Below are 72,089 nucleotides of genomic sequence, written 5' to 3' on the forward strand. Positions count from 1 at the left end.
ACATTTTTTTTTAAAAAGTACTTAACATAAAATGCTACCATCACAAGTAGCATTGCAACACATTCTTAGAAATCAAAGGACTAACATTGTAGGAGTGGCTTATTAATTGTGTAATTGGGAATTGCGAAGCATGAAGCATGAAGCACAAAGCATCATGCAATGATCCATCACATGAAGCTTGTTTAAAACATGATGGTTAGGAGAGATATCCCTTTGTTATCTCCATTCAAAGATATATGAGAGATAATGATAACCAAGTATGCGACTTGCTTTCATAAGTCACACATAAAATACATACAGAGTGCTATATTGATATACTTCATGAATTATCCATCAAGCATATAAAAATATTTTGGTAGCTTATCATTCCAATATGTAGTGTATATGGTTGTACTAATCCAAGAATTACTAGAACATTCCAAATGATGTAAGAATGCCTCTAATAATAATACTATGGATAATTGGAAATTGACTCAACCTGACTAATAAAAAGGTTTGTTAAGAAAAGATAAATTTTAAATGATAATTTTAAAACACAATGATGTTTAAACATAGTAGTTATTTAAAATGATAAACAATGAATGCATATAATTTCATGAAGGTGTGGGAAATTAAGTGAGTGAATGTGTAAAGTTGTGGGCTTGTGCACATGAAGGTGCTAATGTAGGACAACAAGTGAGGTATCTTGTGTCCGTGGGCTAAACTTTTGAGAGATATCCGAGGGTGCATATTCTAGCACATGACATAGATATATCTAGTGTGGCAAAAGCCTAACTATAAGTAATGTTCATTTCAAGTAGCATTATGCTTAAGTTTTCAAGAATGTTTTATATATATTCTCTTTTTTAGGATTTGTGAAGAGCATTCATTCCTTCATGTGCTAATGTATTAAGTGTGTACTTGCCCCATATGGCAATAGTTGAGGAAAACAATTGACTACCTAGCCTTCCAATAGGTTATAGAATGCCTTAAACCCATGATCACATGTTGCTAGTGTGAATATTAAATTATGGATCAAATGGGAAGTGAAGGGAATAGGGATCCTTGTGAGCTAGAAAGATCTTAGGTCTGGTAAAGTCATGCCTTACACTAGCCACAAAGGATTGGGACTCACATGATATTCTAGTGACTAAGATGGGAAGAAAGAGCGGAAAAATCTTCTATCATAAATATAAGGGTATTGGAAAATTGTGAGTACTTATGTTATCAATTCAAAACACTTGAGCACCTCGTAACCTTCAAATGACATATGTGAAGCAAGCAATATATACCTCATCTAAATATTTTATTAATTAAGAAGAAGGGGTAAAGGATCTTCTCTTGGTGTGAATAATAGCATGATGTGTATTCCAAGTTGTTGAAGCTACTACATATATTTTTAACTCATATAAATACAAGTTAGGGTCACATTTATGGGCTTGTTTATTGGTCCCTAGTGAGTGTCATAGTAAAATGTAATATGTTTAAGTACAAGGTAATTCATTAACAAGTTTAAGTTTTCCAGTATCATATAAGCCTAAGAAAGAAACTAAAAGTAGTATACTAAAGCATAAGTCTAGCCATGCCATAAGAGTGCAAAGATGATGAGCAATGGGTTACAAAACACTAACTCCATCCAGGGGGTATAACATATTATGTATGGGGGGCAATGGGCAATGAGAACTCTCATACCTACTTTGCATTATTATAGGCTCTATTGTCATATTACTAATAAAAATTAATTAAAATTAACCATCAATTAGACTATAATATATTAAATTTATATATGTGATGACAATAGTAAATAGTGAGGATTTTTTATGATGGCATTGGATCCAAGTGGAGATATGTACAAGTTGGTAGGATCCGTCTCCTTGTGGAATATTTGTCTGAATTCGCAATCATAGTAATAGAATGGCAATTGTACACTGGAGAAGTAAAATAATATAGGGAGACATGCATAAGAGTACCCACACTGACCCGCATGTTGAGGGAGACCTAGGAGTAGGTAGGTGTAACATAGAGGGACCTACCTACTGACCAAATCCCTTCTATGCACACCCTCAAGGAGTATTCTTAGATCAGAGATGTCGAACATAAGCCCTAGAAAGTCTTTTTTAAGGAAAGATGTAACTAACCTCCATGTTTTAGCTTTTTCAAAACAATTAATGCAAATTTGCTTGATTCTCATCTCTATAGAAGAGGATGCTTCCCAAACTAAGTTCGTTGAGTATAGACCAGAGTGAATTTGTGATAAAATAATCTTGTGCGCCCAATTTGAATCAATTACCTCCTCTATGAATCAACTTGATTGGTTCAAAAGGGAGACCATTTCTCTTGCTAAAACATCTCAATTGATGCTCAGCTTTAGTGACTATTATTTTCAAGTTGCAAAATGTAGTATAGATAGAAATGTGGTGATAATCATTGATCATATAAAACTTATTATCAGACTAGTCAAGCTCAATGAGATCTTTATGATAAATATAGAAGATAGACTCGTTGTTTTTTATTGTAGTATTACAAAATATAAAAGAATTTAGAACATTGATGAGTAGAAGATCATCATAGAAGCAGTAACAATGTTGAAACCATTTTAAAATGTCCCATCTTTGTCGACTAGCAAGTCTTTGGCAAAATATGTATTCAAAGTATAATAAATATAAATTACACCATAGGGGTGAACAAGAGAAGCCCATATGTATTCACAACAATTGATTCAATGATCCGAAATGATTGGATTTGAAGGCTAATAATCAAGAAGATTTTGTAATTGAAATTTCCACTCATTGCTTGAAGATCTACACTGTAGATATTTAGTAGTACCACACATAGAGTGGTAATTTTAGATCGGAGGCAAGATGAGGCATTTGTAATCCATCTTAAATTTTCATTATGCAATTTGAAGTTGGACATAAGAAAGGGACATGTCATGGAAGGTGTGAACTCAAGAATGTGTGTGTGTGTGTGTGCAGAGAGAGAGAGAGAGAGAGAGAGAGAGAGAGAGAGGAAGGTAGAGAATGAGTTGTTTACAAGTAGAGAGAGAAAGAGAGAGAGAGAGAGAGAGAGGGGGCGAGAGACAAAGAGAGTGAAGGTGGTGGTGGTGGTGGTAGAAGTAGAAGTGGAGGTGCATACAACTAAAAGGTGGAATAAGTGAATTATGTGGAACAAGAATAAAGGTATTACCACAAAAAACTCACTCAAAATGTCACTTCTTACCCTTCCCTATATGTGAGGAAGGAAGTGTACATATCTCATACTTGCTTGCCTTTGCCATGTTAGATGAGGGTAGACTACATGTTGTTGTCTCTAACATAATGAACTTTCTAGAGATCCATGAAGACTATTGCCTTACTACCTTGGCCTAATTTAGTGAGGCTAACTCCAAGTGGGTGATGGAGGTTGAAGTAGATCTCCACCTCTTGGCTGACTGTACAATCCAAGTTGCATATTGAATGAAGGGTGAGAAAATATTCAAAAGGATGTGGGACAAAGCTAGGGTGGTTTATGAGTGGCGATTGCCATCTAAAAAGGAAAGGATTACATGCAATTTGAAGGGTGTGGCTCAGCCAACATGGGCATATTTGAGACATTAGTATCACAACAACATTACAAGGACAACATCTCTTTGTAGATGAGATGTATGCTTGAAAATAGTCAAAAAGCCTTATGGGTGTTTGGCCTTAGGTATGGGTATTAGTCATTGAGGACTCCCTATTACTTCTCTTATGTTGTTAATACTTTTGCAGTGGGAATCAAGGAACTAGAAAACCTACACCCTTATGGGAAAATACAAATTTTGAATTTTTTTTTTTCCTACCTTGCCTCTCCCCAAGGGCATGTTAAAAATGCAAATATGTTATATATATTTAGGGGTTTGCACAAGAGGCACACATTTTAGGGATAACTATATTTTATCATGTGCTTTGTATTAATCAATAAAGGAAGAGTATTCTTATAGCCATAGCACCATAGAAATTCATCTTTCACCTACTAGGTTAATTTAATTAGGGGAAACTACTTAGGTGTGATTAAACCTACCAAAACTACCAGATGTAATGTCTTTATAAAGGCACCCCATCTTCACGAATAAAGTATGTGTTCATTCTTCTTGTACTTTCACTCTTTGCAATTGTTGTGTATACTCTTGGTCTCTCTCCTCTCCATCTCTGTCTCAAGATTTCAATAATGCCAACCATTGTAAAGACTTTTCGTTTGCACACGAACCACTGTATGCTTTTTGCCTCCTTTGTCCTAATCTTTGTAAAGCAAGAACTACATTTGAATTTTGCCAGATAAGCATTGATACTTCTAATCATTAAGATAGGAAACTATTTTGGTTGTTATGCCATCGAAAATGAGTTTTTGAAATGTAGATGCCTTATTGAGTGGACTGAAATAAAAGACTCCTATATAACAGATTCAGAAGAGTCATCAAGTAGTTAAGGATTGCCTTGAAAACCATCTTTTTCCTTCTATCTACCATGTTTGTAGCGATTGTAAAAATTATTTGTATAAGAATTTAAGTATCCCTCTTTTTCTTCTCTAAGTTACTGTTTGTAGTCTTTGCCAAAAAGGATGTAGTACATGATGTGGTTATATCTTTAAGCTTGAGTTTGTGCCAAATTTGTCTATAAACTGTTGAAAAACCTCCAAAAAGCTATTTACTTTGACTTTTCTACCTCCATGTCTTATATACTTGAAATATTTTATTTTTGCCTAATTATGTGATTTTTACATACCTTGAGTTGACTAGATAAAGAGACTTCTATATTGCTTGATAAAATATAGAGTATGGTTAGATAAAATATAATATATACTTACTAACAATGAAAGTAATTGAAAAATCTTACATGAGTTAGTTGATAAGGACACATAAGGATAATAATGTAAGCTTCTTACCATGTACTGAGTGAAGTGTTTATAATCCCAAGCTTCTCCTATTGCCTTTTTGAAAAGTTCTAATTGGTCTTTAAATTCTTTGAGATCTCTATCTTACCATAGATTTTTATCACAAGTAAAAAATAAATTTTCTATTTTTTTTAAATTTTAGCTTTTGTGTTTTAAGTATGTCCATTATCAACATGATCTTTAACACATTATGGAGAGATTTCAATTGATTGTACTTTAATAGTCAAGCCACCTTCGTTTGAGTTTGTGTTACCAAGTTTTTCATGAAAGCCTAAAAATATCCTACTCTTTACTCCACCAACAGATGGTGTTTTTAGGACACAAGTTTCATTCTTAGATTTCTGAGGTTCTGGTTCAAAGACATTGCTTCATGCAAACCAATTGAAGATAAAACTTGCTCAATCTTGCTCTTTCTTTCTCGCTGATAATGATTTAAGCTTCAAAGAAAATTGTATAAAAAGATTAACTAGCTTTTTAATTATTATATAGAGTGCATAAAGTGTGGAAAATGTGAGAAATGGCTAAAGAAATATCCAAAGTTGCCTTGAAAATATGGATCTTTGATGTGCTTGGAGAGAGCTCTATTGCAATTGCTTCAATTCAACTCTACTGGCTACTCCAATTCTTTTAATGTAACCTTATCCTCATCATTTCATATTTTCAATGTTTTTGAGAGTATTTCATCAATTTCAAAGACCTAAAATAGTTGTTTTCATTGATATTCTTTGATGCATTTCTCCAACAAATGGACATTCTATTGACAATCACCTATTTTCTATAACAACTCATTAGGTTTTGTTAATAAGTGATTTTCCAATCTTATAACATGTCTCTATGCAACAAGATTTGAGAGTATATCCTAAAATACCATTATAACTATCACCAAGAAGCCTCATCAATGATGAGCAATTATAGAAAGGAGGTGTTCTATTTTTTATAGGACCTATAGCTCTCCATCCAACTAAACATTAATATATTTCTTTTCTTCAAATCTCAACACATGCTTCATAAACTCCAAAACAATATTGGGTTTTATAATTTTCCTAATCGGTTTATACTCGCTTGGGATCTCAATATGGAGATGATAAAGACTTCCTTTACCGATAACACATGGATTATTGGATGATTGATCTATAGTAAGGGTATAATTTAAAGATCAGTTTGAGAAAACTATATGAATTTGAGAAAGAAGAAGAATGAGAAAGACACTTAGCAAAGAGAAGGAGAAAGAAAAAAGAAAACGAGAATGGAACAAATGAAAATTAAGTATACATTGTCATTTTTATGATTAAAAAGTAGAATATTCGTTTCTCTATCATTAAATAAAAGTAGGATCTATTATCTATATTTCCATATCATTGTCACTTTTGTGGAGACCTAGATTTCTATGCTTCATGTAAGCTGCGAGTATGTTATGATTATAAGATTTCACAATCTTGGATATGCTCATGTATCAAAAAAATAAACTTTGTAAAACCACAAAATGATTTTCTTTGACCTCTCTCTACGATTTCTTGTAGGACTATTTTGAGACCTCAAGACTCCCCTAATGCATCCTGAGAGAAAGTCGGGTATTGATCTATAGGGTGGCTTCATCTATCCAACTAGTATCATCTTCAAGGTCATCTTTTTGTTGTACCATACGTTATGGTAAGATGTGAGATCTTAAGGGTTTATCCCTTGGATCAAGAATATTAATCGGTTGCATTTGAGAGTTCCTTGAGTTGGCATCACAATCTACTTCTTTTATAGAACATGATATGGATTAAGCACATAGGATTTGCATAGACCTTGAGATGTGGTGATTTAAGTTGTAGGCTTGCTTTCCCATTTATTTGCTGACCCCATAAGGTCTATAGCATTTTGGACTAATCTTCTCATACTTTTTCAAGGATAGTGTACTTCTCTCAAGCCTCACCCTTAGGAAAACCATGTTTACTTCCTTGTATGTTCTCCCTATCCCTTGGGATTGTTAGCAAGATTTCTGTCAATATTCAACATCTTTAATGCAATGGAGAATGGCTTGGTCTTATTAGATCCATCTCTTCAAGCATGGATTTGGAAGCTTTAACCCTAAGAGTCACATCTAGAAAATTTAGTAATGATTGGTACTCTTGACTATAGCTTGGTAGGGTAATGCCATGGAGAATGGCTTAGTCTTATTAGATCCATCTCTTCAAGCATGGATAATGAAGCTTTAACCCTAAGAGTCACGTCTAGAAAAATTAGTAATGCTTGGTACTCTTGACTATAGCTTGATAGGGTTTCATCTAGATCGTCTATTGATAGGCAACATTGTAGGCAAGTTCCACCAAAGGTAGGTGTTTGATCCATCTTCTAGGTTCTTTCCCATAGTAATCCCTTTAGATATCCTCCATGACATGATTCACTCTTTCAATTTGACCATTAGATTGAGGATGGTAGGTGGTACTAAAGCATAACTAAGTCCCATAGCTTGAAATAAGCAAGTCTAAATCTAAAAGCAAACTTAGAATCTCTATCACTAATTATGCTCTTAAATAACCCATGAAACTTGAATACCCCTTGATAAATGGTCATGCAATGTCAAAAGATTTGCAAGCAATCTTGACTAGGATCAAATGAGCTACCTTTATCAATTTGTCTATGCTGCTACCATGATTGGGTCACAACTACATGTAGCAATAGGCAATTCAACTACAAAATCCATACTTTTAAGCTCCCACTCCATCTGTGGAATATAAAGGGGTTGGAGTTCTCCAAGCATCTTGATTCTTTTCAAGTTATGCATTTGTTTTTGTAGCACAATATATATCTCTTCATCCTTGGCAAAGGAAGTTTTTAACTTTTGAGAAGTGTAGGCTACAAGTCTTCCTTCTTGTACCAAGACTCCTCCAATTGCAAGTTAACTTACATCGATAATACCCACCTCAAAAACTTGGGTGAAGTTGAGTTTTATTCCTTGAGTTTATTAAGGCTTTATTGGTGCTCTATTAGCCACACAATCTAGATGTACAAATTGTCAAAGGTCAAATGTCGTACTTTCATAGAACATAATGCTCTTCAGAAGCAAGGGAAACTCTTCTATACACCAAAGGATCTCCACTTGGGACTAAAAGTTAAATTAGCTATAGTATACCACTTGCAAAACTAGGCACTATCATCAAACATGTTGAACTAAAGGCAAAACCATATGAAATAGACAAAAATTTGTTTGCCACATAAAAATTAAATGTTGGAATCAATTTGTAGATTATATAACTAATCCATCAAATAATGATGTCTCACATGGAGAGACAACAAAGATTCTTTTATAGATTGTGCTTTTTCTTTTATCATTTGTACATTGCTCAACTAAAGGTCATGACAACATTAAGGGGAAACAACATCCTTACATGACAATTTTGTCCAAGGAGCAAGCTAGCAACAAGGAGAGAGAATAAAAAACAATGGTGGTAGAGTGCACGAAGGAATTAGCTATAAGGATGCAAGTTCTTCATGGACAATCCTCTACATAATTAATGGAGAGTTGGAGATGATAACATTTTGGATCTAAATGATTGTAAGTTGTGCATATGGAGACACATATAATGAATATGCCTATTTCAATTAATTCTCTTAAACTAATCACTCTACTTTAATCTCCACATTATTCCTAAACTATAGTTGTTTATATTTGATTACACACAAACACGTGCACGCATGCACACAAAGATGTGCGTGTGTGTGTGTGTGTGTGTGTGTTGATAGCCCTAGTTACATGTGAAATAGATATAGCAACCTAAGAGAAGGAGAGAGTGTGGATTCATGAGAGATATATGGTGTATGAAGTGCCTTCAAACACTAAAATACTCTTGTGCAAGTTAGTACAAAGGATTTCTCCCTTTAGCACTTCTTTCTTTTTCTCTCCCTCCAACTAATCTTTCTACAATTTTCATTGTGATTCTCTCCAACATGTCTAGAGATTCTCAACAAATTGATCCGCTGACTCATCACAATGTCTCAATTGTCATGGATAAAGGTGGAATCCCATTGATTGGAAGCCATTTCTACTTGTGATACTAACACATGATTCTTTGACAATTTGTGCCATTGGGGACAATAGTAATTTTGTGTGTGATTAATAGTATTGGTTTGGTACACATGCTTAAGTTCCTAGAATTTTCATCGCATGATGTGCTTTGAATTTCAAAAGTGTTGAAAGCTTGCATTTTGATAATCTCTTAGCCATCTATGATTGCTCTTGGGTCCTTATTGATTAGCATTGGTTTCTTTTGAGTCCCCCCATGGCCATCATAATATCCAAAGACCATACTAGTTGCACTTGCAAGAAATGATGAAAACAAATATAGGCATCAAAGTTAGCTCTCTAAAGAAACAAAAACTCAAATCTCAAGCAAATATTGATGTCATATTTACCATGTACAATTCTTGAAATTTGAAGAACACAATTATGTTCAATGAATATTATGGTATCCACAAACTATATCAATTGCCCTGTTGTTGGAGCTTGCAAGAAATGTGCAAGACAAACTATGCATCAAAGCTAGCTTGGTGAATGTACCAAGTTGAAGCAAGTTAGAAACAAATGTTGTTTGTTGTTGGCATTTATATCTTGCATAAGTCATGAATTTAAAAGACTCAGCAATGCCCCCAAGGACATCATCAAAACGAAATGTAAACATGAAATGCAATGTTGGTAATAGAAGTTAAGATATTGCTACTTCTATGTGAGGTTGTATCAAACACATTGCTTCACCAATGTAGTGAAAGGCTCTCTCATTGGGGTATGCTAGAATTTCAATTTGAGAGTTACCACGTGTGTATCAAATCCCTTATATGAATGTGCACACCAAAAGAATGTAGCAATATCCAATCCGGCCCTAATATGTACCGGTATGTTCAAGCTCTAACTTTGCAAAAAAAAGTAAGGCTCTGTGTCTAGTGAATTGTTAAATATAGAAGAAAAAACTGAAATCGTGGAGGTAATTAGGGTTATCAATATGACGAAAAGACCCACAAAATCGAAGAACAAGAAAAACCTTAGAAAATCAGAAGACTCGCGGGACGTCATCTAAAACTACGTCACCGCCGTTATAACAGGTAGCTATTCAGCTGAAACCCTTTGTATATTCTCTCTCTCTCTCTCTCAATGATCAGATGGTGGGGCTCAATGCTTCTTTTATATAATCCATTGTGATCTCTGATTCTCTGCAAGTGGTCCATCCAAGAATGCGCATTGATGGAGGCTGTTCGCCAATGTTCCTATGGCTCATTCTGCTACTCACAGTATTGAAGCTCGCCAAAAGCACCACCTCCACAATTAAAATCGGAGCCCTGCTCGATTACAACTCCACCATTGGACTCAGATGCTTGGCTGCTCTCAATCTCGCAGTCGACCATGTCAATAAGGATCCCCTCCTGCTCAATGGGACCACCCTTGAACTCATTCCTGCCAATTCCAACTGCAGCGCATTTATGGGTGCTGTTGCAGGTTCCTCTGTCTTACCCTGTTTGAGGATACCCAAAATTTATCACGGAAAATTAGTATGTGCGGTGTTCCTTGATCACACTGTGACTGCCTTTGCTATGTCTAAGCAAGTGTGAAATGGATGCATCTATCTTGTGATTGCTGAATTTCCAAAGTGATACTATGAAAGTAATAAAGACTAAATAATGCCTCTTTGTTGCTTGCAGCTACATCACTGCTGGAATCTGAGGTGGTTGCAATCGCAGGTCCTCAATCTTCAGGGGTTTCACATTTTGTAGCACATATGGCCGCCTACACAAAAGTCCCACTTGTTTCATTTGGTGCAACAGACCCTACTCTTTCAGAATACCAATACCCATTCTTTGTTCGCCTCACATGCAGTGATGCACTTCAAATGCAGGCAATTGCATCCATCATTCACTATTACGGCTGGAGAGAGGTGGTTGCCATGTTCACAGATGATGACTATGGTCTCAATGCTGTAGATGTTCTCAGTGACTTTCTAGATAATATAGGATCCAAGATTGTGTACAAAGCAGCATTGGATCCTGCAGCAGATGACTACAGCATTGGCAGTATTTTAGCACAATTGGCTCTAATGGAATCAAGGGTGTTTGTCATCCACATGCAACCGGCAGTGGGTAGACTGGTGTTTTCGGTGGCTAATTACTTGAAAATGCTCGGCACAGGTTACGTGTGGATTGTAACTGATGCCATAGCTGGCATTCTGGATACAACTGATATTGATCTAGACTTCATGAGATCAACACTGGGTGTGATAGGCACACGGGTCTATATTCCAGAATCATCACAGCTAGTTGCTTATCTTCAGGAGCGAGACCAGGCACTGGGCAGGTCAGACCTCCACTACCATGCCTATGAGCTGCACGCATATGAGTCAGTGTGGATGATTGCATATGCAGTTGACCGGTTCTTGAGGCTAGGCAAGACATTCAAGTTTGTGGCAAGTCCCTTGCAGCAAAACATGTCTGCTGGGGGGACCTCAGACTTGGCCAGCCTCAAAGTCCTTGACGATGGGGATTTTTTGCTGCATCAAATAAAGGCGACTAACTTCACAGGTATATGGATGATGAAAGCAACAGTGATGAAAACATGTCAATTATGCATGGGCAGATTGCAAAGCATGATTTTCACTAGTTGATGGTCCTCGTGTGATTGTGACATCCAGTGCAATATTTTGTTCCTCTGTACCATTGCAATAACTAATCCTGTGACTTATTACAGGTATAACAGGATTTGTGCAAGTCAACAAGCGAGGAGATCGAAGGGGTCTTTCTTTTGAGATTGTGAACAGGGTGGGAACAGGGGTTCAAGTTGTGGGATATTGGAGCAATGGAACTGGCTGTTCCCCCTACCCTCCATCATCTCTGGCAGCAGACATTTCTACTTTGCGTGATTTCATTCCCAACTCTCCATCTTTTGCTTCCACTTCTGCTTCCAGTGGTGCTACCACTGCTGATAAGCTTCGGGATGTCATCTGGCCAGGTGGCTCCTCACAGGTTCCTCGTGGCTGGGTTGTTCCCAAGAATGGACGCCCTCTTGTAATTGGTGTACCAAACAAGATTGGATACAAGGAGTTTGTGACCACTAGAACTGATCTCAACAATGTCACTACTTTCCATGGGTTTTGCATAAATGTATTTGAATCTGCGCTTTCTTACCTACCTTATGCAGTGACATACACATTTGTGTCCTATGGAAATGGAAACACCACACCAAATTATGATGCACTTGTGGAAAAAATCGCAACAAAGGTAAAATAAACTCTCAAAGAATCTGCATAGAGACACCAACCAGTCAATCATTGTTGTGCTCTCTGCATTTATGAAAATTGAAACCTGCATGCATGGAATGTTCTCAAATCAACCATCTTTCTTGTTACATGTCTTCTTAGCTTATCTGTTTCATTGGACAGAGCAGGAGTTTGATGCAGTGGTGGGTGATGTGACAATCACAACAGAACGTTCCAAAGTGGTGGATTTTACCCAGCCTTACACAACATCAGGATTGGTAGTGCTGGTACCTGTCAAAGGTGACCCTGCAAGGTACGCTTGGGCTTTTATGCGCCCTTTTACACCAGCAATGTGGTGTACAACAGGTGCCTTTTTTCTTCTCACCGGATTGGTGATATGGATGCTGGAGCACAAAAAGAATCGTGACTTTCGAGGACGCCCAAAGAAGCAATTTGTGACAACCCTCTGGTGTGTGCAAAGGGACTGATAAAGTATCATTGAGCTTACCAAAATATCACACAAGAATAATTTTAAAGTTGATATATTGAATGCATTTGAGAAATAGAAGTGCATGTTAGAGTTTGTGCAGCAGAAATGTGTATGATGGGAAAGTGCCAAGAAAGCAATCAATGGATAGGTGTAGATATGAATAATGAGATTGATAAGGACATTAACCAGAGAGGAAAATCGCCCAAGAGGGAAGAGGTCCAAATCGCCAAAGAACAATGGGGCTAAGTCTGCCTATCATACATATGTACGAGACACAAGAAATAGGACATGCTCAAGGTGGCCAATCCAAAAGCGTCTTGAAATCCAAAAGCGTCTCAAGACCTAAAAGTAGTCGTGCAGAAAATACTTCTAAGAGTCCATTCTTAAATTTGCAAGCTCAACGTATGTCTATATCCAAACATGAAGCCACAAAAAACGCCACAATCCCTCAACTCTGGAAGTTGCCTCCAAACACATCTCCCATGGGTGAGTTAGCCCCTTAGACCAACAAGCAAGGTCTAGAGAAGACACCCGAAGTGGACACAAGCAAGGTCTAGAGAAGACACCCGAAGTGGACTGTTGCTTGGCAACTTCAAATAATTATCCATTTGTGGAAGTGAAAGGGAATCAGTCCAAGTACAAGGCATTAGATCTCATTCCAATGTGCATCCTTCTCAACTGAAGTGATGTGGAAATTTCAAGATAAAAGCTATGTTCAACTAATGCCAACCTAAATGTGCAAAACCAACATGCCAATAGAAAAGAACTGGTCAACCTAATGTTAGCAATCATGTCTGTCATGCATTGTCATCTCCTACGTATGAGCCTTAGTCCAAGTCAGATGGGGACATTGGGAGCTCTAACATTCAGTCTGTCATGTGTTTTGACAGAGGAGGCAGCTCTATTTAGAGCATGCATTTCTTTTTCAGTCGGTTTTAGGTGTGTTCGCACTGGCTGGTTAGTTTCCAGCTTAGTGCATTTCTATTCCAGTGGGTTTTTACTGCATTCACACCACACTGGATGAGGCAACTGGCATTTATGATGGTGACATCATTTTTCCTGTTATTTTATTGCAGTTGGCCAGCATTTATTGCTCCTCTTGGATCAGGTCAGCCAGTTTTTGACATTTCTGCCTATTTATAGCTGAGCTCCCTCGGTTGGCTGGTAATTCCCAGGTTCAGTCATGCAGGTTTACAGCATACTCTGACATCCGGTCATTCCTCCATCTTCGAGTGCTGCCATCTGTCATCAGCCTGATCCAATGCCCTCGCTAATGCCTTGGGCTGCCTGCAGGGGCTGATAAGTTCACATTATATTCAGCTTTCTTTCAAAGTTCAATGCAGATTTCCCAGTTGGCTGGTAATTCCCAGGTTCAGTCATGCAGGTTTCCAGCACACTCCGACATCCGGTCATTCCTCCATCTTCGGGTGCTGCCATCTGTCATCAGCCTGATCCAATGCCCTCGCTAATGCCTTGGGCTGCCTGCAGGGGCTGATAAGTCCACATTATATTCAGATTTCTTTCAAAGTTCAATGCAGATTTTCTTCTTCCATTCTCTTTTCGTTGCATTCTTTCTCTTCCCTTCTCTCTCTGTGTTCTTGTTTCCTCTTCCGTTGTGCACTCTCACAAGGTACCATTGCCAAAGTGAGGACTTGAAGATTCTACGAAGCAAAGACCACACTCAGCTTGCTTTTTGGAGTGCATTTGTCGCAAAGAATGCAGATTTTCTGCATTATCCGAGCCTTCTACAAAGATGCAGGGCAACTACAACTGCCTTTTGCAAGGTATAGCTGATTTTCTCTGTTTGGGCATCCCGACACTAAAACGCAAATTTTCCTAGTGTGTTTGTAGGCTTTCCGAGATGGATTACTACCAATTTGTTGCTTTACGAAGGTATGGGCCCTACGGGAAATATGGAGAGAAGTAGAGGGGGGAGAAGGGGGTTTAGATCTTCTCGACCTAATAGAGTGAGAATGAGGCTTTGAATGTCGATTTTCATGTCGCTCTTTGCAATGGTTTGATTGGTGTGATTGCCTATCAGGAGAAGGGAGAAGCTCCTCTTTGGAATCGCCCCTCACATATGCAGTCCTTGGCCAACCATAGCATGGAATATTTTACCTCCACCAAAGTAACCATATGTGGTCATTGACCAACCATAGCATGCAATATTGTACCTCAACCAAAGTATCCTAGATGCCACATGTTTGCATGCATGTCCTACTCTCCAAAATCCATTGGATTGGCACTACCAAGATGGCCTTGCATTTGCATATCTTGCCCCACTGGCCCTAATTTCGTTCATTACTGACCTTTGGGGCATCTTGAGGCTGCACTAGCCACTCTTTGGGAGCTTCTTGCCGTCCCAAAGATTTCAAGGATGACATCTTCTTCTTGCCCTTACTATCCTTCTTCGGGAAATTCAAAAATCTCTTAGACTGGATCCTTAGCCAACTAGGCAAAGATGTTGTAGTGAACCTGTGCCAAGATTAGGCATTGCATTTTCCCCTTCATTATGTGCATTTTCAGATTGAGAGCCATCATCATTACTTGATCTCATCTCAACAATTGAAGCACTAGATCAATGCTCTTGACTTCCAATCAGTGCCACGAGTCCACCATAGCAATGGAACCATGAAACCAGCCTTCCTTTTGGGGGAAGGGTGGTAATGACCTGATTCATACTAAGCAAGAATAAAATCCACATAGACTAAAAATGCAACACCACCACTTAAACTTAGACAATGGACAAACTGTTGGATCCCAAACTAGTACCCCTTGCGGTATTTCTTTAACTTGAATTGCAATTGGATGAAGCATACTTAAGATTTCGTCAATCTCCTTCATAATCCAAAAGCTTATTGCTATCACAAGTGACCAGCTAGCCTTCAAACCCATTCACCCCTTGGTTTGCTTGGGGATTGGCCTTCACCTTGCTCCTTGGATAACAAAATTCAGCCCCACGGCTGGCCTCTTGGAATTCTCCGAGATGCTTAAATTTCAGCTACTAAATACCAATTCCTAGGCCCCAAATTCTAAGCACAATTCTTGAGATGGCCATCAAGCCCTAATTTTTACTACAAATTAGGGTTTACGATGGCAGAGAATTTTCAAATTCTCCATCCCCAATGGCTAGAATTGCTAATACTTGCTGAGAGAAGATGAGAAATGGCTAGAGAATGAGAGGGAAATTTTTGAACTTTCATTGAGAGAGAAATGGAAGAAATTAGTTGCTACTGTCAAGATGTGCAATAATACAGAGAGAATATAAGGTTTGCAGGGAGAAGCACACAATGTGTACAACAAACACTAAGAGAGGAGAAACTCAAAAACACAAAAAGAACACGATGATGATGCACTAAATCATGCTATGAGAAGAAAAGCTAATACAATGGAGCCAAAGCCTAGAAGATGACTGCATTGTCCTATCTGACTCACGCAGCAGCACTAGTGGGGAATCTGCATAGTGAAGGGAGCGAAATGCAATCGTCCAGGCAATGGGCTGAAGTAATCACTGGACGGTGAAGGACAGCTATTGAGGGAGCAATGCGCAATCCTCTAATGTCGTCAGAGATGAGATAGATGATCACCAGTTGTTGAGGGAGTAAAGCGCAGTCCTCGAACACTAGGAAGATGGCCTAGGTAGCATATGCAAATCTCAGGAGCCAGAAGATTACAAATGCAAACTATACGAGCCTAGATGCTGACGCCTATATCGAAGGTTGCCAAATATGGATGCGATGCTAGATGATGATAAACACAAGATGCAAATGTCTCTAACTACCAAACACAATGGTGCTGATGACAACAACTGGTGGAGATTGATGCCTCTGTGAGGAAAGTTGATGCCTATGTGAGGAAAGCTAACACTTGTGCCCCTAATCAGTAAAACACATTGTAGATGTGCCACCAAGTAACAATGATGACGCCAGATTGAGGGGAGCACTCCAAATGATGAACACAAGGCTAGAACCTATCACCAAATGTGGGAGAGATGACACTGAGCTGATGGAAGGAGGATGGATGCCCACCATGAACCACAATGTCTACCTGAAGGGGTGTGAGAGCAACGGAGAGGCAAGAGAGAGAAGGAAAGAATATCAAAGTGATGAAAGAAGAGGGGTGAAGAATGACTAGAGTGATGAAGAATGAATGAAGCAATGGCTTATTTATAGACCTAAGCTATCTAGAGTGGTGCACCATTGAGTGGGTGCCCACTGATGAAATGACCAAAATGAGGAAACTGGTCTTTTTTGGGGATGTCGGTGCGAAACCCTAACTAAAGTGGAAAAACTAAAAAAGTGGTTTCTCAATACCCCCTCTCAAGCCCAAAAAGGAATGAAAAAAGAGAAGCGAAGAGAGAGATGAAGATGTAGAGGATCCCAGAGACCCAAGATTTCCACTTGAAAGATAACCTACAATAAGGAGCAGTATATGGGATGAACTATAAAACTTGACTCCACCTTGGGAGAGGAGCCACTAGCTCCATAACTCCATGCTAGAGTGGATTCGAAGGCCTCACCACCAAGTCACCTCTCCAAGGCCTCAATGGAGGTAGTACCTGAAGATCGTGGGTCTAAAAAGGAGAAATAACTGTGAAAAGACAACCATCCCCAAAGAGTGGTGAGGAAAAACTTCATGATAAGTAGGTGCCCCCTCTTAGAATAGAGACAAAGGGACCCCCTCTAAAGTCGAACAAGAGGTGGGAGCCTCCTCTCAAGGCAAAAAGAGCACATCCCCCTCTCAATCTCCCTTTACAAGAGATAGAGAATTAAAAACTCATGAATCACGAACTCCAAATCATATGATGACGAAGAAAGTATCACCAGTTGTGCCGAAGAAGGTATATGGGTATCGAATATGTCAAAGAACTCCCAGAGGTGGCGTCTTGAACCTGAGTAGTCAATGGTGGGGAAAGGTGAGGTTTGCGCTGAGCCAAGGGTAGGCAACAATCATTGGTGTCTCTCAATGGAGTGGACTACGGAACCGAAGTAATGGAAGAATTTGAAAAACTATTCTCTCAAAGGAGTGGACTACCAAGGGGATAGTAGACAACAACCACTCTCTCTCAGTGGAGCGGACTGCACAACCGCAGGTTGTTGAGGTGGCATACCTGAAACCCTAGAAGTAGAAGCAACATCTATTGCGCATTGTGGTGGTTGTAAGGAGGTCAAGGCACCAAGTGATTCTTCTTTGGCTCAAAAGGGCTTAGCACGCATCGAATGCGTCTTATTGCCTTTAGCATGAGAATCTAAAAGCCGATGCAAAATAAACCTTGTGGCCCAAAAGGGAGAGGTGGCATGAGTGCTAAGGGTAGACGCATATACTTTAGCGGTGTAGGGAGCAAAGGTCCATGTCAATAAGCATTGGTGGGAGGTCCAGTGATACCGAAAGAGCAACATCCTATGGTCTGTCCATCTACTTGTGGAGAAGTCATAGCACCAGAGTGTTAAAACCCATAAAAGGGAGGGTAGGAGGGAGAGGAAGAGAAGGGTATCTCTATCTCCCATTGATGCAACTGAAATGAAGGGGGAAATCAACAAATGATGCCGAGAACCCAAACCTGTCTTTGCCTTCTCTGAAGAATAAGGTCTTTAGCTATCTGAGCTCCTGCGCTCTAATACCATGTCAAGAATAACAGGTATACTCTAATACCATGTCAAGATGTGTAACCTTGCAAAGAGACAATATATGGTTTGTAGAGAGAAACATAGTGTCTGTACAACAAACACTGAGAGAGAAGAGAGACTCAGAAACACAAGAACACAATGACGATGCATTGAATCTAAGTGGTACTTGTGGTGGCATTAAGGGCTAGGCATCAATTAATTAGGTAATGCTAGTTCAAGGGCTAAAAGACATTGAAGAATACTTGGATGACAAATTGGCCAAGCCAATTTGATTGTTGGTGAGTCTAGCTAAATTTTTGAGCGAGAAATAATTATTGAGTTAACTTTAAAATTAACATTCCAAAAATTAATTTAATAAGACTGAAATTGCTGGAAAATGGATTAGGAAGGTTGCCACTTAGCAAAACTTGCACATGCAACTAGGAAGAAGGCTATAGGAGGCCGAGGAGAGTTATTTCAGTGTGGTAGAAGGTGAAAGAAAGGGAGGAGAGGTTGTTGAAGTGAGCATTGGCAATTGGAAGCCATATGTAGCCACCACAGGAGCCTTTTGAACCAAGCAACTGCAGCTTAATGCCCTAATGATGTAGGTGATAGTAGTTTTGGGAGGTCTTGGTAGTTGATGGCAGCTCCCATGGCATTTTAGACAAGGCAATTGTTGAGAAACCACTTCTTTAGTTTCACCACTTCAGTTAGGGTTTCACATTAACAGCCCCAAGAAGGGCTAGTGGTCTCATTTTGGTCATTTCGTCACTGGGTGCCCACTCAGTGGTGCGCTGCCTAGATAGCTTGGGTCTATAGATAGGCTGTCACTTAATTCATTCTTCACCACTTTAGTCATTTTTCACCCCTCTTCTCTCGTCACTCTGACATTCTTCCCTTCTCTCTCCTGCATTTCCATTACCCTCACACCCCTTCAGGCGGACATTGTGGTTTGTGGTTGACATCCATCCTCCTTCCATTAGCCTCACATCATCTCTCCCACATTTGGTGGCAGACTCTAGCCTTGGGTTCATCATCTGGAGTGCTCCCCTCAGTCTGGTATCGTTATTGTTACCTGGTGGCATATTTGCAATTAGTGTTTTGTTACAGGGGCATGAACGTCAACTTTTCTTACATATGCATTATTCTCTTCCAATTAGTGTCATCATACACCATTTCGTTTGGTAGTTAAGAGGGATTCGTATCTTGCGTTTGTCATCATCTGGCAACCTTCCACACAGGCGTCAGCATCTAGGCTCTTGCAGTTTGCATTTGCAACCTTTTGGGTCTTGGGATTTGTGTTTGCTGCCTAGGCCATCTTCTTGGCGTTTAAGGATTGCGCTTTGCTTCCTCAACAACTAGTGATCATCTATCTCATCTTTGACGGCATTAGAGGACTGCGGTTTACTCTTTCGATAGCTGTCCTTCATTGTCCAGTGATTACTTCGATAGCCCACTACTTAGAGGACTATGTTTTGCTCCCTTTACTATGCAGATTCCCCACAGGTACTGCTACTTGAGTTAGATAGGACAATGTGGTCATCTTTTGAGCTTTGGCTCCACTGTACTAGCTTTTCTTCTCAGTACAACTTGTTACAACTTTTCCCCTTGGTACCAAAGGAGATCTCGAGGTCCTTGGCCCCACATTGTGATATAACTAACTTGCACATTACATGTGCAAGTCACATGCACATTTGATTAACACTTCATGGGTTCTTTTTGGAAGAGGTTCACTTCTTCAAGAACAAGATATCCATCGATGGTGTGCATATGGACCTTGCAAAAGTGGACACAATGCATAACTAGTCCTCTTAGACTAATTTTCATGATGTACGCAACTTTTTGAGCGTGTGCTCATATTGTTGTTGATGTTTATATGCTACTTTATAGAGAGTGCATTACCTCTTTATTACTTTGCTGAAAAAGGTGTGTAGTTTAGATTGGCTAAAAAAGAAATCACAGCTTTTGAAAAGTTGAAAAAAAAGCTTACATTGGATCTTGTGTTGATCTTGCTAGATCTTTGAAAAGCTTTTATTTTCCAACATGATGCATGTGGGAATAGCATTGATGCGATTCTTATGTGAGAGGTGTGAGAATGTGCAACGAAAGAGAAACATGAACACAGAGAGAAGTAAAAAGAGAGAGAGAGGAAGCAGAAGATGAGGGAAGAATATTGCACTGACTAAAGAAGAATGTTGATACAATGATGATGGACTGATCAATCCCTGCACGCAGCCCATAGCGTCAGTGAGGATACCAAATCAAGCTGATGATGATGGCAACACCAAAGACGGAGGAAGATGACGGAGTCGAAGTGGTTACCTACCAAGGAAGAAGGAAGATGATGATATGAATAACTGCCAAGTGGAAAATGGCTATGAATAGCCACAAAACCCTTAAACTGGCCTATTGAAATCTGGAATCTGGAAATGCCATAAATGCTAGCTGACCAGCATTTAATGCTGGTCATGGCATAATAAATGCTTGGAAATGCCAGATGGCCACAGAAAAATCCGACTGGCAAGGACAATGTCTGGTAGGTATGCACATCCTAGGAAATGTAGAAGTTGCTCATGGAAAACACACTAGAACCCAACAAACAAAAGAAATGCACCCAAATACCCACTCTAGAATGAGTATCCTACCCTATCAAAACACATGATAGATCTATCAAAGCTCCAAAAGTCCTCATTTGACTTAGATTGAGACTCGAAGGCAGGAGATAAAAAGGCATGACAAACATGACTACTAACACCCCCTCTCAAATCTTGGATGTGGTGGAAGGCCAAGGAAGTAGTGGATCTTGGGATGGCAAGAGGAATGCCAATGTCGATGAAGTCTATCTCGATGAAGAATACCGATGAAGATCCTTCTCGTGATCTTGGGAAGCCCCCCTCTGAAAACACTAAGGACCGAGAAATCCACAACCACATCATTGAGATTGTCCCCCTCTAAAAGGAATCCTGGGGGATACGAGGGAACCATCGGAGGAGAGGGTGGAAAATGGGAAGGAACCAGTGGAAAAGATAGTGCACAAGTGGGAACGGGTGTAGCAATAGATAATTGCATTGGAGGACCCTACATAAGAGAAGGGGAATGAAGCCCGTAAAGCATGCTCTCCTGCCAACATATTGCGATAACAGCCCCTATTGTAGAATCCTCAATACTAACAACTTGCTCAGTGAAGACAACCTAGGTACCAAGCCTAATAAGGCCATAAATTGAGAGGAGTGGAAAGGAACACTAACTCATGGATAATAGTTGGAGTAGAGGTAGAAGGTTCCGATGTTTTAGCTCCATCCTTCACTCTCGGACGAAGGTAAGGGTATTTCTTCCAACATTTCTCCTCTGGATGTGTCCCCTTCTCACAATATGGGCATTTAGGCTTCTCCGAGTCAGAGTCAAAGCCTGAAGAACTCTTTGGTCTTTTAGTCTTTGATTTCCCTTTCTTCTTCTTCCCCCCTCTCGAACCTGCAACAAAACCTTTGATGGAGGTGGATCCACTAGCTACCTCTTTGGTGCACTTGTCATGCTCCAAAACAAGTGGAGCAAGCTCCTCCCATAGAAGTTTCTCACGGATCCTTGATGTAAGAAGGCCAGTGTAGAAGATATCAAACCAGGGAGATGGTAGTTTTGTCAAAAGAATCATAATCGTATCCTTTGAAGAGATCATCTTGCCAAGGGATGCAAGCTCATCCCTCATGTCCTCCAACCTGTTGATATGATCCTTCATGGAAGGAGAATCATCAACGACGAGCATCTGTAATTTCTTCTCGAGAGTAATCCGATGGGAAAATATCTTTTGATGATACAAAGAAACAAGCTTTGTCTACACTTTTGCTACTTGCCGCAACTTGCGTACATACACCAAGATAGAATGTTGTAAGCTTATAAAGAGGAAAGATGTCGGACCCTAGAGTTGAGCCGATCCCATAAGGTTGCACGATCCATCAATGATCCAACGGTAGGATCCTCCACTGGACGAGAAATAGGGTGAGTAACAAACTCCCAAAGATCAAAGGAATCAAGGATACACTCCACTTTACACGACCATATCGAGTAGTTGGAACCATCAAGTTGGTCTTCGCTGGGCATAGAAGGGAGAACGGACACTTGTATCGAGGGTGCCACAAATGGCATATGAAGACCAACAAAATGTCCCTTTTGTGAAACATGGAGAGAATGGGGAGGAGAGGGATCCCATACAAACAGGCTAGGAGACCTCCATTTGTCACATGAACTAGCACAAAAATCTCTCAGTCTCTCAGTGGAAAGAATAGAGACCTTATGCTTTGAGTTAGCAAAGAAGTGATGATAAGATTCTTCGAACCTACAATCTCCTAGAAAGTGGTGTTTGAAAGAGAAACAATTGTCACCTACCACCAAGAGGCTGTCACTTGTACAAAAAACTATCACCCATAACAAAAAGCTATCGCCAAGGCTGAGGAAGCTATCGCCTACACAAAGATGTAAAGGCCTGCACCAAAAACAGACACCTGCAAAAACATAAATTTGCATTTTGGGCAAAACACAAAAGTTGATGTTGCTTGATGTAGGAAAGCTATCGTTTGGTCCCTGGAGATTGTGTCTCATGGCTACCTATGGATAAAAATAAGCAATGGACCACCTGTTCGAGATATAGACACAATAAATGCAAGCTGAAAATTTGTGCTTTTGGAAATTTGGGCTGCTCCTCCACAATGAAAACCTGCTCTTCTGCAAGAAATATCCAAACTGTATTCTCACTTAGGCGATGATACCATGATCTGATACCATGTGAGAGTGCACATCGGAAGAGAAACATGAACACAGAGAAGCACAGAGAGAGAGAGAGAGAGAGAGAGAGAGAGAAAGAGAAAGTGAAGAATATTGCATTGATGACTGAAGAAGAATGCTAATACAATGATGATGGATTGATCAATCCCTACATACAGCCTATAGTGTCAATGAGGGCACCAAATCAGGTTGATGATGACAGCAACACCGGATATGAATGATTGCCAAGTGGAGAATGGCTATAAATAGCCACAAAACCCTTAAACTGGCCTACTAAACGTTGAAAATGCCAAAATGCTAGCCAACCAAGGCTTTCTTTTCAACAATTACTTTGCTATCCACAAATGGCCTTTTCAGCTCCCTACTTCAACTTTAGAGTAGCTTGGACTATTTTCTTATCTTTTGCCCTTCATTGAAGAATTTAGGCTTGCTTCCCTTTAATTTTAATACCCTTATTTTTAGAATTGTCTTTTGTAGCAACATTTATTGTCGTTAAATTCTCTAATAAATTTCTTTGAGGAGACTACAACAATAGATCTCTATCTACTCTGCCTTTTGACCTCACAAAACATTCAAGTATAGTAACATGGGATGGGGTACAAGTGTGAAGAAATGCTCTAAACATAGAAAGCACAAAACCAATCATACGACAAAGCACAGACTAATAAACACAAAACACAATTAGGATTAGGATTAGGGTAACTCAAAGATAGTGAACACAATGAATAATAAAGTGAATAAATATTGAATATACAATGTTCATATAGCAAACACACTATGTAGTGAATATTGAATCTTGAACTCTTGTATCTTTGGGATCAAGGTAGAGGTTATGAGCTGTGGAGTGTATCATACTCCAAACGGATCCCGAATCGTAGCAAGGCAGCCTCCGTGTATCAAATACCGGCAAACACAACCAAGGAAGGCTAGATCTGATACAAACAGTAGTACAAGAGAGAGAAATACTAAAAACGCAAGTAACTAAGGAGAGAGAAACTGGAATCTAGGCAGCAACTATTAAATGCAAACGCAACAAACAAAGGAGAGAGAAAGTCAAGGCAGCAACCAAAGATTATAAACACAGCCTATGGAGGAGAGAGAATATCAGAGCAACAACTCCATACTGTTGGCAATAGCACCAAATGATGACGTTAGCATCAAATGCAACAATCTGGTTGTATACTACAGCTCAAGGACCGAGCAATAGCTGTAGAGTGAAGGCGAAGACTGAAATCAGGTATTAGATGGTAGCGTATGGCTGGGGGAAGCTCTGATCGCAATGTTCTCTGCAAACAGGATATGGGCAACAGAGATACAACTCCTAAAACTTGCAAAAACGAGATTGAGGGAGAGTGGTGGACTGCATGCTTAAATATAGAAAGTTTGGGACACCCAAAATTAGGGTTTTACATGTGGGACACAATAAATCTCTAGAATCACTTTTCTTTTTAAAATAAGAAGGTTTCTTTATCAATTAAGTGTATTTTGGAACTGTTTAAGTCAAGATAATGTATTTTTGGCTCAACAATGGAAACGGGGACGAGGGACGGTCAAAAGCAAGGAACGAGGTCATAGGGTGGGATGAGGGAGGAGATGACATACATAAATAGCATTTTAAAACGTATCCATGTGATATGGTATACTACCAAAGAGCATATGCATGTGCGTGCATGCATGCATATGTGTATTTTCCATTGTAAAAAACTTGAATGTGTAATGTGGGCTAATTTGATATGACTTCATACAAGAGTATGTGGTAAATAATCTAATTAAGCACTTAATTACAACAACTAACAAATTCACAAATCTGAAATGCACACTTCACCATACAATCTTGAACTTTGGATAGCATGTTGGCCCCAAGATTGACGCCCCAACCAGTATTTCTTTAACTTTTATTTCAAATGGATGGAGTACAACTAAGATCCTCTGACCTTCACCACTAATCCAAGTGCCTCTTACTATCAAAACTAACCAGCAAGCCTCTAAACCAATTTGCCCCTTGGTTTGCTTGGAAATTTGGCCTTCACCCTGCTCCTTAAATGACAAATTCAGTCCCAAATATGATATTGGTCGGCTAGCCTCTTGAATCTCCCTAAAATTCCACAATTTCAACTGCTAGAATGCAAGTCCTATGCCCTTAACTCTGAGCATGCATCCTGAGACAACAATCAAAAACCCTAATTTTTGCTGTAAATTAAGGTTTACAGCAAAGATTGATTGAAATCTCTTCCTCTGATGGCTCAAACTACTAGAAAATGCTAAGATAACTTGAGAGATGCCTAAGGGATGAGAGAGAATGTTGTAGAGAGAGAAATTTCAAAGTTTCATTGCGAGAAACATTGAAAAGCTATTGCTGCCCTACTCAAACAACCATGGAAGCTATCACCTACAACTTATGACCATCAAAAAGACTGTTGCCCCCCCCTGTATGCTGTCATCTGCATTAGAAGGACCTTGGGCTGCTCTCACCTACTCCTGAAGGACTCTAAACTGGTATCACATACTATAGGACTGATCCTTAGCGGCTACAAATCACAACAGCAACCTCTCCTTACTCTCTAGCAACCTCCTCTCTCACAATGGCTATAGGACTAATTCTTAGCGGCTACAAATCACATCAACAACCTCTCATTACTCTCTAACAACATCCTCTCTCACAATGGCTGGAACTGACTTCCACCGATCCCTAAAAACGTTTTTCCCACTTGCATAGGCAAGTTTTGCCAAGTGTAACATCTAATCTCATTTTCCAGCATTGTCCAACTTATTAAATTAATTTTTAGAACATTAATTATTATTCTATTGCCCAAAAAAAAAATTACCAACCAATAATTAAATTGGCCAAGCCAATTTGTCTTCCAAGTATCCTTGAGCAATTATCAACCCTTAGACTAGCATTAATTAATTAATTAATCCTTAGTCTCTAATGTCACCATTGACATTAGTGGCCAATAAATTGGTCTAGGCCCATATCTAACACTAGGTGCTACATAGTACCTGTTAAGCATAATTTATTACGACTTTTGCCTTTGGCACCAACTAATATCTCGGGGTCTTGGATCCCACACTATGAAATAATTAACTTGCACCTCACATGTACAAATGACATTAGCACATTTGATTAACTTTTAATCAAATGCTAAGCAAAGCAATAAAATTTCATGTCCTCGTGATAGGAGCTATTGCACATTTGATTAACTTTTAATCAAATACTAAGCAAAGCAATAAAATTACATGTCCTCGTGATAGGAGCTATGAGAAGGTAGAGACAACCAAGACAAGGGGTTTTGAGGAGTAAATGTATGCCGAGTATACAAGCTCAACAATTTCAAGAGTTCAGGTAGCAATGAAAGAAGAGAATGGATCAACAGTACACTAAGTGTGGTGTTGGATAACACAGCAACAACTGAATACACAAGACCCCTCTCTAAAGCTGAGCAATGGATCACAAATACCACTCAAGAAACAAAACAACTGCTGCAAAAGGACAAAATCTGATCAAACATAGCTTGAAAACGACAATTATAGCCAACAATCAGGAAGACTGATCTGCAAACAGAGTTGCCCAACCTGAAACCGCATTAAATGCTGAAAACACGGTCAGCTCGTCAAAATGCAGGCTGAGCAATAAATGCAGTAAAAGTGGAGAAAACAGGTCATGATCTGCCTTCTAGATGCTAGACAATCAAAATGCAGGCAGCTATGCAGAAAACACAGGGATTAGAGGCTGGGAACAGGCAAAACTGCAGCAGATAGTCACCCAGGCTGTACAACATTCACAGCAAGTGTCTGGACAGGTCCAATCAACAGCAAACAATGTAGAACACAGATCTGCAGCAGAACAAAGCAGCACCATAAGATCTAACACGGATGACTAATGCCATGTTAGAAGTGGATGCAGCAATGGAAGCATGTGAATCTTCTGTAATAGACTGCACAACACAAGACAGGAGAAAAGAAGAACATTGCACAAAGAACTCAGAAGAAAAGAGATGCTTGGGAGATGGAATCCATATAACAAGACATGAGACAATACAAAAACAACGTGAGTCGTTGGCTATGTGGGCATTGGCACCGCCTCCCTCTCCCACATAACAATTGTAGGTGTATGCTGAATGAATGACTGGAAGAGGAAAGCCACCAGCATATAAACAGGCAAAACTGTGATCAGGTTGGTCAGCATTAATGAGGCCTCATTATTGTAGTTGGCCAGCCTAAATGATGCTAGACGGCAGACATAAATCAGGCACCCAAAAAATAGGCAGACCATATCACAAATAAAATAAAATATGCAACCCACCAGAACATGCACAAACTCACACATGAACTGACTAATCCACTAACACCCTGTTCTAGGAACCATTTTCATTGTCATCTTTGCTACAACCACCTCTCAACTGATTCTAGAAGTTGGAAGACATAAGGGCCCCTTCTGTTTTGAAAGGGGTGGAAGCAGAAATCTCCTTTTGTAACGTGATATGGAAAGTAAATAACTTGGGCAACTTATTTTGAATAATAACTCCTCATTTGAAAGCATGACATCAAATCAAGAAGTTTTGTAAAACGTACATCAGATAATCATCTTTGAAATGTTACTAATCTTCCCAAGCTAGCCCGTCAAATCTATGAGCTGCAGCAGCAACCATAGTCACAAGCAACGGTCATTTTTGGACTGGAGGATTGCAGGGACAATAGCTTCTTTCCATATCTCATTTTGCATCACTTGTAAGCTGCTGTACTGCTCAATAATATCAGGTCCTCCAAACTGCGAATTGACAAGCTGCTCTTCTAACTAGTGACAGCAAAGTTTGTCTGTCCCAACATATCTGTCCTTCAAGCACTTGCAAAGAGACTCAGATGTTTTGTCTTTATCTACTGAAGCAAGGAACTTTTCCAAAACAAGGAAATGAGGGCAGCCAAAGCTGACTGATCTGTGACAAGCTAGAGACAAAGGTTGTTGAGATCTTCCCCATCCATGATCAGAGCCTTGCCTCTGATCACCTGTGAGTATGAATGCACCTTGAGGAGTGGTTTCATGGATCTCTTCTAAATCTGAAAGCTGTCATTGCTCAGCTTGATGTTGGGGACAAACTAGGAAGGAGTAGGAACCAACAAAATTGCTAAAACACAGATCTATAAGAGGAGAGACCAATGTGGCTTGCAAAAAGCAGCTGTCATATGAGGGGTACTGCAAAGTGTAGATGCCACTGGCACAGTGAGAGAAATGGTAGTAGAGAGGACTTGCAGGAGGTAAAACATTGCAAAAGAGCAAGATGGAGATGGTTTGACCTGCTACTGCCACCAAAAAACGCAGCAGTCCTTTCCCTTAGACTGTACATAGATGACCTCAAATGAGCTGGAGGGTCATTAGCCATATCAATTAGGTTAAAACTGCATCCATGGACAGGGGCAGGTCCGGCAATCAGCAAAATGCAGCACTTGCCATGAACGGGCACTGGAGATGGAGGAAGTGCTGAATGTTGCTGCACTAGCAAACATGACCAGCAGGTGATGACTTGTATCTTGCATGAAACACAGGTTCAAATTGCAACACTCCAAAAAAACAGCAAGCATCCAACTTCGAAGGAAGTTTCTATGGCAAGGATAGGCATTTTTCTCTAATACTATGGAAACAAAGGTGGAGCAGAAGTATGGACAACAAGGAGAGAATAAATGCAAGAATGATGAAGGCAGAATGGACAAGGCTCCCAAGCAGGCTCAAGATTGAAACGTCAGAACTGAAGAGTACTATGCACAATATGTGGGCTATTTAATGTATAGGACTACAAGAGAAAATAGTTCGACCTAATCTGGAGGCAAAACCAAACGACCACATGTTGTGGGAGTGGGAAAATTTGTCCCAACCTAAATGCACCACATGGCAAGTGTGCTCAGGACTGAAAACAGAAAAATTGCCCAATAGACATAGGGCTCTAACACATATTGTGTCTAGATATGACGGTAGACATGCAAAATGAGAACTAGAGTACTATGTACAACTATGTCAGCTGCTTAATATATTGAAATAAAACTTAAAAGAGAAAATGGTTCAACCTTCCCTATTGAGCCAAACTAGAAGACCTGATAATGTAGCAGTGAAAAAATTGGTCAATCTGAATGTTCCATGTGGCAAGTCTACTCAGAACAGAAAACAGAAAATTTGCCCAATAGATATAGGGTTGTAACAGATGATTGTGTCTAGATATGGAACTAGACATGCATACTCTCAACATTTGCATGGTCATCACCCAAAAAACCTAATTTTGTGTACAGATAAGGAAAAATCAACCAAAGTCAATATCTTAGAGAAAGCACACAAGTACATGCATATGCGGCAAATGCATTAATGCACAATGCAGTTTGAGATATAATCATCATCTATAGTACATGTGTATTCAAATATTCAATATGCCTGTTTGTTTATGGATCTAAAGATTGCAAGTTTCTCACTGCCAACTGTAACCACAGGTTCATATTTTCAACCCTTTTCTTCTCACAAAGTAAGTCACATTTACCTGGCTCAAGTTTCTTTTAATTAAAATTGTCAATCATGCTCTTGAAAAAATATTGACAGAGAGAATGACGGGTTGAATTACAGGAGAGAAGGTAAAAAGCACGCTGGGCAGAGCTGTCTTGGTGATTTGGCTTTTTGTGGTTCTTATTGTCACTTCAAGTTATACAGCTAGTTTGACTTCTATCCTCACAGTCGAACAATTAACACCAACCATACAGGGCATCGCCGGACTTGTTGCAAGTAACGTGCCCATAGGCTTCCAAGGTGGATCTTTTGTAGAAAAGTACTTATTGCAGCTGAATGTTCCCAAGGAGCGACTAGTCCCACTAACTACTTTAACAAGCTATGCCAAAGCTCTTAAGAAAGGGACCAGCTCCGGAGGGGTTGGAGCAATTGTGGATGAGCTTCCCTATGTTCAGCTGTTCCTGTCATCTGAGTGCGACTTCACCATTGCTGGACAAGAGTTCACAAAAAGTGGTTGGGGCTTTGTAAGTACAAACATTGTAGCAAAGGCCATTTGCCTTTCAAGAATAGGATTGATAGCTATTTTGACTTCACTGCTTGTAATTACCTGTCCTTTCATAAAAGGATCTCATTATCAATTGCATATGGATTGTAACTTGGCCAAAAGAAATCATTAATGACATGTTTGGGCAATACTGCAGGCCTTTCCAAAAGGGTCTCAATTGGCAATAGATATGTCAACAGCAATTTTACAACTCTCAGAGAATGGTGAACTCCAACAAATCCATGACTTGTGGCTGAAAGGATATGGTTGCAATTCCCAGGTACAGATACAATCGAATGAATTGAACCTCCGAAGCTTTTGGGGACTTTTCTTGATCACTGGAGTTACATCCCTAGTGTGTCTTGTTTGCTACTACATCCGGATGATATGGCAATACAACAAGCAGGCTGCAGCTGCTGAGCCTCCACTAAGTGATGAGGAGGAACCAGGACCTGAAAACCAACGCCTCGCCTCTCGTTTCTTGCGTGGGGCAAGTTTCCTGAAGTCTCTAGCTTCCTTCATAGAGGAAGAAGAGATAGATGAAAAAGATCAGACAAAATATGGTAAAAAGAGGTCCTATAAATCCCACTCCGCAAGTAAAGACCGGTCCCCTGAGGAGAGCACACACGCTTCCATGAGTGAGAGATCACAAGATAGCAGTGCCAGGAATTCCATGGCATCTATGGAAGGTGCTGGGAAAGCAGAGCTATGGGACCTCATCAGAGAGTTATCAGTGACTTTCAATTCTGCGAATAATAAAAGGCCAGGAGGAGAGGGCAGCACAAGTGAAATAGACGGACACAAAGAAGTGTTGGCTCATCACAACAGGTCTCTGGATGACAGCTTGCTGCTGTATAATCCTCAGAAAGAAGAAAATCCAATGCAGGCAAATAGCCTAGGCAGCTTCAAGTCCTTGATTCTGAAGTCTGCGTCCCGCATGAAATCTCGTGCAGAAAGACATGCCAAAGAAGAGAAGTATGTCACAGCACATGCTCCCAACTCTTTGGCTTCAAAACAAGTGATGAACAGGTCGTTGAGTGAGAACAGAAAAAATGAAAAGCCCAAAGCCATTAAGTCCCTGACAATGAAATCAGCAAGTACAGACAAACCAGATGAAGGTAACAGGGGTGAAAGCATCTAGGATTGACATGGCTAGTTAAATTCTGAGATAAGCACATGTTAAGCATGGTCTGGAAAGTTTGAACTCTTTTCATAGTACAGAAGATCAACATTTCCACACAATCTGACACTTATCAAGTGTTTCTTATAGGAATGTTCGCAGAAAATGAACCTGTCCGGGACTCATCAGCAGCACTAGAGAAAACTCAAAGTAAAGAGAGTGAAAGCTCAACGACTGAGAGGAGCTTCGTGGTCCTAGCAAGCCATGGCAGAGACGACAAAAGTGATAAGGCTCCCATTGTAAACATAAATGTTCCATCGATTTACAAGCCCATAAATGCAGACAAAGAAAGGACGGAAGTATCTGGAAGGAGTACCAAGGCAGATGAGCCTCACGTGACCTTGCAGACATCAAATGGGATGCAAGGACATGATTCAAGGGACAAGCCTCATGTGACTTTGCAGGCATCGAGTGCCATACAAGGACATGATTCAAGGAACCTGAAAGATCATGCTCCTGGCACGATTGCAGACAAGCATCTCATCCCTATCTTGGAGAGGACAAAGAAGCTAAATGAATGTGACAAACATGAGGCAGTAGAAGGAACAGCAACCAATAATGAGCAGTCGGAGCAAATGAAAGACCAACAGGGAAAGCATGACATTGAATCAACGGTTGATATGCTGATGAAAGATGCCACCGTCTCTTCTATTCTAAGCAAGAATGAAGACTTATCATCATCATCATCACCATCAGTGACAGATAGAAGCAACAGCTCTTACCTGGTTGCCGTGCCCTTATCGCAGGACTCTTCGATTGCCGAAGGCAAGTCGCCATTGCTTGTGTCCAACGTACCTGCAAGAACATCTCGGTTTACAGGAGAAATGACTCCGATTATGGAGAGCGACAGCAACAAGGAGCTCGAGGAGGGAGAACCGTGCCGTGGCTGATAAAGAATCTGCGGCAGGAACGAGCTTGCAGGTCTCCATGTATAGACGCCATTGCTTGTGTGCAGGAACGCCCCATGCAGCTCTGCATGTATAGACTACAACAGACCAGTGTGATGCAAGTGAATCACATAACAAACTTAACCGGCTGCATATGCTCACGAAATGCGAGTCGAAATAGGAGGGCTTACATACGGTGAAGAATTGGACTCTCTTTTCAGGACTATTGATTTTTTGTTAGTAAAATTCCACTAGGCATTATGCGTTTAGGTCGCACTTCGCACAGCATTATAAAATAAAGTACACTTCACGCAATGCCACTTTAATAATGGCAGCCATGGTAAGTGCAATTGTACATGACTAGCGTTCCGCGCATGCGGAATGTTAGGTCGCTTTGCGGCAGTTTCGCTGGCTTGAAGCGGTGAGCGAAGTAGCTATGCTATCGCACGACAACTTCACTCAACAATCCATTTCTCATCTTTCTTTTTCCTCTCTCTGCCTTCTATTTTAGTTTATTTTTTTTCCTCTCCTAGTTCTCTCCCTCTTTCCGATTTTCTTCTCTCTCTCTCTCTCTCTCTTTCTCCTCTCTTTTCCTTCTCTCTCCCTCTCCTCTTTTTTCCTTTTTTTTTATTCTTCTTCTCTCTCTCTCTTCATTCTCTTTTTAAATTTTTTATTCTCTCTCTCTCTCTCCATTCTCTTTTTAAATTTTTCCTTCTCTCTCCCTCTCCTCTTTTTTCCTTTTTTTTCTTCTTATTCTCTCTCTCTTCATTCTCTTTTTAAATTTTTTTATTTTCTCTCTCCTCTCTTTTCTTTCTCTTTCTCCTTTGTTTTATCTTTTCTCTCTCTATAATTCTCTTTACATGTTCTCTCTCTCTCTCTCTCTCTCTCTCTCTCTCTCTCTCTCATTTTCTTCTTCTCCCCTATCTCTTAATTTTTCATTTTTTCTTCTCTCCCTCTCTCTCTTTTAAATTTTATCTTTTTCTTCTCTCCTTCTCTCTTTTAAATTATATCTTCTCTCTCTCTCTCTTCCCCCCTCTCTCCTTATTTCTCCCTTCCTCTCCTTTTAAAAAAATATGTAAATTTTAAAAAGACTTTTCTTTTTTCTCTTTTCCCCCATCTCTCTTTCTCTTTCTTCTTCTTATTATTCTTCTCTTTCTCTCTCCCCTCTCTCCTCTCTTTTCCTTCTCTCTCCTCTTTTTTCTTTTTTTTTTATTTTTTCTTTTCTCTTTCTTTTAAATTTTATATTTTCTCGCTCCATAATTCTCTCTCTATGTTCAAATTCTCACTCTTCTTCTTCTTATTTTCCTCTTTTCTCTTTTCCCTCTCTCTTCCTCTTTCTTATTCTTATTCTTCTTCTCTCTCTCTCTCCTCTATTTTTCTTCTCTCTCATCTTTTTTCCTTTTTTCTCTCTTTAAATTTTTTCTTTTCTCTTTCTTTTAAATGTTATATTTTCTCTCTCCATAATTCTCTCTCTATGTTCAAATTCTCACTCTTCTTCTTCTTATTTTCCTCTTTTCTCTTTTCCCTCTCTCTTCCTCTTTCTTATTCTTATTCTTCTTCTCTCTCTCTCTCTCCTCTATTTTTCTTCTCTCTCATCTTTTTTCCTTTTTTCTCTCTTTAAATTTTTTCTTTTCTCTTTCTTTTAAATTTTATATTTTCTCTCTCTATAATTCTATTCTCTTTTCTTCTTCTCATTTTCTTCTCTATCTCTCTCTCCCTCTCTCTCTGTCCTCTCTTTTCATTTTTTCTTTCTCTCTCTCTCTCTCTTAAATTTTATATTTTATCTCTCTATAATTCTATTTCTTTCTTTTAAATTTTATCTTTCCTCTCTCTATAATTCTCTCACAGTGTTCAAATTCTCTCTTCTTCCTCTCTCTCTCTCTCTCTCTCTCTCTCTCTCTCTCTCTCTCTTCTTATTTTAATTAAACAAAAAGTTTACATTTAAAAGTTTAATCTTAGAGAGAAAATAAGAAGAGAGAGAGAGAGAGAGAGAGAGAGAGAGAGAATGATCCTCTCATTCTCAAGCCAATTGAGGGCCGTGGGTTGCTCCTTTTGAGAAGCTCACAATCTAGCTATAATTGTTCTTCCTTTCGCCACATGCATGCATTTAACAACTAACTATAGTTGTCCTTTCGTTTGCCACATGTACAACCCAAAAAAAAACCACTTATACAAATATAATAAATAGAGACTAGCCATATCTCACATGTATATCATTGTACACATATATTGTAAAATTTTATCTCTCACACATGCGTACACAAGCATGCAAATGCACTCTATGCCATATTGTGGGCCAATAAGCACACAACTGTCAGAGCTTTTCACATGGAACACATAATGCATGCCATCAACACATCTACTTCCTAGCTTTTAGCTAGTTTTGTCGATGTGCCTCTACATCAAGAATCCTAGCTTAAGAAGGGTGGTGACAATGGAGTTGATGGTGGGATGGAAGATAATTTGAACCTTGAAACAAGAAGCCTCAAAATCCATGATGGGATAGAGGAATGGGGAAGCATATGGAAGGCCGTGTGGGGGGCCAAAGCCCAAGTTGCAACAAGGAAGATATAGAACTAACTCAATCTCTTATCCATCTAACATAAAGCTCAAAACATCAGCATTAACTCCCACTCCTCTCCTCCAAGGGCAACAATTCCATGCATTAGCTCCAACATGGTCATTTTGTTGCTTGATGAGGATTATGTGTTTTGTTACACACACAAACATTGTGTGTGCATGTGTGTGCGTGCGTGCGTGTGTGTGTGTGTGTGCGCGAGCGCGTGTGTGTTGGTGTTGGAAATCAAGCTCCACCCCATCTCTCTTTATGTCTATGTGACTTATCGACATTAGGTGGATACAGTTGTACATGTGTGTGTCATTGAATAAGTTGGTAGACTTGACCTAACCATAGTTAGATGATGGTTAGTTAAACCTAGTGTAACTCTCACTTTTAGTGTGTGACTAAGTGGATGAATAACGAGAAGATAATGAAAATGAGCTAAAGGCTCATGGTTCTGCTCCACTCTCTATCTCTCCCTCTCTTCCAATATGGTATCAGAGCCATGCTAGATGGGCTCTCTGGAGTAGGAGGTAGTGAAGAAGACCTGAAGAAAGTGAAGATCAAGGCATTTTTAAGCACAGGTAGACTGCCATTGTTTCTTGAAAGGTATGCATTGAGACATTGAGTTTGCCATTGCTCAAGCATTGTCTATTGCTTGTACTAAGGCTCCATTGAGGATGTATAAGTGGCTAATGAGTACCATGGGATGCTGATTTGCTGGAGATCCATTCTGCCCAGACTGCGTGATATGTGCTTGTGTTAGGCTGACCTTCATTGATTGAAAGACATCATATAAAGTGGCTATTGAGTGGTTAAACGCTTGTTGATACCCTTGGGAAGGTGCTTGAAGATTGTAGGATGCTATTGCCTTTGTGGGATCTCATCCATAAGCTGTAATAAGGAATCTAAAATACAGCTTGAACTACTATACACAGATAGTATACATCACTTACTTGGCATTGGAAAGAACCTGGAGCCTTTTGACATGCTTGGAAGGCTTCATTGGAGCACAGATATGCTCATATAGACATACGTATTGGTTGTAATACTTATGAGTTGGAATCTTTAGTCAAAATACTCAGATCTAAGAGTTTTTTTACTAGTTGGAAAACTGTCAAAATTTGTGGGCAGTAAGCACTTAATGGTCTTGAAACATTAGATGACTTTGGTTAGCTTATGTCTACTGTATGACTTGGTATATGGCCTGCAAATGTCTTGTGGATTAAGAAAGGAATTGAATGCAAATGTCTTGGATTGGAACAAATGTCTTGACATGGTCTTGGATGGCTATGAATAGTAAATGCACTATATAATACTGGCTCTTGAAGACTGTTGGGAGTTGATAGGTTTATGCATTGATTCTCATGTATGGTGGCATATGTACATGACATCTTGAGGAGGTTTGGACTAAGATACCTTGTGTTTTGATGAACATTTGCTGACTGCAACTTGTGAACAGGTGTTTTGACACTTGTACTTGTTGGTTATGCAATGATTTATGCCCATGTGGTCATATTTGAACTGCCACATGTACTAGTAGATATCTATGAAGTTTTGGAGCATGTATGACTTGTATACACCTCAATTTTGGCTTTGAATCAGCTGTTGGTCAACACTGATAGTTTACAGATTTTAGACTGCATGTATGTACTCTGATAGTAAGGTTGCATGATACAAAGTATACAGAAACTACATGGTCTATGTATTGATGGATGTACCTACACGTTATGCCATATGTTTATGGATGGTTATGAGATGTTAATGGATTGAAATACCCTATTTTTAGCAGTGAACTTGCTGTAGAAAAGTGTCATAAACAATCAAAGGCTGCAATTTGTTAGTTGGACTTGTTGGCTTGCAAGAAGTCAGACATAGTCTGTTGCAACATGGCAAATGCATAGGGCAGTGATAACATTACACAAATTGTTGGTGAAAAGCTAGATAACAAGAATTTCGCCTTGTGGAAGTTTCATATGAAGAATTTCTTGGTTAGCAGAGGTTACTGGGATCTATGCACTGGTGATGAAGCTAAACCTAAATTGCTTGAATGGGCGACACATGATCAAAGAAGAGCTCATAAACAGTGGACTTAGAGAGCATGCAAAGTGCTACATTGGTTTTCCTTATGTGTAGCTAATGCTATGGCAATATAGATCACTGGATGTGATTCCCTGAAAGAGGCTTGGGACATACTCATAAAGAACTATGGGAATGTAACACATGCCAAGAAGATACAGTTAAAGCAACAATTTAACAATGTGCCTAGGAATAGTAGAAGCATCCAGGCCTACACGATGGAGATTAAGACCATAGTAGACCAACTTGCCACTATTGGATCTGCAATGTCTGAAGATGATATGATAACAGTCACTCTAAATGGACTTCGAAAAGAGTATAAAGCATTTGACATTTCTATTTCTATTAGAGCTGAACCCCTTGACTGGGATGAGTTGCTTGCCTTGCTATTGCATGAAGAAGTGAAGCTTGGTCTGAACACAGGTTCTAGCTTGTCTCAAAGCAGAGACACTGTCCTTTATTCTAGCCAGTGTGGCAAAGGTGGCAAAGGTTGTGGCTCTTTTCAAGGTCATGTAGACACTTAAAACACCTATAGACAGCAGCAGCAGAGCAATTGGTATGGCACGAATACAGAGGGCCATTATGGATCTGGTGGCTTTAGAGGCAAGGGGAGATCACCTCGCGGCAGAGGTGGTGGATCATGGCAGTCAAACTATCAATCCAACAGGGATAAAGACTGTCATTACTGTGACAGATATGGACACATTGCCAAGGATTGTCATAAGAAACAAGTAAACATGAAAGTAAAGAAAGACAACATGGGAATTATGCATCATCTAGCGGTGCTCATGATGATCAGGGTGATAGACTGTTTGCTGTGTAGCATGTATCCAAGAATGCACCTAGGCAGGGTAGAGATGAGAGATGGTACATTGACTTTGGGGCTTCTAACCATATGACACTCCACGAAGAGTGGTTCGATGAGTTGGTTGTAGGTTCACATGGTTATGTGAGTACTGGGAATGACACCCATCATGATATTCAGCACATAGGAATTGTTACGTTGATGATGCCTGATGGCAAGAAAAAGAGCTAGCATGATGTACTTCATGTACCGTCAATCACAAAGAATCTTTTGTTAGTTGGATAGATGGGAGCAGAATAGAACCTGCAAGTGAGGTTTAACAAAGATGGATGCTTTATTGAAGAATATGGTAATGGTTGCAAATTAATTGCTAGAGGTAGACGGGATGGTACAATGTTTACCTTAGACACATCCATTTCAAAACTTCAGGCAGCCATGTTTGCACATGATGAGGGTGCTATACGGGATGTTGAGATTTGGCATAAGAGGATTCACCATGTTAATGTTCAAAATCAGAAATCTATATAGTAGAAGGAAGTGATACTTGGATTGCCTAAATTCAAGTATAATGACTTTGGTCGTGTATGTCCTACATGTCAATTTGGAAAGCATGCAAGGTTTCTCTTTATGAAGCATGTCAAGAATAGTTTGAGACCTTTGCAGTTAGTGCACTCTGATGTTTGGGGTCTGTCGCATAATGTTTCATTTGGTGGTGCCCGTTACTATGTATCTTTCATTGATGATTTTAGCAGGTACACTTGGTTGTACATATTGAAACATAAAGATGAAGTGTTTGATACATTGAGAGATTTGAAGAAGCATGTTGAAAATGAGTTGGGCTACTATATTTATTGTCTTAGATCGTATGGAGGTGGAGAATATGTCTCACGAGAGTTTGACAAATATCTTGCAAAGTATGGGATCAGAAGACAACTTACTTGCAACTATACACTATAGCAAAATGGTGTAGCAGATAGGAAAAATAGGGTATTGATGGAATCAACTAGAGCTATGCTGAATGAAAAGTGTTTGCCTAATGCTTACTAGGTTGAAGCAATGGTGACTGCTATATATGTGTTGAATAGAACTCCTACAATAGGGATTCATGATGTAACACCTTATGAGAGATTGTATGGTCATAAGACTGACATTAGGCACTTAAAGGTATTTGGTTGCATTGCGTACGTGCATATTCCTGATGAAAAGAGGAAGAAATTGGATTCCAAAGCTGTCAAGAGCGTGTTTTTGGGTTACACACATAACGTGAAAGCTTATAAATGCTATGTGTCATCTATTCATGAGACATCAATAAGTAGAGATATTTTTGACAAGTTGGCTTCATGGTATGGGAATCCTATTGCATTGGCTACAGATGGATCAACCAACACTAGTAATGCTGAAAATACCCCTGCAATTAGTACATCTATGACTGGTCCGACAGGTGATGTGTCATCTATAGTAAGTCCCTGGTTCGGACGTTTTTGGAATTGCACTCCTACGTCCACTGACACGAATATGTTAGTGAGGGGGAGATTGGATAAGGGAAAAGAAAATATGTTTGAGGATGTAACATGCCCACTTACTGCAGGTTATGAGTCGTCCAACAGTGATAGATTGGAGAGTGAGTTGGGGATTCCTTTTGTTATGATGCTTGGTGCAGGGCAGAATCAATATCTACTGCCTCATGAGAGGCAAGCTCAGAGTGATCCACAGTTGAGGAGATTTGAGAGGGTTAGAAGACCAGTTGACATGTACACATACACTGGATATTCAACCCATCGTTATGCCTATATGACTAAGGTGACAAGTTTCAAAGAACCCACTAAGTTTGATGAGATGGTTGTAGATGAGAACTAGTGTGCTGCTATGGACAAAGAGTATTCAGCTTTGGTTGAAAATGGAACTTGGGAATTGGTTCATTGGTCTGAAGGCAAAGTCCCCATTGGTTACAAATGGGTATACAAGGTTAAATGCAAGTTAGATGGGTCATTGGAGTGCTACATGGCCAAGCTGGTTGCAAAGGGATATGCACAACAGTACGACCTTGTTGACTATGAGAAGACTTTCAGCCCTGTGTCTAAAATGGCAACTATTAGAAACAGTCATCGCATTGGAAACATCTAAAGGCTGGAAGTTATGGCAAATGGATGTGAAAAATACATTTTTGAATGGTGATTTGCAGGAAGAAGTTTATATGGAGCAGCCTGAAGGCTATGTGCATCCGAGACTATCCTACACATGTATGCAAACTGAAAAAGGCATTATATGGGCTGAAACAGGCACCTAAAGCATGGAATGCTTGAATTAGCAACTATTTACAGTAGCATGGATTCAAGTTGGGTGACGCAGATCACATTTTATTTGTGAAGAAGACAAATCATGGCTATGTGTTTCTGGTTGTTTATGTAGATGATTTAATCATCACTGGAGATGATGAGAATGGGATTGTTGAAGTTAAATCATTGTTGCAGACTGAATTCAAAGTCAAAGTTCTTGGTAAGCTGAAATATTTTCTGGGAATTGAGGTAGTGGCTATGCCTCAAGGCATATGGCTATTATAGAAGCAATATGCTTATGACATGTTACAGAAGTATGGTATGGCTAAATGTAAGGCTATGGATACACCCCTAGACAAAAATGTCAAGGTATAGATTGATGTTGGGATAGAAATTGAGAATGTAACCATGTATAAATAGGTGGTGGGCAGCTTGATCTACTTGACTATTATTCAACCTGACTTGAGTTATGTTGTGGGATTGATCGGTCAATTCATGCAGAAGCCTCACAAGTTGCATTTGGATGCAGTCAGGAGGGTCATGAGATATGTAAAGGGTACTACAGATTATGGGGTGTTTTATGCATATGGAAAATCCCTTGACTTGTCAGGGTACATTGACACTGACTGGGCTGGTTGTACCTATGACAGGAGGTCAACTAGTGGCTATGCATTTGTATTGGGCAGTAGCATGATCAACTGGCAAAGTAAAAGAATGGCATGTCAAGAATCGCATGATGGGAGGATTTTCTTGAGCTGCTATGCCAAACACACAATGTATACACAAGAGGAAGCTCACTCAAGAACACAAGAAGAGAGACAGAGGCCAAAAAGTTTTCTTGTTGATTTTTCTTCTTCATCTACACACTATGCAATGTACACAAAGTATAGATAAGATACAACATAAAGGAAAGTGGCCTTCTAAGTCAAACAGTGCATAATGACAACACTAATCGATTGGCGCTATATCTTTGCCAACTGTAGGTAGGTGTAACAAACTAAATATAATAAGTGATAAGTCAGTGGCCATGTGAATGTCATAATGACTACCAATGTGCTAAGTGTAACGTGTGGACCCATCTAGTCAGGTGGTCCATCATCAATGTCCGCACGTGTTGAGCTAGCCATCTCAACACTCCCCCTCAAGCTCAATTCTATCTCTGCAACTCCAAGTAAGCTTCGGAACTTTCGAAGCTTCTCTACACCCAATGCCTTTGTAAAAATGTCAGCTATTTGATCTTGTGTGCTGACAAATACCAAGGCAATCTCTCCTGTAAGTACCTTCTCTCTCACAAAGTGGTAGTGCACCTCAATGTGTTTTGTCCTAGCATGGAACGTTGGATTCCTAGCTAGCTACATGCTACTCATGTTGTCACAATGAATGACAACAAGACCATCTCCCTGCACGTCCAATAATAACTTTTGCAGCCATACCACCTCACATGCTGCCATAGCAGCACCTCTATACTCAACCTCTGTACTCGATAAAGCAACTGTAGGTTGCTTTTTGCTGCTCCATGTAACTGCTACACTAGCAAGGGAAAACATGAATCCACTTGTAGATCTTCTGTCTAACATGCTACCATCCCAATCTATATCTGTGTATCCAAAGACTTGTACGTCCTTACTTGTCTCATAAAAAAGTCCATAATGTAAACTGGACTTCACATACCTCAATATACGTCTAACTGCATCCAAATGAGGCTTTCTAGGCATCTGCATAAATTGATTGACAAGGCTAACAACATAGCTCAAGTTTGGCCTTCTAATAGTCATGTAAATCAAACTCCCTACTATTATCCTCCTGAACATACTAGGTCTTCTATCTCATCCTCAACGTCAGCACTCAACTTCGCATTTTGCTTCAATGGTACTAAAAGAGGCTTATATGGTGTCATACCATACTTGGATAACATATTCAAGCCATACTGCCTTTGGAATAGCCATATACCATCATCACATCTCATCACCTCAGTACCAAGAAAGTATCTCAGCTCACCCAAATCTTTCATCTCAAACTTCTTCTTCAAGAAGTCCTTAACTTCAGCAATCCCATTGTCACTGTCATCTGTAATAATCAAGTCATCCACATAGATGACTATGATGACCAAACCTGCATCTCCCTTTCTCACATAAAGTGAGTGATCAGCATCAAAAATACAAAATCCAATATTGACAAGATACTCTCCAATCTTGTCACACCATGCTCTAGGTGCTTGCTTTAGCCCATAGAGTGCCTTCTTTAACTGCACACATATGTGGGATGCTCTAAATCCTCATAACCTGCTGGGTGCTCCATATACACTTCTTCTTGCAATTCACCATGCAAGAAGGCATTCTTAACATCCATTTGCTGCAAACTCCAACCTTTGGCTGCTGCCAATGCAATCACACATCTAACAGTTGTCATTCTAGCAACTGGATTGAATGTCTCTTCATAACCTATGCCATATGTTTGAGCATAGCCTTTTGCAACCAACCTAGCCTTATACCTGCTAATTGAACCATCTGCATCATGCTTGACTTTGTTAACCCACTTACATCCAATAGCTTTCTTACCCTTAGGTAAGGGTACCAAATCGCAAGTCTTATTGACTTCTAATGCAGCCATCTCCTCATCCATTGCTACATTCCAATGAGCATGACGAACAACATCCTCAAAACAAGTGGGCTCAACATCCTCAACTAGTTTCACCATATAAGCATAATGCTGAGCTGCATAACCTTCAAAATCAAATCTTTTAATAGGGTATCTGACCCTGCTAGATCCGCGTACCACCGGATCACTCAATGGAGCCTTTACATTACTATGAGCTCTCTATACACCTGGTGTCCTGACTGAAGGAACACCAAGCTCATCATCCAAACTCTCTGAACCACTGGAATCTCCGTCAAATCCCAAATGACTAGCAGATGCATCATTACCATCCAGCACTTTCTTCTTTCCTTTGTCCTTTCCTACAACACTTATAGATCCACCTAAAGATGTGGGGCTACTCCTTAGTCTCCCAGACCAAGGGCTCACTGTAGGTATAGTACCAGATGATGTTTCTGGTCCACTAAGACTCCATGATTCTTGTTTTTCTTTCTGTATATAACTGTCATGATCATTATTATCATCTAATACATCACTAGCAGGTATATACCATCTACCCATCTCATCGAAGATAACATCCCTGCCCACTCTGAACTCACCTGTGGCAGGGTTATAATAGCGATACCCTTTCTGCTCTAAAGAGTACCAAATAAAAATACATTTTTCAGTCTTTGGATCAAGCTTCTTCCATAACTCATCTGGCACATGAACACATGCAACACATCAAAATACCTTCAAGTGTGATACATCGGGCTTCTTGCCAGTAAAACACTCTTCAGGAATCATCCCATAAAATGCAGCTGTGGGAGTTCTATTCATAATGTAGATAGCAGTATGGACAGCCTTAGACAAAAAATGTTTGGGCCTATTCTTTTCAGCCATTAATGCTCGTGCAACTTCTGCACTATGCCTATTTTTTCTTTCTGCAACCCCATTTTGCTGTGGGGTATATCTACAAGTAAATTGCCTCTTTATCCCATGAGTCCTCAAGAAGCTAGTAAACTCATTAGAGAGGTACTCTCCCCCTCCATCTGATCTCAAGCACTTCACTTTTAAGCCTATTTTTGTTTCAATAGTTGCCTTAAAATATTTGAAGTGCTTAAACACATCACTCTTTTCCTTTATGAAGTACACCCATAACTTCCTTGAACAGTCGTCAATAAATGTGACAAAGTATTTGCTGCCACAAAGAGATACATTTTGTGTAGGCCCCCAAACATCTCTATGCACTACATCAAGTATTTTTCTACTCACTTCTCTGTTATGTGAGAAGGGTTGTCTTGCCTGCTTACCAAACTGGCATGCTTCATAGACTTTATACAATTCTGCAACTCTAAGAGAAGGCAACCCTATAACCAATCCTCTAGACTGCATTACTTTCAACCTTTGCACATTTGCATGTCCAATATGTTTATGCCATATTTCAATATCTGCAACTACTCCTTTTCCTTTAGCATACATAGCAGCATCCATTGCAGGAATTCCAACATCTAAAGTGAATATTTGGCGAACTCTACTTCCTTTTGCATCCAACCTGTACTTATCATTAAAGTCTTCTAGAAAACAACCTTTTGGATTGAATCGGACCTGCAACCCCTGCTCTACCATTTAGCCAACAAACACTAGATTCTTTGTAATTGATGGCACATGTAATACATCTGTCAAACTCTTTGTCTGGCCATCATGCAAGGACAAGGGAACCTTTGCAATGTGTGAAATTGGGTGGCATGAATCATCACCCGTCTACATATAACCTGAATTTTGTAAGTCCTGCATCTCTCCAAACCACTCAACATGACTGGTCATATGATTAGATGCACTTGAATTGACATACCATACATAATCATGTGTCACCTTTCCTATAACTGCATTCATCATATGCTACACAACAAACAGACACTCATTTTTATCTTCATTCTGTCGTGAAGACGATGCATAGTTTCCTTGCTACAATTTACCACTGCGAATATCATCCTTCTTAGCATAGCAATGGGCTGCAATATGGCATGTTTTGCCACAATAATGGCAAATAATAGCAAAATTTCCAAAACCTCTATTTTGCCATCCACCTCTTCCTCTAGAGCTCCCCCTACCTCTAAAGTTTTCTCGGCCTCCTGAAACCTGCATTTCACCAAATTGTTGATTAAACTTGTTTTGCTAGTTATCGCTAACACGTCCCATACCACAGCCTCTCAAAGAGGATCTACCACATCCCCTTCCTAAACTTGAGTAAAATGCTTGAACCTATTCACCATTTTTTTTAGATGAGTCACCCTGCATATTGATCTCTTCGGTAATCATGAGAGAGATCAACTCATCAAAATTTGGAAATGGCTTCCGTACATATACTAAAGTAACAAATGATTTCCATGCCTTCTCATTGTTAAGGCCACTCAAAGTGGATGAAACCAAATCATCATCACGCATTGCATCAATAGCTGCTAAAGTATCTGCAATGCTCCTCACCTTCAACACATACTCATTGATAGTCATTTTTCCTTTCTTCAAGGCATTCAACTCTTGCTTGAGTTGAATCTTTCGTGCCTTTGTATTTACTCAAAATATGTTCTAAAAAATTGTCCAAGCTGCATGTGAAGTTTTTGCATTCTTGATATGTCCCAACCTCGTATTATCAATGACTGCAAATAACTAGTACATCACCTTTTTGTCTTTTGCATTCCATTCTTTCCATGCTTTTAATTCATCTGCAGTCGGAGGGATACCCAGCTCTGACTCCTTTTCTTCACCTGAAATAAACTCATAAAGGCTCTTTCCAATGAGGAAGTTCATCACATAGAACTTCTATGAAGGGTAGTTGTTCTTGTCGAGCTTCTCAATAATGGGATTTCCACTTTTCTCTGCCATTATCACAAACAAGGATACAACACAGTAAGCTAGTCTTCTGCAATCTTTCACAACACGTGCACAGCACTACACCAAGCAACCTTTTTCACTGACTGCTTAATAGTACATGTAATTTGCAACCTGTTTGCAGATAAACCTTATGCTTGCTTCCTGCAAACACCTCAAAAATTACATATTTGTAATCTGTAATGTGTGCACATACTTTCGGTCAATACAGCTGAAATCACAGTGTACCCTGAACTGCTGTCCGCAACCTTGCGGCTCTAAAACGGGGCCTGAAACGGCCTCAGACGCCCAAAATAACTACGAGCAAGCCCAAAAGGGCTTAATCTGTAGAATATACAATGCTCTACTCGCACACCAAATCTCACAGCAATCTGAGATTTTCGCTCTACCCTGTTTTCGGTGCCTCCACATGCACTATCCAAGAGAGAGAGTGGAAGAATGGGAGAGCTTCTTACCCGTTGCTTTCTTGCTTGAACCTCGATTTTTCTCCTTCACTTCAGCCTTCAAAATTAGCCTTTCTTAGTGGCACGACTCTGATACCATGATAAGAATCGCGTGATGGAGGGATTTTCTTGAGCTGCTGCGCCAAACACACAATGTATACACAAGAGGAAGCTCACTCAAGAACACAAGAAGAGAGATGGAGGCCAAAACGTGTTCTTGCTGATTTTTCTTCTTCTTCCACACACTATACAATGCACACAAAGTATAGATAAGATACAACATAAAGGAAAGTGGCCTTCTAAGTCAAACAGTGCATAACACCTACACGAATCGATTGGCGCTATATCTTTGCCAGCTATAAGTAGGTGTAACAAATTAAATATAATAAGTGATAAGTTAGTGGCCATGTGAATGTCATAATGACCATCAACGTGCTAAGTGTAGACGTGCGGACCCATCTAGTCAAGCGGTCCATCATCAATGTCCGCATGTGTTGAGCTTGCTATCTCATCACGACCTACAATTGCATTGTTTAGTATAGAAGCTGAGTACAAGGTGTGGCCTTAGCGGCCTGTGAATCTATTTAGTTTGCTGAAGTTACTAAATGACTTGGGAATACACTTGGATATCAAAGTGAAGCTGCACCGTGATAATCTTAGCAATGTGATGCTTGCAAGTAATCCTGTCTACCATGCAAGATCTAAACACATTAAAGTTCATTACCATTTCATCAAAGAAATGGCACTAGCAGAGTAGATTGACTTGATGCATGTGAAGATTGAAGACCATGTAACGGATATGTTTGCCAAATCACTTGGTAAAGAAAAGTTCATCTATTTTATTGCAGCTACTTAGAGTATTTTAGGCAGCTCCACTATCTATCTCTCCCTTTCTTCCAATGTGTAATGCTGAGCATGGCATGCATCATCATTCACCTCTTAACATAACCCTATTTCAAAAGCCAAAGGTATCAACCCATGGAGTATGGTTCGATAAGGATGATATAACTACAGATTTACACACATCCACAGAGAGAGAGAGAGAGAGAGAGAGAGAGAGAGAGAGAGAGAGAGAGAGATTTGAGAAGCTTGGGAAACAACAAGATTTGCATGGGGTATATATAACAACACTTCACCTATAAAGTGATATCCATATGGTAATACCATCTCCACTTCATTGTCTAGTAAAAATACTCAATAAATGTTGAATGGGGACTCATTGAGTATCTCAATAGAAGAGAACCTACCATAGGCAAATCATGCAATGCTAATTTTTGTATTACAACAAAAGCACACCAAAAGATATAATTATTGGAAAGGGGAAAATTTTCTTGGGAGGTCACCCATCTAATACCATTGGCACTTACATCAAGATTTTCCAAATTGGGCTATAGACATTTAGATTCCAAAACCTTTAAGACCTTCATCTTGGCCAATTTTGGTCATCTTACAACTTGGCAGTATTCCAACACCCCCCTCGATGCCAATTTGTCCAACATCGCATGCAAGCTAGCTACACCCAATGTAGCATCAATGCTTGCCAAACCAATCTAAAAGGGCTCTCGCAAATTTACAAGTCAATGGGTCTTTTGACTTGCAAATTCTAGCCACTTCACTCTCAAATTACAGGACACCTCATCCACATGGCTATGATATCAATTGTTGGAAAGGAGGAAAACTTACCAAGACGTTACCCATCCAAATATTGTTGGCACAAGTGTGTGCTTGACTATAAAATTTTCCAAATTGGTCATAGCCATCTAGACCCCAAAACTTTAAGGTGATGGGGAGCTTGGTCTTAGCCAATTTAGGTCATCTTACAACTTGGCACCACTTCAACATTATGTCCTTTCAACCTCCACTGTTGGTTCTGAGTCTTCTCTTGCTTGTGCCATATTCTCTTCCAGCTTTTCCTTGCTCCAATGGGAAGGACAAGAAGCGAGTTTTTGAGTGAGCTTAAGACTTAGAAATCAATTGATTTGCATGTTCAAATTGGAGGCCTTCTTACAAAATGGCATGAAGAAATAAACGAGGAGCTTATAGATATTGAGTACTAGGTCACACTAAATATTATTGTCCCAATATTAAGATTAATGAAATATTTTTTGTGTTCTAGAGAATGAGAGATCCATAATGAGAGGAGCATCAAGACCCCCTTTTTACTTGAAAAGAAACTTATAGCACATTGAAATCAACTTTAGAAATCGTATATATTTTTTAGGAATGCAATATAGAAATAAGAAGGGTAGTTTCTATGCATGGCATGTTTAAAAGTGTGTAAAAAGATTGTTTTTATGACTATGCCTATTTTTGTAATTGGGATGCGATGGATTATTTTATCTTATGGATTTATGCTTGTAAGATCTTGATGGAATAATGATTATAATGATTCAAGCTATTGGGATCCCCACACCAACATCCATTAGTATCTTGCAAGATGGTTAAAAAGGTGAGCTACACTCTTGCAAAAGTTAGACGTTTTTGTTTTGGACACTCAAATGCTTGATAGGGGAAAGGGTTGAGTGATAAATGCCATTGTTATGTAGGAAAACTTTGGAGTGAGTGATACAATAATTCTTGTATAATAACAAATTGTGACAACAACAAACAAGAAAACTACTACTGCTACTACTGCTACTACTGCTACTACTGCTACTACTGCTACTACTGCTACTACTGCTACTACTACTACTATGACTAGGACCACGACTACAACTACCACAATAATAACAAACAAGAAAATAAGAAATTAAACAACAACAACTACCGCTACCACTAGTACGACTACCACAACAACAACTACCGCTACCGCTACCACTCGTACGACTACCACAACAATAACAAACAATAAAAAAAGAAAAGAAGAAATAAAACAACAACAACAATAACAACAACCTCTCCCTCCCTCCCTCTCTCCCTCTCTCCCTCCCTCTCCCTCTCTTTCTCTCTTTCCCTATTATGTTTAATGTTTTCTTCCTCTCTCTCTCTCTCTCGTTCCTTCTTTCCTTTTCTCTCTTCCTCTCTCTCTCTCATTTCCTCTCTTTCTCTCTCAATACACATGATTTTTAACAAAAACAAGTAAAAGAAAAGGAGAAAAACAAAAACAAAGCAAGAGGGAACAATGCACTCACCGCAAAGGCCCAAGGATGGATTCGGCGCCTTTTCTTTGCGATGGCAGCTCCTCTTCGCCCTCCGTACACTTTCTCCTCTTCTTTGCACAACGGTGGCAGGGGTGAGAAGCTTTCCTTATCTCTCTTTCTCTCCCTCTCCCTCTCAAATGCAAGATGGAGTTTGCTCTCCCTTTTTCTCTCTCTTTCATTCGTTCGCGCAAAATAACGCGCTCGGGTTTTGGCCCGCATTTTTTCGTATGAGCACCGTCGCTAACTCGCATTTGTGACGCAAATAACAATGCCACTATTTTGCATCGGAAAGCGCCATCACTATGCCTGATGTACTTTGTAGAGACAGAGATAAGGCATGGTAGTATATTGATGACCTATTGGAAGATTTAGAGACTACTCAAGTAGATATAACTAAAAAGTAATGCAATGATGAGTGGGATCTTGACACAATCCTTGGTGATCTTACTTGGGCTATGTCTCAAGGGAATGTACATAATGATGTAGGCCCTTCAAACATAGATGAGGCTATATCATCAAATATTGATAAGTAGAAGATAGCCTTTGTAATGAAATATTTTTTAAAGTCTTTGACCTAGTTGCGTTGTAAAAAACTATGTATAGTTTACTTGCATTGAAATTGCCTTGACTATATTGTATTTATGGATCTAAAAGTATTATGTTAAAAACATAATATAGTTTCAATTGTGAACTTTACTCCAATGGTATAGTTGTGTTCTAATTGCGTACTTATGGTGATCTCATCATTTAAGAGCTAATCATGTATTTTATGTTGCAATCATTACAAGTTAAACATGTCCTTTGCATTTAAATTGTGTACAATTTAATTGTGTTTCAATCATGTACCAACTAATTGTGTGGTTTATGTTCCAATCATGTATAAATTAATTTTGTTTCAAGTCAATTGTTATTTTTTTGTTCACATCATGTATGAGTTAACCACATATTTTGATACTAAATAATCATGTACTTTAAGTCTAAATATAAAAGTTAATTGAATGATCATATATTTTTCCTATGTTCTTTGCCATCCTAGGTCTATTTGAAGAATAAATTAATCAAAATAGAGCTATTACTATGGCTCTTTTTCTAATATATTTTTTAAAAAGTTAACATGACATATTTATTAGTTTTAATAAATTATGTTACTATTAAATTAATCTAATTTAGACCCTTGATTTGATGCCCTTGTAGTCCGTTAGATCAAAAACTAGTCAAGCATGTGCCTCACAATACATACACAACATTTGTAGATAAAATTTTTCTTTCGTACTAAAATATCAATCTTTTGTACCAAATTATTTTGCTGATTAAAAATATACTTAATTTAATAAAATATTACTATTAAATTAATATACTTTAGAACTTTGATTTGATGCCCTTGCAGCCTCTCACATCATATACTAGGCAAGCATGTGCCTTCTAATATGTACATATAATTTATAGCATAATCATACTAAAATATCATTATTTTTTAGGGCTTTGCATAATAGTCTCATAGTTTTCATATTATAGAATCCCATATTCATAATAAGGCAACCTAGCATAATGCTAAGATCACAACTAATTATCATAAATAATGTTTATCTTATTAGTTTTCTTAATAATCTAATAACTTGCATAACTTATCCTAATAATTGTTGAATTTGGAATTGATAAAGTCGTGATGGTTTTTTATCTTGTTTTGATGTTTTGTAAATGCCTTCAATGCTTAACCGCCAAGCAATCCATTAGTATCACCATAAAAACTATTATAGAAAGCTTACCATTCTAGAGAAAGTAGGAGGGCTATTACTAACAAGATATTTCTTTTGAATCAATTACTTTAGCCAACTGCAAGTCTACGTGCTTCAAACCCATGTTCTTATGGTGATATAAGACTTAAAGATTAGTGTTTGTACATGTTCTTCTCTTGAACAAGGAAGTATATTCATAATCTAGCTCAATGTGTAGCTCCTTCTTCCCTACACTCATATTCTTGATTGAATGAGAGCTAAATTTGGATAGATCTCAATGGATCTAAAGAAACCTGTCAAGAAGTGAATTGGAGAGAGAATATTGCAAAAGAGAGAGAAGTGCATAAATGAGAGAAAGAGAGTGACGAGGAGAGAAAATGACTAGAATAGGAGAAAGAAAGACATGAAAGAGAAAGAAGCCATTGAAGCTGAGAGCAAGGTAATGAGAAGAAGAATAGTAATGTATTAATGTGTCAAAAGATGAGAAAAATTACATGTCCCCTTCATTTATACCAATGTTAGTGTGACATAGCATCACTATCATTTACACACTAAATACTTATTCTTTCCAACTTCTCACAATCCATCCCGTCCCAAAGGTTTTTGCCCTAAAAAACAAACTTACAAAGAGTAGAAAAGGATGGATAGAATAGAGTACTACTCTATTTTCAGCTTTACAAATGGGAAAATGAATGAAAGATAAAAGACATATGGACTGAAATGGAAGAATAAGAGTAGGCCTAAGCTATATTCATGATCAAGAATGCTTCAAAGGTACTTGGGGCCCTAAAATCTTCAACTGATGAGCTCAAAATGAAGTAGATAACTTGCTATATAAAGAGACCCTGCTGAACCAAATTTTCCATAACTTTTGATAGAAGTGTCTAAATGAGGCGTGCTACATGTCAAAACATAGCTCTTGAAATATAATTAGATCCTATGTAGGTGGCATAATTATGAAAATTAGGTAGAATAATTTTTTTGCTAAAAGAGTATGATGTTTCTTCCTTAGGTGGTATGATGGAATGAGATCAAAGCTTCTTCTCACGTTGACCTATAATAGTCTCTAGGATGTATTGAATAAGTCCTTGTTCATCAGTAGGTGGCAACTCATGAACTGTATCAACAGGTCACCGTAGAAAGGCTTGAGCTGACTAACATGGAATACATTATGAATCTTAGTGAAAGAAGGTAGCTCCAATCTATATGCCAAGTGTCCAATGTGCTTCAGGATGATCCAGTAGGGGCCATAAAATGTGTGAGCAAGCTTGTTACTGGATCCATCTTTCAAAGTAGAGTACCGAGACTTAGACACCTTCAACAAAACCAATTCTCCTTCTTGGAAATCTAAAGGTCAACTCTTCTCATCTATGCATACATCTTCATTTGGCCTTAAGCTTTCCTAAGATTCATCTTATACTGCTGAAGAAGGATATGCATTGTTTCCAATTCTTCTTTCCCATGTGGATTGATTCTTTCATTAAAATGATTGTGGGTAAGGGCAATACATAGCCTGAAAGAGCAAAAATCCAATGCTAGCACGAGTGGAGTTATTGTAGGAAAACTTTGCCAAGTGTAACCAAGAATCCCATGAATTCTATACATCATATAAAAAATGGCGAAGATAAGTCTCCAACCACTTATTTACCCTTTCTGTCTGTTCGTTGGTTTGTGGATGATAGGCCATAGATGAAGCCAATTTAGTGCCCATGGATGTGAAATTTGCCTACCAAAAGTTACTCATGAACTTTGAATCTTTGTCATGAACAATCACCTATGGTAATCCATGTAGTCTAAAAATATTCTCCATGAGCTGGCTGGCTAGTTGAGAAGCAGTAAACTGGATCTTGGCTAGAATGAAATGGGTTTCCTTGGTGAGTCTATCCACCACCACATATATACTATTCCATCCCTTTTTGATAGTAGGCAAGCTAGTAATGAAGTCTATGGTAATGTGCGTCCATTTGCCTATAGGAATAGGTAATGACTGCGAAAAACTACCTGGCTTATGGGTGTTGTCCTTATTCTGCTGACAAGGCATGCACTTCATGACAAAGTATTTGATATCTTTCCATTGCCCTTTCCAATAGAAGCTTTTGTTGATCCTATCATAAGTTTTGAAAACTCCAAGGTGTCTAGCTAAAGGCGAAGAATACAACTCCATAATTTTCGTGTAAAAGAAGAAGTAGAGGGAATGTCAATCTTGCTATTTAACCAGATGAGGCCATTTTAAAGCTAATAATGTGTGCTATCTTCCATGAGACCTTGCTGTAATTTTTAAAAAACATTGCTGAGCTTTTCATCAAAAGATAAGCCTCATGTAGTTCTTCAATCCAATCATTATGTAGCTCAGTCTCATTACTGAAACTTTGCAAGTCCACGTACGAGAAAGAGAATCATCCACTACATTTTCTTTGCCCCTCATATGAGTGATGTCAAAATCATAATTTTGCAATGTAGTTACCCACCTATGCTGCTTATGAGTAAGATTGGACTGAGTGAGAAAATACTTAAGGACCCTATGATCACTTTGAACTTTGAAGTGGCTGCCATACAAATAATGGTGCCATTTCTTTATTGCATGCAAGATAGCCAACATCTCTTGGTCATAAACATTCATATCATTTTCTTATCTGTAAGCTTGTGGCTTTCAAAAGCAATCACTCCATGCTCCTGTAACAAAACAATCCCAATGCCTCAGCCACTGGCATCACACTATATGGTAAACTCCTTCAAAAAATCCGGACATACTAGAATACAAGTAGAAGTAAGGAGTTCATTTAACTAGTTGAAGCTACTATCTACAAGAGCATTCCAAAAGAAAACTTCCATATTCAACCTATCAGTCAAAGGAGATAAAATAGCTGCATAATGCTTGATGAATCCGTGATAAAATGAAGATAGACCAAGAAATCCTCCAAGTGAAGTAGTGGTAGTAGGTGTTGGCCAATATTTAATACACTGCACCTTCTTGTGGTTAGCCTGGATCTCTTTTTCATTGACAATATGTCTTAAGTATTCCACTTCAGTCTGTATGAAAGAGCATTTTTTCTCCTTAGCAAAGAGTCTATGATGTTTAAATACATCAAAAACCTTCCTCATGTGTGATAGATGGTCCTGAAGGGTCTTACTGTAAATTAGAATGTCATAAGACCAAGACAAATTGAAAGAGACAAGGCTGCAAAATCTTGTTCATCGGACTCTAGAAGGTAGCTAAAGCATTTGTAAGCCCAAATTGTATCACTAGGAAATGATAGAGCCCTCGATCAGTCCTAAAAGCTGTCTTGATCTCATCACCCTCTTGCATGTAGAACTGATGATACCCTAACCTCAAGTCAATCTTTGTAAATAATCTAGCCCCCTTGAGCTCATTAAGCAAATCACAATCCTAGGTATTGGATACATGTTCTTCACTGTGATCTTGTTAAGATCCTTGTAGTCAACCCATATTTCTTTTTGACTAACAAGACCAGAGATGCATAGGGTGAAGAACTAGGTTCAATGAATCCCATCTCAAGAAGCTCCTTGATTTGCTTCACCACTTCTTCCCACTCACACTTGGAAAATTTGTAGGGTGGCTTATTGATTATCTTTGAGTTGGGTTCCAAATCAATGGGGTGATCTATTTCTCTCTTGGGGGGCAATGAAGTAGACACCTCAAACAAGTCCTTGTACTCCTCAAGAAGAGCTTTCAAGGCTGGGTGACTTGCTGAATTTATGGATTGATATTCACTCTCCTTATTCAAGTGCAAAATAAATATTTGTGAGCACATCTTACACTTCTTTTTGAGTTGTTGAATGGTAAATAAACTAAAAAATGATCTACTAAGAATTCCCTGTAAATGGATGAGTTATCCATCAAAGATAAACTCCATATATAGCTGTGAGAAATCCATATCGATTTTGCCTAATGTCATCAACCAATCAAAATCGAGTACAATATATATGGGTCCCATTTCCAAGGTAATGAGGTTTACTTTTGCTTCATAATTTTCAGTCAGCTGTAAAGAAACTTGTGGGAATATTTGGGCGATGATTTCTTCTTCACCATTGGCCACCTGAACTCTTATGGACCGTTGTAAGTTAGTGAGAAGACAATTCAACTTGTCCATGATGGACTTATTCACAAAACTATGTGTACTATCACTATCTATCAAAATGAACACGGCCTTCCCATGAATGTTACCCTTCATAAGGAGTGTCTTAGGGCTCTTAGAACCTATCCATGCATCCATGGAAATGGAACAACTAGTGGCAGCAAGTGGCTTGTCACATCTGGATCAAAAGGAACACTTCTACCTGGATCAAAAGGAAAATAGTCAACTAGATCATAAAAGTACTCTTACCCAACTTCTTTCTCAAGATCATCATTTTTAGCAGTAGGTGCAATTGCATTAGCCTCATCAATATCAAATTTAGAATCCTCAAAGACTAACATACTATGAACCTTGGCTTTTCATTTTTGTATACACACTTTGTGGTATGATCAAGTGTATACTTTTCTCCACATTTGAAGCATAAGCCTTTTTCATTTCTTTCTTTATAGAGGTCCATAGGAATAGAATTGGGATTCATATTGGCTAAAATAGATTTAGGCTTGATGTCCCCTTATTTAAAAACAACTCGAGGACTGTTTGTTGTCCCGAAATTGCTTTGAGGCCTTGAAACATTGAATGGTGGATAAGTCGACACTCTTAAGCCCCCAATCGGCACATGATTGTCACCATACACATTGCCAACTTGTCCCTGTTTACAAACAATCATTGGTTGTCCATAACTAGGATGAAATGAAGACTCCCTTCTATATTTCCTTCCATAGCACTCCACAAGCTCAATAGCTTTGAAAAGAGTGGTAGGTTTTTGTGCCATGACATCACCTGATAAGGATAGCTCTAGACCATACATGTACTTGTGGAGTTTGGCTTCATCACTGATGCTCTCTACATACATATGGTAAGATTGAGGAATTGGTTGCTATACTCCCTTACACTTAGACCTCTTTGCTCTAAACCATACCACTTCCATGCCAATTTCTCTTTTTCAAGAGGAGAGACAAAGACCTCAGCCATAAGTGTCTTGAAAGATTCCCAATTCTCTACAAGTATGTTCTCCTTTTTAATATACCTCCACCAAGTATGCACAAATTCTTCCAAATGCAAGGAATAAAAATGAATCTTCATACCATCAGTTTTAGGGAAAGTAAGATTCCAATTTGAGAATCCATTCCTCTAGATCAAATGATGAAGATGATTGACCATTGAACTTGGCCAAGATGATCTTATCTTTTAGTTCTCTTTCATGGAAGGATTGTTGTCCCAAAATAGACTGGTCATGAGTATTAGGCATTGAACCCCCAAAATGAGATGGAACTCTCCCAATAGGTGGCTGAGAACCAGTACGAAACATTCCCATAGGTAAAGAACTTCTAGGAAGTTGGGTATTTAGCCTAAAAGCTTGGAAATTGGCACCATTCCAATTGCCCAAATAGTCATCATGTCTTTGTGAATTCTCATCTATTTCATATTGGCTATTTGGGATACCCCTTTCTTCAATGATTCCATGACCTTGTCCATTTTGGTTAGGTGGCTGAAGTGGGACTGAGGGTTCACTAGATTCACTATTTGAATAAGCTTTATCCTTTGCTTCTTTGGATCCCATTTGCATTTGCATCCATTGGGAGAATTGAGCCATTATTTGAGCATTAGATTCTACTAACTTTTCAATGGAAGCCTTTATTTGGATAGTTGAGTCCACTAACTTCTCAATGAAAGATTTTGTTTGATTGGTAGATAATACCATCTGCTCCACTCTTGACAATAGTTCCATGTGACATTGGGCATGTCTATTTTCATGTTCACACATGGTATTGTTAAGTGTACTAATTTCTCCATGCAATTGAGGCTGCTCTCTTGGGGTATATTATCCAACATAGAAGCTCTGATTTATTGTGCATACTCATCTTGGGCCTTATTTTTGTCTTTATGCCTTGCCATTGTAGTGCAGTCTTGTAGTACCCACTATAAAAAAATTGGCTATAACTTGAGCTAGAAAGCTCCGATTTCTAAAATTTTTGATTCAAATCAAAGCCAACAATACTCTCTTTAACATGAGCTATAGCATGTCATAACAGGTTTAGGATAGAAAATTCTGCAATTCAATCTCTGAGTATAAATTGTCAAGGCTTACACCTTGTTTCCACCAATAAGGGTAAAATGGTGGTTCCAAATGGCTACCAAACCCTACAGGAGGTTGAATAGGACCTGTGGGTACCTTGTAGTATCTACATCTATACTTAAATAATGAAGTTGGTACCTATAAGGGCTTGTAAATACCTTGCAGTGTCCTATAAAGTCCATGTTTTACCCTATTTTGCTCTTGAAGGTACTTGAGTCTTTGAAGGCACTTCAATCTTCAATTCTCAACTCACTGTATCTATGTAAGGGATAAAGCAATAGAACAAGATCCCTATGCAAGCTCCGAATTTTTGAGAGGTGGGCAAAGTTTCCCTAGGGTTAGTTGGTTGCACCCCTTTGGGATCTTCAATAGTGAGGGAGGGTCACCTCTCTTTTGTCCCACTATCTTCCCTGGCATCCACCTTTTTCCTCAGTGGGTATATCAACATGGAAGTAGCATACTACTCTAATCAATAAGCATGAGATACATTTCTGAAATATCCATTTAGCCCCTTTTCATGAAATGCAATAGGATGGAAATTTTGAAAAATTGGATAGGAAGAAGGTCTTACTAATGCAATTCAGTGACTCACTGATTGCTAGTACTTACCCTTTTACAATATTTCAAGCTTGGGTAAAATAAATCAGCCAATCAATGGATTATGGTGAGAAATCTTATCAATCAATAGGCTTAATAAATTGGATTAAATGTAATGTTGAAATTTTTAGTTTGAAGCCTCTAATTCATTGATTAGAACCAATACGCATCAAGCAAACATTGCATACTCAGCAAATGGATGAATAAGAGAGATTAAGACTTGAAGAAGAGTATCTTTGACATTGTTGATGATGACTTGATTAATTCCCAAATGCTTGATGAAGCCTTCGATGGTCCAATGTTGCCAAAATAATCTTCAAGGCTTGTGTATTTAATACTTGAGAGCAATCTTGAAGCGTCCAATACTTAAGATTGAAGCATTGAACCTATTTTCCCCAAATTTTGACTCCATGGAAGCTCTTGAGCTTCAATATTTGACTATTCATTCTCAATCCTTACAATTTTCTCAAGAATCCTTATTGAAATGATCCCATTAGTTAAAATGATGAATCATCTTCAAGAAATTGAAGAGAAATTGAAGCTTAAGTTGAAGCTTTCATGGCTGTCCATGGACTGTTCATCTAGGGTTTCAAGAGAGTGAAAGGATGAAGAATATACAACTATCTAAATTAAAGTGACCTCCAAAAGCAAGTGGAAAGTGGCAAAGATTTATTAGAATGGGGTAGGAAGAAGAAGAGTAGCATCATAGCAAGGAACCAGGCTAAAATATCAGTGCAAATTGTGCCAACAGTCTCCTATCCACGTGGCCAAAATCCCTAGCAACATGGGTTATCAATGTGACCTCTGAAGTGAGAACAATCGAGAGGGAGAAAGGGTTGATGCTCTTAATGCCTGAGAAGAAAGATCTTGAAGAAAATCCACCATGGGAGCTGAAGAAAACTTGTAGGAAGAAGAAAAAGACTCTTGCTCCAAAAAGTAACCACGGTTTATTTCCCTTCTAAGCTTGGTTAATTCCCATTTGACCTAGTTACCTCGAGATTGCATGAAAATTTGTTGATGACTTGCTATTTTATCCTTCCACTGCCATATCTTCTCGTGAAGATATCGAGATATAGTCTCCTACTAACTATAGATGACCTACAAACCTCTACTAGTCATTATCCATATCAAGTACATGTACTTGTTTAAAATTGGTTTTTATGGTGAAAAATTAGACTGAAATAGAAGGAAAAATGGATTAAAGACCAATGCTCTAATACCACTTGTCAAGAAGTGAACTGGAGAGAGAGAAAGAGGAGAGAGAAGATTGCAGAAGAGAGAGGAGTGTAGAAATGAGAGAAAGAGAGCGATGAGGAGAGAGAAAGACAGGAAAGAGAAAGAAGCCATTGAAGCTAAGAGCAAGGTAATGGGAAGAAGAACAATAATGTGTTAATGTGTCAAAAGATGAGAAAAATTACATGTCCCCTCATTTTATACCAATGTTAGTGTGACATGGCATCAATATTATTTACACACTAAATCCTTATTCTTCCCAACTTCTTACGAAACCATTTAAATGTATAGGGGTAGAGAGATGAATACAAGAGATGTTAAAGGAAAATGACTAGCTTAAAGGAAAATGACTAGCTAAGTGTGTGGAGGTAGAGTGAATATATACAAAGGAGAGTACACAATAGAGCTCTAAGGAAAGTGGACAAGCGCAAAAGAGCTTGAAAAGAAGTGGTATACAAGAATTATGAGGGACAAGAAGTGATGTACAAAAATTGTGTGGTTTATAAAACTTAATTTTATCTCCAAATATATTGGAAAAATAATAAAAAGTCACAATTAGTTTTTTTTAAAACCACAAGTCAGTATCTTACAAATTTTCAAAAAATATTAAAATGAACTCTCAAAATTTTACTTTTATATGGTATAATTTAAAAATAAATTGCAGCATATCTATGAATCATTTGACATTTAAGATCAAGCTACACACTCTCTTAACAAATATATATGTGAATAAAATATCTTTTACATAGGATCTTGAATTAAGAGATAAAATGAATCTAAGAAGATCCATTATAGATTATATTAAAAAAAAAGATGAAAAAAATAGAGAGAGAGTAGGATTATTTTAGTATTCTTCTCTCTATTCCCCTTATTTTTAGGAGGAGAGAAGGAAGGGGCATGGGGGTGAGTTGTAAGATCCAAAAGAGAGTTCATTTTTTCCTAATGTATGAAGCCTATGAGGAGGCTAGTTTTAAGATGTCCATGAGACATAATCTAAGCTTGAACACATTGTCATATTTTGCCACCAAATCCAATCTTACTTTGAATAAAAAATTTACTATATTGGTACCTATTATGGACTTTCTTATTAAAGTTATTTTTCAAAGAGAAGTAGATGTGAATTCTCTCGCTATTGATCACACTTATGGTTTTGTAGCTTATGCCTCTCTAAACATGTTCTAATCATGTTTCTCTTTTCTTCTTGGGTAGTAACATTGTAAAACCTTGCTCTTGAATAATGCAAAGTCTTGTAGCTAACAAATTTATATTCAAACACTTTGTCTCACAATTTAATGAAAGTTCACATTCAAATAACACATATATCATGATAACCAAGCTTAATCTCATAAATATTATTGAATAATAACTTGAGTTATGTGTATCTTTTGAAACTTTAGAAATGTGTAATTAAATGATAGAAGATAAACAATGTAAGAAGCTGGGAATACATGTGTTAGTGAGAGAGAGTTATTAATAATACCTTGTCATATTGACATAGGTATAAAATATGTGAGACATGTAATTTTTGCTATCTTTTGATCATAATATAATTATATCTTTCATCTCACTTGTTGGTACTTAGCTTTCATGGCTTCTCTCTCTTCTTTTCTATCTTTCTAATATTTCTCTCTCCTCATGACTCTTTCTCTCTCTTCTGCTTTTTTTCCACTCGCTTCTTAGTCCTCTCCTTGACAAGTGGTAGTGTAGTGATCAAGGAGACTAGGATAGCTAGTCATAGTTAATTGGAGCATTTGAATGAAGATTTGGAGGCACCTTAGACAAAATTACAAGTCGTTCATCGATAACAAGTTATTTTGGAGGTAAAATGGTTATCAATCTCTAAAGCTTCTCTTTCATCTCCTTCAAACCCTAGCTATGGTAGAATAAGGCAACACCTTCATTGATAAAACATCTTAACAAATCTCACAAGATTGTACACCTTCTTCCTATTGAGGCATTATATTTGGTTATGGAGCATAAATGGTAGAAATATTGACCTATTTCCTTGTCTCTTCAAGCTTTTTTTTACCTCCAATGGCTATGGATAGCGAGCTACTACTAAAACTATTTTAATCTCTTAAGATTACTTAAGAAAGCTTTCATTCATGGACAAAGGATATTACTCTAGCTAGCATTGGGGTGGAAGATTGAAGAATTAAAGAAATTTCAGCATATTGAGCCTCTTGAAGCTCATATTGAAGGATTATTTTGGGACTTTTCTTTAAGAAGCTTGAATATTCAATATTCAAGTGTTCAAGCAAGCCTAGGGCATTGATTCTTCATTGATTCAATCTTATTCAATTCATGGTGGATTCATAGTGGATTATGGAAGATCCTTCCAATAATTGGACTGAAGCTTGCATCAATAATCTTCTTCAAGTTTGATCAAGGTATTTCACTTGCTTAATCTATGAAATCTATCAATATCCACTTGCTTTTAGCTTTTTCACTTGTTGATGGAAGATTATTGGTCAATTAATTTTCTGAATTAATCAATAGATTGGAGATTAGTGTTTTTCTCATTGATCAAAAGCCTATTATATTGAATTTCAGCATTCATTTCAATCTTATTTCACCATGGGTATCATTTACAATGTCTTGATACATGACCCTGATTTGATTATACTCTTCGCCCAAGATTGAAATATTGTAAAGGGTAAGTATTAGCAATGATTGAGTCACTAAATTGCATTAATAAGACCCTCAACCAACACTCATTTATTCATTCCAATATCTCATTGATCAATCATGCATATCATGGAAGATTGAAAGAAAAATTCACTTATGCATTTCATCCTTGGTTTATTAATTAGAATATTATTGCCATGTTGATATTCCAATTGAGGAAAAAGGTGTTGGATATCGGGGGAGATAGTGGGACAATAGAGAGGTGACCCTCCCCCACTATTGAAGATCCCAAAGGGGTGCAACCATCCAACCCAAGGGGAACTTTTCCCACCCCTCGGTGATTCGGAGTTTGGGTAGGGAGCCTATCATGCCGTTACATCCCTTACCACAGATACCACAAGTTTGCTATAAGAGAAATTTCAACCATTCTACTCCCTAGTGCAAGGGTTAGATAAATTCATTGTTGGAAAATGACATTTAGGCCTTCATTTGACCGAATTTTTAGTTACTCATATTAGAACTAGCCAAATTAGAAGTGAATTAGGGTACTTTTACACACATGAGTAGAGAGATAATGATGTAAAATAGGAAAAGAGATGAAGGTATAGTACAATATGAAGCCAATGATTGGAGACACTAATATTTAGGGTTACAAACTAATGCATCCTAATCCAAAATGGTGGGGAAAACATGCACACCATTAGTGGAGGGATAATGGTGGTGATGATGTAGGAATATGTGGAGAGAATGATAGTGTGGAGGGCTTTGGGATAGTGGAAAGGAAAGAAAGCAAATAATGGAGGGATGGATAATGAGGGAGGACAAGGGCAAGAATAGGAGAGGGTAAGGATATAATGAAGTGGAGGATAAGGAGGGTGATGAAGTTGGAAGATGGATAGAGGGTGAGAGAGAGGGAGAGGGAGATGGTATGTGTGATGAAGTGGGGAACAAGGGTGGTGGAGTGGAAAGGGATGGGGGAGTAGTGAAGGAGAGGAAGAGAATAGAGGTAGTGAGAATGGTGGTAGAGTGGAGTCTGTGTGTCCCCCCTTGAAGGTTCAAAAGGGCCTCTTTTATAGGCACTTGGTGGGATTATATTATTTGCTAACCCTAATTAATCAAGCATAGTCTTAATTGATTATAGTCCCAAATTGGATGATACACTAGGTGATGTAAGGCAGTGCATGAAATCTTCCTTTGTGATACATTTTTTTATTTTGTACGCATGAGTATTCATAGTCAAGCTTTCCAAAATAATTGTAAAAAATAAGGTAAAGGAAAATGTGAGGGAGAGTTGTGCATGTGCATGTGCATTACTAATATAATGTGATGCTCTACAATATGAGATTGTTAGTTTTATAAGGTTTTGAATAAAGAAATGTGAAAAGGTATATACACTTCTTACAATATGTTCCATCCTCCAAAAGGAAATGAAGTTTGATTTGAAGAGAGATTCATGGAGAAAAGGGATTTGATTCTAATAATTGACAAGAGTCTCAAATCTCCACCATTATAGATGTGGCCTTTGTAACAAATCCTTTTGTGCACAAATATATTGCTACATTTTCTTCTTTTAGTGGCCAAATATTTTTCCATGCATGCACCATTTATGAAGCTCCAAATATTAAAAGAAAAAATACCATAGTTGATAGACTAGGGAAGGTGAGATGTATGAAATAAGAAAAATATAAGAGACAAGAAAAAGGAAAATGGATGTATGCATCACATGGGAGAGTTATTGGAGTATTTCTTAAAGTACTCAAATGCATGTATGTCCTGGTCACCTCCTCCTTTCATTTTCAAATATTTTGGCTCCAAGTAACTAACAACTTTAAATTTTATAGAAGGTGCCTTAATATCTCCTTGTCCTCATATTGACTTTCTTGTATTCTTGGCACCATTTCTTTAAATGTGAGAAGACTCTTATGCACCACTCCAAGGTTTTTGTAATGTCACGTGGCTCACTTTCAAATCCATCCAAGCCCTATGCTAGAATTATTATAAATAGATATTTCCAAAGAGGATTACTTCTAGAAAGAAAATTTCTAAGGAAAAAGTAAATCACTCTTATTTGGTAGAAATATGCAAGCCTTTATAAACATTAGTTTCTATATAAGGATTAAACTACACACCCAAAAGCTATGTACACTTTGCATGATTCTAAGAGGAGACTCACATTAAAAATAAAAATACACATATCAAGAGCTCTTTGATTTTGATAGTATTAATAGATAGTGACGATGTTTGGTCACAACTATGCTGCTTTTGTGCATCATACTGCTAGGCTTCGAGACACTTGGATCTCCAATGGCCTTTCATGGGCTGCAATTGGGGTTGATCAATGAGAGTCTGATGCTCATGGGTAAGGATGTTGAAGTTAGCTCCATCAATAAGCACATGAAAGGTGTGTATTTTTTAACAAGTGATTATTATTTGCAAGTAAGCAGGTTCTACTGCTTCCTCATTGATATCCTCGATCTCTATGATACTGGCTACTCCCATGTTGACAGGTAGTTGTAGAATTGGTGGCTCATGCAATGGATGGGCTAGAGGAGGGTAGTACTTCTTGAGGCCACTACCATTGAAGAAGCCTATGCTCTTGCCCTCTAAGGTCTCGAGCTCGACATTGTTGGTTTGACTAATGAAAGGCCCTAATCCTTTGAACTTCATTTTCTACTTATGGCCCTTCATAGAGTACAACAACATGAGGTCGCCTTACTCGAAGTCACACTATTTGACATGCTTGCCAAACCAACTCTTGTATCATGCTCTTTCACAAATTAGCATATGGGTAGTTAGGAGCTAGGCCTTAGAAAGACATTCTAGCTCTACTAGGCATTCCATCCAACTAGAGTGTATGCATAGGTCGTTGATGAATACCTCTAGTTCTCACCTAAGCATGTCCTTGAAGATGGCGCACATTAGACTTTGAAAGGTGGCAGATGCATTAGTTAGCCCAAATGGCATGACTATGTAAGCAAATGTGCCCCAAGTCATCTTCTGTCTATCATGAGGATGCACCTAAACTTGGTTATAGCTTGAGAAGAAATGCAAGAGACTTTGGGCTTCTTTTCTCACTACTCTCTAGAGCATGTGTTCCATGTAGGGCAATGGATAATTGTCTCTCTTAGTTGCAGCATTGACTTTTTTGTAGTATATACACACTCAAAATTTTCCATTCTTTTTCAAGACAATCACGATGGGTGATACCCAATCCGTGTGCTCAATCTCATAGATGAATTCGGCCTTCAATAGTTTATCAATCTCTTCCTTGATGATGTGAGCATGCTTTGGATTCATCGCATAAGGTCACTGCTTTCCTCATTCAGGAGTTGCAGTCCTCATACTCATTGTTTGAAATTGCTACATTCAGATTGCTCATCATTGTCTAGGTCTCTATTCTCAACCCTCTTGTCATCCCTATGATCAGTGCCCAATTGTACATAAGGTTTAGGTCGTGCAGCTTGGTCCATTGCCATTTTGTCTTATCCATGAGGTATGGAGGAGTGGCTTAAGATTGGTGGCTAGTTTAGTGGCCAGCTCCCTCATCAACTACTCAAGAATCCCTTGGAGCTCAAGTCTGTTAGAAGGAATATGGAAAGGGGCAAGAGTTTGTCATTTGCTAGGGCTTCTGGCCATCATGCAAAGTGGCGTTGAAGGTGGTGTCTTACCCTTCAATAGTTGGGATGTGGTGGCTTTACAAGACTCACCTATTATCCTTACAGCTTGCTTATAATCCTTTTATTTGCCTGAAAATGGTAGGTCGATGGTGGCTAGCACATAAATCCAATCCCGCTCATTTTCAGGACATGAAATATACTTTGTTAATGGACCATATAAATTCCTAGCCTGTGAGTCTCCCTTCAAGATAGAGGAGATGGCATCCAAGTTGACCAGCGTGGTCTTCTAGGTGTCCATCTTGACTCTTACTAGCTCAAACTTGTTACCTAGAAATATAAGGCTGCTACCCCAGTCTTCGAAACTCATGTGTTTCGCATCCAGGATCAGCCTAGCAGAATGTCATAGTGTACTCCCTTCATAACTATGACGCTCATTGAGAATTGGAAACCTGCTATTTTCAAGGGTTGGTCCTTCAGCACTCCGAATGGCCTAACTTTCATGCAATTAGCCAGTGTGATGTTAAACCTTGTGGTATCCATTGGGGTAGGTTACCTCATGTTCGTAGGATTGCATGGCTAATCACAATGACTCCCGCTTCTATATCTACGATCCCCTTTCTTATGACGTCTCCTAATGCTACCACTGGTAGGACTACGTGCATATTTATGCCCTCCCATAAAGCATTTACATGCAAGGAATTAGGCAATAAATTCAGTGTTAGGCTTGGTATCTATGTGCCTGTGTCATGATCATGAAAATCAACTGCTCCTGGCTCATTAGATCCCTCTACCCACTGCTTTAACTCTCGCCATAATGAGGAACTTTGCCTAAGTAGATCCCCCATTAGCAGAGTCACAAGGCCAATATCAACATTGTAAGCGAGCTACTAGCTGCTTGCCTTTCATTATGCTCTACACTCTTTTGCCACTACTCTTGGGCAGTCTGCTGGTCTGTGATGCCTAGGCTTCATCTTTGTGGTGCTAACATAGGGTGCAGATGCTTCTATAGATTTTATGCAAGTAGGCAAGACAAGTGTGTGCACACTAGAGAACTTGTCGATCTCATCTTTTAGGATGGGCTCGGTACCCTTTAGGTTCTCTTGGGTCTCTCTCACCCACTCCTTGACCTTGTCAACCACTTCCAATTGGTGCCTTGGATTGGGATATTCCCCAACCTTGGCACTTCCCTTCTCTGCTGTCTTAAGAATAGATGTTTTTGCTTCTGCATCCGTGACTTGCTTACCCTTTGGTAGTGTAGTGGCACTATCAGCTTTGAGTGTAACTTTTGTCTCAACTCTCTTCCTTTTCCTCCTACGACTCCTCTTTCATATGGAGGCTACATCAAGTTTGCTAGGTCCAGGTAATGAGATATCGATGTGCCTCATTTGTGCCTTGTTCATGACATTCAATGAGATGGGAGTGGCTTTGCCATCAAGTGTCTCGAATCCAAATAGTCCCTATGGTATAAATGGCACGATAGCCAAACTAGTGGATGGTTTCCACCTAGGGCACTCGAAATACAAGTGTGTGATTCCACACTCGAGGCACCTCAAGTCGTCCTTCTCACGATTGGCTTGCTCCCATTTGGGGCATCATGATGAGATGTGACCTAGGTGACTACAAGTCCTGGGCTCTTGGTTCTGTCCTCCTAGGCCTCTATCCCTTCCCTTAACCTAATGCCATCACCAATAGTGGTCTAAAATCCATTCGAATGGGATTACCCTCTTCATCATAAGAAGATATAAGGATTTACATATACCTCTTTCTCATTTGGCTCCTCAACATAATGTACTGGAGTGTCACTTGGTGGATGGGTGTCCAGGTGGTCTAGGTATGCCAATTGGGATAGCTAGCTTTGAATCATTGGGTGTTGAGAGAGCTAGTGGAGATCCCCTTCCAAAATTTAGTCACCTATTTCCCAAGTTGTATGGCTGGTTGTAAGGCTATGGGTTGGTAATCTCCTCCGTAAATAGCAATGCATGGCATCATGGCCAAACCTACTATAGTTGGCACAAGGTTTGGATCTAGGATCCATACACTTAGCCAGGAGGTGGTTCCCTCCACAATGCACGCATTGCACATGAGGTTGGTTAGGTCTCCTTATTATCTCTTGGAGCTTGGCCAACTCTAGCTTTACATTTGCCAATTCCTGGCTTAGGTCAACACTCTTTCCTTTCTCTTGGGTGCCTTAGCTTGATCTCTTGCTAGCGGTCTTTGCTCTCTATGAGGTTCTAGAGGTTGTGCTATCTTAGCTTGTAGTCCTTGAGCTTCTCTGTTTGAGCGGGTTTCCCACTCATATGGCTTCTTCAAAGACCCTAGCTAGCACATCCCTTTGCAAGTTTGAATTTCCCACCAAGGCCTTGTAAAGCTCTTCACTCCTAATTCCACTTATGAATACGGTAGAGACTGCTCGCTTGCTAGGTTGCTCTATGACTGGGATTCTCTTGAAGAAACTCTGCACATGGGTGATTTAGTCTTGAGTATCCTCTTTGTCCTTTTGGACTAATATTCATTAGTTAAACAATAAGGTTATCCGAGTACCCTATCTCAAAGAATCTCTTGATGAAGAGACTCTTGATATTGTTGAAATTATTACGTTCAGCATTGTCTAGACTAGTGTACCACGTCTATTCTTTATACCTAAGGCAAAGACCAAAATCCTATGTGCATTGAGCAAGGTCCATTATGCCGTTCACCTTGCATACTTGCTAAAACTACTCTAAAAAATTGTATGGGTCGTTATCGGGCTAATACTTGTCAAGTTGCTTGGCAACTATGGGTATCTTCATTTAGCTTTTTGAATTTGGAGTAATACCTAGTTCTATTAGCAATGAAGTTGTTAAGGCTGCTTTGCTCTGCTCCGCAGCTGTGTTATCTATGAGTCCCTTTGTAAGAAGCTTGCTCAACATAAGGTCAACATAAGGTCATCTTGAAGCGCTCTTTCCCTCTTAGTGTTGGGTCTTGTCCTGTTCTATTGGTGAGCACTAAAACTCATTGGACCTCTCGCATTTCTATCTCCTACCTTAGCCTCTAAGCTCGCTCCTCCTAATTATAGGTGGCAATGCTTTGTAGCACTTTCTTTGCCAGTCTTCACTTTTACTCAAGGTTTGCTATGATATCTTGACTAGTCTACCATGATGCTCCATTTTGGTCTACAAATCATATCGATTTATCATTTGCTTGATGTCAACTGCTGCTGGGAAGTCTCCCAAGTCAAGCTCACCATTTGCGGGATTGGTGCTGGATCCTAACATTTTGTCAGTATCTTGGCCTATTAGAGTGTTGATTAAGCTTATCAACTTGGGTAAGATTGAGTCCCTAATTGTGTCAGCTTCTTTTGCTATCCAAGAGTCTTTCTCTAAGGCTTAGTATCCTCGGTTGCATATTTAGGATCTGAGGGTCATCTCCTATTAGTGGGTTTGTTCAGGTTTGCTTATCTTGTGTGTGAGTTCCTTATTATTTCATATAGTTCTTAATTTTAAGTGCACTCAGTACTTGTGGGGTGCTTCCTTTCACACGAGATGTGAAATCAAGCTTTCATCTTTCTAGGTGCACTTCAAGTGATTATTTATACAATGTGTGATTATAATGAAAACAATGTGGTGCAACACACACTTTTCTAGTCTGCTCCAACAATGGTGGTTGCTTTAACATGTTCATTTGGGTCCTTTAAGACATTTCGGATGGGTGGTCTGAGAGTTTGTGTTCACAGTCACTTCCTAGACCATTAAGTCGTAATTTTTGGAGACTTGAGGCTCTATGAGCCTTTCAATGTGTTTGGAGGCCTACAGGGGTGTTGTTCAGCTCTGGGTTGGTCTAGGGTATGTTGGTTTTGTCAACTCTCAAGTTCTATTTTTAGTTTCTAAGTATCAGTCATTTGATTTCTAGAATCGGAATCTCCAATTATTCTGGCTCTATCTGAGTGGTCGACTCGGATGGTCCGAGCCTGAGGGGTCAAGTCAAACTATCTGAGTCCAAGGGTTCAAGTCGAACAACCGTCTGAGTCAGATGGTCTGATTGGCAAGTCCAGGTAGGACAGTCAGAATAGGGTGGTCCAAGTCTGAAGACTCAGATGAATGAGGTGTGTCCGAGTGGACAAGTGGTCTAAGTGTTCGAGTTTGTTGACTTGGATGAGGGAGGGTGTCCAAATGGACAAAAATTAGATGGTTTGATTAGGGCAATCGGACATTGCAGTGCACGTGTGATTATGGTAGTGAGTTATAGAATGACAAAAAATCTTATAAATCCTACACGTGCCTTACTAATGATTACAACCAAGGTGTTGACACTGATCAACAAGCATCAAACAACATTCAAAACCTAGAGGGCCAAAACACGCTGCAACAAAGATCACCAAGCAAAATCTCCCCTCTTTGTTTTAGCTCTCTCTCTCACTCTTAAATGAGCAAATGAGCTCTCCCACCTGTTCCTGGACAATTAAAGCCCTTCTCTACTCTCAGCTCTTATCTTTCCCCTTTCTTCCTTTTAATATATTATACATTAAAGCTCTTTTTCTCTCCCTTTTTTCCTATTTGGCATATTTACAACAATAGAAACCCTATTATGTATAACCCTCTTTTTCTTGTTTTTTCTTTATCCTAATGCATTCAAATCACAACCAAATGCCTACATTAATCCAACCTACTCATCTAGAGCTAAAAAATCAAAAAATTTACTTGCTAAGGAGATTGAATACCTCTTCAAACTCCCTCACTTCCTACCTATATACCTGAAGCACCGTTTCGAGGAATAGGATTGGCCATTCTAGTCTAGGTCCTCATTTCCTATTCCCTTCTATTTACATTATGGCTTAACCCATGCCCATCTACTCTTTAAAAATTACAACCTAGTGCTCTTTTACAAAGATTTAGGGATGCCTTTGCATTTTAAAATGTGCATCTTCCATTTTGGTACTTGCCTTGGTTTTTAAGGTGTCTTTGTGCTTTTGGCCTTTTTTTCTCTTATTTATGCTATCGGGCCACCTTTCTCCACTTTGCCCTAAAATTTGAAATTTTCTTATGCTTCTCTTTTTTTTGCCTTTCTTCACTAGGATTAACAATTGTACATTTGACCATTCTAAAATACTACAATGTGTTTGAAGAGGACAAAGGATTGTTTGTACAAATTCATAGTTAGAATAACAATGTTCTAAATAAGGAAGGTATAGGCAAACAAATATATTATGTTTCTTAAGTATCCATGGAATATATATGATGCAACCTGAAGGAAAAGAAAGAGGAGGTGGCAAAAGGGAGAATAAGGAAGAGGCACAAAATGAAAATGAAGGTTCTGGTGAGATAGAAAAGGATGAAGCAAAGAAGAATGTAGAGGAAAAAGCTGCCCCAAAAGTTGATATCAGTGCATTCGACACACTAAACAAAAAAGTTTTGATTCTTTGTATACTGTTGTGGAGGCTTCATTTTTTCATCTCCTACAAGCATCAACTTATTGATATTATTGAAGAGGGACTACTCCCCGAGCAAAGACAGATCCTGTGGGATGATTGACTAAGAAAGAGGATTGTCCTTCTACTGATGATGCAGTTGAAGAAAGTATAAATGCACCTATATGATGAGGTCATTAACAAAAAGTTTGAGCTGTTGTAATTTATGGTGCTATTGTGAAATCAAAGCATGAAAAATAGAAACTAAATAGATTGAGAATATGAGGATCACTTTACTAAAGAAAGAATGAGAAGAGCGGTGGCTGCCTTTAGTTTTGCAAGGGATTTGGGAGATCCACTGCAATTGCTTTATGATTCAATGCAAATAGCCACCCTATAAGCTTTAATGCCATGACAATAGCGATTGGTGGACCAGGGTGCACATATCAGGCTTGGGGACAAAGTGTGAGCAATGTTTGTTGGGTTGCAAAGTGGATCGTTCTACTCATAAATCATCATTGCTAAGGAATGAAGTGCCCTCAAAAGATGAAATCTGTAGGCACCATTAGAACACAGACTAGACGTCGTGCAATGGAGCCTACGAGCATGTGCTTATGCACACTAATGTGCATAGGAAAGATCAATAAGGTCACCATATGTAATCGGGTCCAAATTCTAGATGTGGTCGCCAAGTGCAAACTGGTTGCACTAGCTCTGTGGAATAATAAAGTCTTATCGTACCCGAATCCGACACAAGCATAAGCTAGTATCACAGACTTAACAACAAAGCATACCAACAAAGTTAACTACCATTTGCACTATCAAGGCAAACAGTTAATCAAAAAAGGAAATACTTATATATTCTATCAAGAGCATATAGGGTTTGATACTAGACATCAGAACACATAGTATATCCTAAGAGGTAACTACTCAAAAGAAATGGATTGGACTAATCAGCTACCCTCACAATGTTACATTGTATTAAAGGATTATATATTGATCAATAGGGTTTAGGAAGGGTGAGGACCCAAGCAATGGATCAAAGGAGGAAGTAAATAAGAATACAAATGGGTGAGAAGTCAAGAGGAGAGGGACAAGTAAGAAGAAACTGAGGAAAAGTCTAGTAGAGATGACAAGACAAGGAGAAGACCACAACACTTCTTCCTTAATCCTTCTATAGCTTCTGGTGCATGTGCTATCATGAAGTACTTCTGCCATAATCCATGCCTAATCCATTGCCTTGTATTACTGCATCACTACCATAAAATTGATGGCCCCTTTTAGCCACCATCCCATGAATGGTGTTTCGGGTCACCAATCAAGTTGTCTTATGCCTAACAAATAGGGGCTAAAGTGAGCATTGCCGTTAATTGATTAATCAACTATGGCATCCCAAAGAAATTCTTATTTCTTCAATCTATCAGGCAAGAATGCTACAATTGTTGCATAATTCTTGATGAATATATTATATTATAAAATGATGATAGAATAAGAAAACCTTGCAAGGAAGTGGTATCTGAGGGTGTGGGCCAATCCTTTACAAATTGTACCTTTTTGGGTCATCCTGTATGCCATTTTCACTCACAATTTGACCAAGTACTCCATTGATATCTCCATATATACACACTCACTCTCTTTAGCAAATCACATATGGACTCTCAATAATACCCTTTTGATATGTAACAAGTGCTCTTCCAGTGACTTGTTGTAAATAAGAATGCCATCAAATAATACAAGCACAAACAAGTGCTCTTCCAATGACTTGTAAATAATAATACAAGCACAAACTTGAAAAGAAAGGGGTGTGAGATTTTATTCTCATAAGGCTTCAAGAATGTGGCTAGGGCATTTGTCAAACCAAATGGCATGACAAGA

The 72,089-nt window shown here is 38.9% G+C and overlaps 1 protein-coding gene across 3 annotated transcripts; it reads left to right on the forward strand.

Moving 5' to 3' along the window:
* The first annotated feature begins 9,995 nt into the window (after positions 1-9,995).
* On the forward strand, positions 9,996-32,080 carry LOC148016911 (glutamate receptor 3.3-like). 3 transcript variants are annotated; one of them, XM_087662405.1, is made up of 8 exons: positions 9,996-10,363; positions 10,567-11,439; positions 11,606-12,135; positions 12,302-12,582; positions 29,457-29,488; positions 29,587-29,990; positions 30,168-31,128; positions 31,281-32,080. In XM_087662405.1, the coding sequence occupies exons 1-8, from the start codon at positions 10,102-10,104 to the stop codon at positions 32,078-32,080; spliced, it is 4,143 nt and encodes a 1,380-aa protein (XP_087518531.1). In that variant the 5' UTR covers positions 9,996-10,101. The 3 variants fall into 3 exon arrangements, with proteins under 3 accessions (XP_087518531.1, XP_087518532.1, XP_087518533.1); XM_087662406.1 differs by having other exon boundaries at positions 31,293-32,080; XM_087662407.1 differs by having other exon boundaries at positions 10,285-10,416.
* Positions 32,081-72,089: the final 40,009 nt, after the last annotated feature.

Source organism: Lygodium microphyllum, chromosome 22 (genome assembly GCF_053477565.2).
Source record: "Lygodium microphyllum isolate KBCC chromosome 22, Lygodium_microphyllum_v1.1.10, whole genome shotgun sequence".
Taxonomy (NCBI): Eukaryota; Viridiplantae; Streptophyta; class Polypodiopsida; order Schizaeales; family Lygodiaceae; genus Lygodium; species Lygodium microphyllum.

What these genes read in the sequence shown, in the direction of transcription:
- LOC148016911 (XM_087662405.1), top strand. Translation starts at nt 10,102, where the DNA reads ATGCGCATTGATGGAGGCTGTTCGCCAATGTTCCTATGGCTCATTCTG. An exon ending in CAAAAAGTGGTTGGGGCTTT is followed by an intron (nt 29,991 to 30,167) that starts GTAAGTACAAAC and finishes GCAATACTGCAG; the next exon opens with GCCTTTCCAAAAGGGTCTCA. An exon ending in TACAGACAAACCAGATGAAG is followed by an intron (nt 31,129 to 31,280) that starts GTAACAGGGGTG and finishes TGTTTCTTATAG; the next exon opens with GAATGTTCGCAGAAAATGAA.